Below are 72,089 nucleotides of genomic sequence, written 5' to 3'. Positions count from 1 at the left end.
GTGTTCTCACTTATAAGTGGGAGCTAAATAATGACAGCTTATGAACTGACAGAAGGAAACAACTCACACGGGCTTCTACTTGATGGAGGAGGGTGGGAGGAGGAAGAGGAACAGAAAAGATAGCAAAGGAGTACTGGGCTTAATATCTGGGTTATGAAATAATCTGCATAACAAGCCCCTGTTATACGAGTTTATCTATGTAGCAAACCTTCACATGTACCCCTGAACCTAAAATAAAAAAAAAAATTGAATCCTTCATGAAAGCTATAAGATCTGTTCCTGTGTGTTTGTATGTCTGTATGTGTTACATGTATGAGATATTTTGCAAATAAAGCTAGTTCTTACATCATAAGTAAAATAGAAATGGCTTTACAATTATCAGTTGAATATAATTAGGTACTTGCTTTATTTAACTGTGAGCTTATGTCTTTTGTTAACAGTTTCTGGATTCAGAGGGTCTTGATATGTGTCCATTATGAAGCATGGAGACATGTTCTCCTTGTCTAGACCAGCAGTTACAAGGCAGAATCAAGCCCAATTGGTCTGTTCTTTCTATGCTTTTCCTATTCTGCTTCCTGGCTATTTTAGGAGGAATTGGATCCTCAGGTATAGTCTTCACAGCTCTGTCTTTAGTCCTAATGGACTCAGGCAGACCATGATCTTCACAGTTTTTCTGAGTGCCATGGGGCTACTTGGGACCTAGAATTACTGGGGGAGGACATGAGTGATGCTACCTGTGTCATAGTTCCAAAATTCTGTTCAGTAGTTTAAAACCTTAAAGTCATGTTAAATTAAGTAATAGATAATGATAAAATGTCATGAGTCATTTGTAAGCTAAAATAATGAAATATTCATCACTAAAAATTTGGTCTATATGCCATGACATATTACTTGTGTATGGTATAGAATACCTAAATATCTTTGGTTCTGTTAATAAACAATAATTTGAAGAACTATATTTCTTTAAAAGTATGAAATGGATTTTATCTAAATATACTGATATAAGAGAGTTGAAAATCACTTTTTAGGGTTTTCACTGAAAATTGGGGTTACTATTGGTCAGGCTGGTCTCAAACTTCTCACCTCAGGTGATGAGCCTCCCTTGGCTTCCTAAAGTGCTGAGATTGCAGGCATGAGCCACTGCACTCGGACACAAAATCTATTTCTATTCACTAGCAATAAACCATATAAAAATGAAATTAAGACAACAAGTTTATTTCTCAAAAAAAACTCGAGGCTGGAATCTTTCCCCCTGGCCTGGAAGCCACAGATGCAGGCAGCTGGGGGTGGTGACAGCCTTGGAGTTGAGGCTGTGCTGCCACATTGGGACCTGGCTGCAGTGGCTGTGGGTCTAACCAGAAAGTGTTCACGTTCCTGAGAAATCAAAGTAGAATTATTTTAAAACATAATGGTCGAAGAGAGAAAGCCTCCAGTGGTTTTGAAAGTCCTAATGCCATGATGTGAAATAAATATTTTTTGAGTCATAAATTTTTTATAAAAGAACATTGACAAACATCAGCTATAATGAAACCCTTGTTGGGTGGTCCAGATCATTTTGCTGAGAAGAAAACCATTGAGGTCAATTTGAGAGACATTCCTTCATAAGTACTATGAAAAGCATGCACATATTTTAAATACACATTTTACTACACTTACAGTTCCACAGGGATTTTTAAATTCTGATATCATCTGAAACTGTAAACTTTCTATATTGTATGTAAATAAAATTGATTGTTTATAAATACAATAGATTGATATAATAAAATAAATTATAATCAACTGGAAGCTCTTTTCAGTGTTTAAGACCAGCACTTGGGTTTGTATTTTTTCAAAGACAGCACATTCCCTGTATGTAATGTAACTCATAAAATTAATTGCTAAGAAGGTTGTCTTCTGTTTTTTTCATAATAGAATTAAAATTTGTTCGCAATGTCAACAAATTAAGGACATGTTCACAGACTGAGAAATACAACGGCAATTCATAGGTGGTTTTGCTTTATCCTATGGATATGACTTTTAAAATTAAAAAAAGATGATCCAGAAAATGCTGAAAACTAGAAATAATAAACATATTCTAAAATTTAACAATTGTTTAATTGTTTGCTAAGTGTTTTTATGTATTTAGTTGTTAACATAACTATTTTGATGTTGTAGCTGGCCATAGCATTGCTAGAGTTATGCAAATAATTGCATTATAGGTATGTTCATGCCTTAGCCAAAACATTGATTTACTTTAACTGACCCTAACACAATAAGTGTTTTATTAATGCCTACAATCTCAGCACATTGGGAAGTCAAGGTAGGCACACTGCTTGAGCCCAGAGGTTTGAGATGAGACCAGGCAACATGGCAAACCATTGTCTCCACACACACAAAACAAATTAGCCAGGTATTGTGGCTGAGGCTAAGGTAGAAAGATAAAAGGAGACCAGGAATGAGAGGCTGCAAACTGCAGTGAGCCATGATGGCACACTTACAGTCCACCGTGGACAAAAAGTGAGACCTTGTTTCAAAACAGAAGAAAAGAAAGAGAGAAAGAAAGAAAGAATGAAAGAAGGAAGGAAGGAAAGAAAGGAATATGAGTTGAAATTTCTTAAGTGCTTTGACAAACTTCAGTATTGTTTAAATATGTCTTGTCATTTTTTATTGTTATAATTTAAGAAGTTTATTGAAAGACAATTTTGGAAGGTTACCAAGTACAAATTTTGAAGAAGTAATGGAACTTTACTCAGGTGGTCTATAATTCAAATATACGACTTAGAATTCGTGTGCATTATGTCTTCTGGGCAATTGAAAGTACCATATTTTCGTTGAGTATAAAGCAAATCGTCCTTTTCAACTTGCTTTTTTAAATTTTTTTAATTTCTTCTTATTATACTTTAGGTTTTAGGGTACATGTGCACAATGTGCAGGTTAGTTGCATATGTATTCATGTGCCATGCTGGTGCACTGCACCCACTAACTCGTCATCTAGCATTAGGTATATTTCCCAATGTTACCCCTCCCCCCTCCCCCCACCCCACAACAGTCCACAGAGTGTGATGATCGCCTTCCTGTGTCCATGTGTTCTCCTTGTTCAGTTCCCACCTATGAGTGAGAATATGTGGTGTTTGGTTTTTTGTTCTTGCGATAGTTTACTGAGAATGATGATTTCCAATTTCATCCATGTCCCTACAAAGGACATGAACTCATCATTTTTTATGGCTGCATAGTATTCCATGGTGTATATGCACCACATTTTCTTAATCCAGTCTATCTCATTTGTCAATTTTGGCTTTTGTTGCCATTGCTTTTGGTGTTTTAGAAATGAAGTCCTTGCCCATGCCTATGTCCTGAATGGTAATGCCTAGGTTTTCTTCTAGGGTTTTTATGGTTTTAAGTCTAACGTTTAAGTCTTTAATCCATCTTGAATTGATTTTTGTATAAGGTGTAAGAAAGGGATCCAGTTTCAGCTTTCTACATATGGCTACAGTTTTCCCAGCACCATTTATTAAATAGGGAATCATTTCCCCACTGCTTGTTTCTCTCAGGTTTGTCAAAGATCAGATAGTTGTGGATACGTGGCATTATTTCTGAGGGCTCTGTTCTGTTCCATTGATCTATATCTCTGTTTTGGTACCAGTACCATGCTGTTTTGGTTACTGTAGCCTCATAGTATAGTTTGAAGTCAGGTTGCGTGATGCCTCCAGCTTTGTTCTTTTGGCTTAGGATTGACTTGGTGATGCGGGCTCTTTTTTGGTTCCATATGAACTTTGAAGTAGTTTTTTCCAATTCTGTGAAGAAAGTCATTGGTAACTTGATGGAGATGGCATTGAATCTGTAAATTACCTTGGGCAGTATGGCCATTTTCATGATAATGATTCTTCCTACCCATGAGCATGGAATGTTCTTCCATTTGTTTGTATCCTCTTTTATTTCCTTGAGCAGTGGTTTGTAGTTCTCCTTGAAGAATTCCTTCACGTCCCTTGTAAGTTGGATTCCTAGGTATATTATTCTCTTTGAAGCAATTGTGAAAGGGAGTTCATTCATGATTTGGCTCTCTGTTTGTCTGTTGTTGGTGTGTAAGAATGCTTGTGATTTTTGTACATTGATTTTGTATCCTGAGACTTTGCTGAAGTTGCTTATCAGCTTAACGGGATTTTGGGCTGAGATGATGGGGTTTTCTAGATACACATTCTTGTCATCTGCAAACAGGGACAGTTTGACTTCCTCTTTTCTTAATTGAATACCGTTTACTTCCTTCTCCTGCCTAATTGCTTTGCCCAGGACTTCCAACACTATGGTGAATAAGAGTGGTGAAAGAGGGCATCCCTGTCTTGTGCCAGTTTTCAAAGGGAATGCTTCCAGTTTTTGCCCATTCCTTATGATGTTCACTGTGGGTTTGTCAAAGATAGCTCTTATTATTTTGAGATACGTCCCATCAATACCTATTTTATTGAGAGTTTTCAGCATGAAACGTTGTTGAATTTTGTCAGAGGCCTTTTCTGCATCTATTGAGATAATCATGTGGTTTTTGTCTTTGATTCTGCTTATGCTAGATTACATTTATTGATTTGCATATATTGAACCAGCCTTGCATCCCAAGGATGAAGCCCACTTGATCATGGTGGATAAGCTTTTTGATGTACTGCTGGATTCAGTTGTTTGCCAGTTGTTTATTGAGGAATTTTGCATCAATGTTCATCAAGGATATTGTTCTAAAATTCTATTTTTTGGTTGTGTCTCTGCCCAGTTTGGTATCAGGATGATGCTGGCCTCATAAAATGAGTTAAGGAGGATTCCCTCTTTTTCTATTGATTGGAAGAGTTTCAGAAGGAATGGCACCAGTTCCTCCTTGTACCTCTGGTAGAATTCGGCTGTGAATCCATCTAGTCCTGTACTTTTTTTTGTTGGTAAGCTATTGATGATTGCCACAATTTCAGCTCCTGTTATTGGTCTATTCAGAGATTCCACTTCTTCCTGGTTTAGTCTTGGCAGAGTGTATGTGTCGAGGAATTTCTCCATTTCTTCTAGATTTTCTAGTTTATTTGCATAGAGGTGTTTGTAGTATTCTCTAATGGTAGTTTGTATTTCTGTGGGATCGGTGGTGATATCCCCTTTATCATTTTTTATTGCATCTGTTTGATCCTTTATTAATCTTGCTAGTGGTCCATCAATTTTGTTGATCCTTTCAAAAAACCAGCTCCTGGATTCATTTATTTTTTGAAGGGTTTTCTGTGTCTCTATTTCCTTCAGTTCTGCTCCGATTTTAGTTATTTCTTGCCTTCTGCTAGCTTTTGAATGTGTTTGCTCTTGCTTTTCTAGTTCTTTTAATTGTGATATTAGGTTGTCAATTTTGGATCTTTGCTGCATTCTCTTGTGGGCATTTAGTGCTATAAATTTCCCTCTACACACTGCTTTGAATGCATCCCAGAGGTTCTGGTATGTTGTGTCTTGGTTCTTGTGGGTTTCAAAGAACATCTTTATTTCTGCCTTCATTTTGTTGTGTACCCAGTAGTCATTCAGGAGCAAGTTGTTCAGTTTTCATGTAGTTGAGCAGTTTTGAGTGAGATTCTTAATCCTGATTTCTAGCTTGATTTTACTGTGATCTGAGAGATAGTTTGATATAATTTCTTTTCTTTAACACTTACTGAGGAGAGCTTTACTTCATACTATGTGGTCAATTTTGGAATAGGTGTGGTTTGGTGCTGAAAAAAATGTATATTCTGTTGATTTGGGATGGAGAGTTCTGTAGATGTCTATTAGGTCTGCTTGGTGCAGAGCTGTGTTCAATTCCTGGGTATCCTTGTTGGCTTTCTGTCTTAATGATCTGTCTAATGTTGACAGTGGGTTGTTAAAGTCTCCCATTATTAATGTGTGGGAGTCTAAGTCTCTTTGTAGGTCACTCAGGACTTGCTTTATGAATGTGAGTGCTCCTGTATTGGGCACATATATATTTAGGATAGTTAACTCTTCTTGTTGAATTGATCCCGTTACCATTATGTAATGGCCTTCTTTTTCTCTTTTGATCTTTGTTGGTTTAACGTCTGTTTTATCGGAGACTAGGATTGCAACCCTGTCTTTTTTTGTTTTCCTTTTGAATGGTAGATCTTCCTCCATCCTTTTATTTTGAGCCTATGTGTGTCTCTGCACGTGAGATTGGTTTTCTGAATACAGCACACTGATGTGTCTTGTCTCTTTATCCAATTTGCTAGTCTGTGTCTTTTAATTGGAGCATTTAGTCCATTTATATTTAAAGTTAATATTGTTATGTGTGAATTTGATCCTGTCATTATGATGTTAGCTGGTTATTGTGCTCGTTACTTGATGCAGTCTCTTCGTAGTCTCAATGTTCTTTACATTTTGGCATGATTTTGCAGCAGCTGATACCGGTTCTGCCTGTCCATGTTTAGCACTTCCTTCAGGAGCTCTTTTAGGACAGACCTGGTGGTGACAAAATCTCTCAGCATTTGTTTTTCTGTAAAGTATTTTATTTCTTCTTCACTTATGAAGCTTAGTTTGGCTGGATATGAAATTCTGGGTTGAAAATTCTTTTCTTTAAAAATGTTGAATATTGGCCCCCACTCTCTCCTGGCTTGTAGAGTTTCTGCTGAAAGATCCACTGTTAGTCTGATGGGCTTCCCTTTGAGGGTAACCTGACCTTTCTCTCTGGCTGCCCTTAGCATTTTTTCCTTCATTTCAACTTTGGTGAATCTGACAATTATGTGTCATGGAGTTGCTCTTCTCAAGGAGTATCTTTGTGGCATTCTCTGTATTTCCTGAATCTGAATGTTGACCTGCCTTGCTAGATTGGGGAAGTTCTCCTGGATAATATCCTGCAGAGTGTTTTCCAACTTGGTTCCATTCTCCCTATCACTTCCAGGTACACCAATCAGACGTAGATTTGGTCTTTTCACATAGTCCCGTATTTCTTGGAGGCTTTGCTCATTACTTTTTATTCTGTTTTCTCTAAGCTTCTCTTCTCTCTTCATTTCATTCATTTCATCTTCCATTGCTGATACCCTTTCTTCCATTTGATCACATTGGCTCCTGAGGCTTCTGCCTTCTTCACATAGTCTTCAAGCCTTGGTTTTCAGCTCCATCGGCTCCTTTAAGGACCTCTCTGTATTGGTTATTCTAGTTATATATTCATCTAAACTGTTTTCAAAGTTTTCAACTTCTTTGCCTTTGGTTTGAATATCCTCCCTTAGCTCAGAGTAATTTGATCATCTGAAGCCTTCTTCTCTCAGTTCGTCAAAGTCATTCTCCATCCAGCTTTGATCCATTGCTGGTGAGGAACTGCGTTCCTTTGGAGGAGAATAGGTGCTCTACTTTTTAGAGTTTCCAGTTTTTCTGCTCGTTTTTTCCCCATTTTTGTGGTTTTATCTACTTTTGGTCTTGATGATGGTAATGTACAGATGGGTTTTTGTTGTGGATGTCCTTTCTGTTTGTTAGTTTTCCTTCTAACAGACAGCACCCTCAGCTGCAGGTCTGTTGGAGTACCCGGCCGGCCATGTGAGGTGTCAGTCTGCCCCTACTGGGGGGTGCCTCGCAGTTAGGCTGCTTAGGGGTCAGGGATCAGGGACCCACTTGAGGATGCAGTCTGCCAGTTCTCAGATCTCCAGCTGCGTGCTGGGAGAACCACTGCTCTCTTCAATGTTGTCTGACAGGGACGTTTAAGTCTGCAGAGGTTACTGCTGTCTTTTTGTTTATCTGTGCCCTGCCCCCAGAGGTGGAGCCTACAGAGGCAGACAGGCCTCCTTGAACTGTGGTGGGCTCCACCAAGTTTGATCTTCCCAGCTGCTTTGCTTATCTAAGCAAGCCTGGGCAATGGCAGGCATCTCTCCCCCCAGCCTCACTGCTGCCTTGCAGTTTGATCTCAGACTGCTGTGCTAGCAATCAGTGAGACTCCGTGGGCATAGGACCCTCTAAGCCAGGTGCGGGATACAATCTCCTGGTGTGCCATTTTTTAATCCCATCGGAAATGTGCAGTATTAGGGTGGGAGTGACCTGATTTTCCAGGTGTCATCTGTCACCATTTTCTTTGACCAGGAAAGGGAACTCCCTGACCCCTTGAGCTTCCCGAGTGTGGCAATGCCTCACCTTTCTTCAGTTCGCAGATGGTGCGCATACCCACTGATCTGCGCCCACTGTCTGGCACTCTGTAGTGAGATGAGCCCGGTACCTCAGATGGAAATGCAGAAATCACCCATCTGCTGTGTCACTCAGGCTGGGAGCTGTAGACCGGAGCTGTTCCTATTCAGCCATCTTCATCTTAATCACAATAATAAAATTTTCTTGTCAGTTGTGTCTATGGGCAATTTAAAATCATTTCCACTGTAAATTGCTTAATTCTGAGGCAGTTTCTGAAAACTTTACAAGCTTCCAGAATTATAGAATATTGTATCTTTAAGGAGTTTCATGAAAGGATGGAAAAGGTCCTGAGAAGTATTCTTGAATACAGATTTTTTACAAAGTTAGAGTCATCTCATTTGAACTGGGTAATAATTCCCAAAACTTTAATGAAGAGACTGACTGGTTTATAAAACTACAACCCAAAACAGAGTAAAAATCAATTGAATACCAAGAAAATAGTTTGTCAGATTTTCATGCCAAATCAGCCAGTATTTAAGTTGTCTAGATAAAGTATTTGAATTAATTCCACAGTCCAAGTCAAATTATCTATGATAATCCCGGATTAGTCACTTTTATGCACCTAAATTGAGGAAATATTCCAATGTTAAATGTACTGAACCAGGACATCTTCTATGTCCTTCCTGAGTTCTGAAAGCTTTTCTTATTGAAAGTTATGCGTTCTGATTCCTGGGTGTGAAGGTAAAGCAAGATGGCAGAAAGAAGTCTCCACTGATCTTCCCTCCTGCAAGGACACCAGGAACAACTATTAATAGCTGCATAGAAAATACATTCATAAGAACCAAAAATCAGGTGAGTATGCAAAGTACTTGCTTTTAGCTTCATATCACTGAAAGGGGTACCATTTCCTCACACCCAGCAGTGATGATGTGGTGCAGAGATCAACTTTGGGTTCTGCAGGAGGGAGAACAGAGCAATTGTAAGGCATTGAACTCTGTGTTGCCCTGTTAGAACAGAAAGGAAAACAAGACCAAATGCAGTTAAAGCCCATCCACAGAGGGAATATTTAAACCAGCCCTGGCCAGAGGGGAATGAGATTCCCCTGGTTGGAACTTGAGCATTTGGAAACCTGGGTACTGAGGGCTCCAGAGCTCCATGTATCTAAGAAAATTTGAAAGACAGCCTAGACCATCAGGACTGCAACTCCTAGGTGAGCCCTAGGGCTGACCTGGGCCCAGGAACAGTCAACTGGGGTGGGAGGGCATGCAACACATTGAGACACCAGCTGGGGCAGCCAGAGGAGTTCTGGAATTATCACTCTCCTAATACAAGGCTGCACAGCTTATAGCTCCAAAAGGGACCCCATCCTTCTGCTTGAGAAAAGGAGGAAAAAGAGTCAAGAGGAATTTGTCTTCCATCCTGGATACCAGCTCAGCCACAGCAAGATAGTGCACTGGTCAGAGTCTTGATGCCTCCTTTCCAGGCTCTGGCTCCTAGATATTCCTAGACACACCCTGGGCCAGAAGGAAACCTGCTGCCTTGAAGGAAAGAAGCCAGTGCTGGCAGCATTTATCACCTGCAAACTTAACAATCTTTGGGCTCTGAATAACCAGCAGCCATACCCAGATACTACATCAAGATTCTTGCATGAGCATCATAGACTTACTAGATTTAGGTGAGACTCAGCAGATTACAAGCCGTGGTGGCTAAAGGGCAAAACTCCTTTTGCTTGGGAAAAGCAGAGGGTAAAGTAAAGGGTACTTTTTCTTGCCACTTAAGTACGAGCAAGACCAGCAGTGGGGAGAGCACCAAGAAAGCTTTAGGATCCCTGATTCTAGGACTTGATTTTGGTTGGCATGTATGGACATGCCCAGGGCCGGTGGGGAGCCCACCAGCCTGAAAATGGCAAGTTCCAGTCCAAGCAACATTCATCACGAGCTGAAAAGAGGATTTGGGCCTTAAAGGAACAAAGGTGGTACTCTTTGTGGCCTGGGGTGCTGGGGGCTACTCTGCCTTTGGAAAAGGAAAGGAGGAATAGGAAGGACTGTGTCTTGTGGTTTGAATGCCAGCTCAGTTAGAATGCAATAGAATGTCTGGTGGACTTCTGAAATTTTTGGCTTTACTCCTTGACTTCTGAATGGCACTTCTGGACCCAACCAGGGACTGAGGAAACTCGCTGTCCTGAAGGAAAGAACACAGATATGGCTGGCTTTGCCACCTGCTAATTGTAGAGATCAAAGGCCTTGAGTGAATATAGGCAGTTGTTAGAAAGTGCAGGCATCTGGACTTGAGCAAGATCCGGTGCTATGCTAGCTTGATGTCTGACCCGGGGCAGTCATAGTGGTGATGGCCAGGGGTGCTTGTGTCATTTTACTCCCAACTTTTCGTGGCTTAGAATAGAGAGAAAGACTCTGTATCTTTGAGGGAAATAAGGTTAGAGAACAAGAGTCTCTGGCTAGTAATCCAGAAAATTCTCCTGGACCTTGTCCAAGACTGTCAAGGAGGTATGTCTATAAGTCTGCAAAAATTACAGCACTATTGGGTATATGGTGCCCCCTAAAGCAGATAAGACTCAGATCACAACACCCACCTTTTCAAATATGTGGAAATCCTTCCCAAGAAAGACGGCTATGAATAACCCCAGACAGTGAAGACTACAATAAATGCTCACCTTTTTAAAAAAAAAAAAAAATTCTTTTTTTAACCTCTTATATGGTGCTGCATGCCAAAGTTTTAATGTCCAGACACTGAAGAACATCTGCTGGCATCAACACCATCCAGGAAAACATGACCTCACAAAGTGAACTAAATGAGGTGCCAGGGACAAATCCTGGAGAAAAAGAGATATGTAATCTTTTAGACAGAGAATTCAAAATAGCTGTATTTAAAAAAAAACTCACAGAAATTTAAGATAACAAAGTATAGAAATTCCAAATGTTATCAGCTAAACTCGACAAAGAGATTGAAATAGTTACAACAAATTAAGCAAAAATTCAGGAGCTGGAAAATGCAATTGGCATGCTGAAGAATGCATTCGAGCCATTTAATAGCAGAATGGATCAAGCAGAAGAAATGGTGAACTTGAAGACAGGCTATTTGAAAATATATAGTCAGAAGAGAAAAAAGAAACAGAAAAAAACAACAAATAGTGACTACAGGATCTGGAAAATAGCCTTACAAAGACAGGCCTAAGAGTTATTGGTTTTAAAGATGTGTAGAAAGAGACAGGGATAGGAAAATTTATTCAAAGGGATAATAACAGAAAACTTTCCAAATCTGGAGAAAGATATCCAAATCCGACTAAAAAATGTCATAGAACACTAAATAGATTTAAAAAGACTACTTCAAAACATTCAATAACCAATCTTCAAAAAGTCAAAGAAAAAAAATCTCTACAAAAGAAAAAGAAACACATAATATACAGGGGAGCTCCAACACATCTGGCAGCAGACTTTATAGAGGAAACCCTACTGGCCAGGAGAAAGAAGCAATAAATATTTAAAGCACCAAAGGAAAAGAACTTTACCTTAGAATAGCATATACGGCGAAAATGTCCTTCAAATAAAAAGATGAAATACGGAGTTTTCCAGACAAACAAAAGCTGAAGGATTTCATCAATCCATGCCTGTCCTACAAGGAATGCTAAAGGGAGTACTTCAGTCAGGAAGAAGAGGACATTGATGAGCAACAAATAATCAACTGAAGGTAAAAAAAAAAAAAAAAAAAGAAAGAAAAAATAATCCTCATTGGTAATAGTAACTGTACAAAACAAAGCAGAATATTATAATAACACTATAGCTGTGGTGTGTAAACTACTCATTCTAAGTGGGAAGACTAAATAATAAACCAAACAAAAGTAATAACTACAAGAACGTTTCCGCTGGGCGCGGTGGCTCACGCCTATAATCCCAGCACTTTGGGAGGCCGAAGCGGGCAGATCACGAGGTCAGGAGATCGAGACCACCCTGGCTAACAAGATGAAACCCCATTTCTACTAAAAATACAAAAAATTAGCCTGGCGTGGTGGCGGGCGCCCTTAGTCCCAGCTACTCGGGAGGCTGAGGCAGGAGAATGGTGTGAATCCGGGAGGCGGAGCTTGCAGTGAGCCCAGAACACTCTATTGCACTCCAGCCTGGGCGAGACAGCGAGACTCTGTCTCAAAAAAACAAAAAAGAAAAAGAAAAAAAAAAAAAAGAACGTTTCAAAACATAGTACAAAAATAAGTAAAGTCAAAAAGTGAAAGGATGAGCACACCCATCCTGAGCAGGCCTGATGTGGTGGAAGCTCGGAAGCCGGGTGAAGTCCTGGAGCGTGGGCAGAAGGGAGGCCGTCCAGAGAGCTGAAAGCCTGGGCAGGGGACGGAAGCCTCTGGCGCCCCCGAGCAAGAGCAGCGCGGCGCCTTGGCGTTCCTGCGGGAGGCCAGGCCTCTGGCGACGGCAGGAGGCTCTAGGAGGCCAGAGGAAGGCACAGAGCGGTGGCCGGCAGTGCTCGGAAAAATAGAGGTGGAGAGCAGCCCTGACACTAGCGAGCGGCTGGGGGATACTGGATCCAAGCCCCGCAGCCCCGGGGTGGCAATGACGCCTGGAGTCGAGCGGGGCGTGGCTGTGCCGGGCTCTTAAGGCATCCAGGCCCCACTGCCAGCGCCTACAGACATATCACCCTGTCCAGTCTCTTCTGACCTCGGAAGCTAAATAGGGTGGGTCCTGGTTAGTACTTGGATGGAAGGCCGCCCAGGAATTTTGGGTGCTGTAGGGCCTCCCTCTCCCTCCCTCTTTCCTCCTTTTGTCGCCGTGCTTCACTACCTTCCCCTAACTCTGCTCCCACTTTTCCCCTCGCCTGCGGCCCCAAAGCAGCCCGGGACCTCCTCGTGGGGTTCCTCCTCTGCAGCACCGCCAGGCAACAGCATCCCACATCTTCCCCTTTGCTGCAGCCCCACCAGGTGCCCGGCTCCAGCCGGGGCGGGGCGGTATATGTTCCCTAAGGTGCCCCGTGTCTTCACGCTCCCGGGACGCCCAGGCAATTCAATTTACTCATCCGGCGCCATGCAATAGTTCAAGCTGGTGGGGGAAGTGGCGGCCAGGGGCTAAGGTCCCACAGACGCGAGCCAAAACCTCTACTCCAGGACCTACTGGCTGCTTTCCCCAGGGGAAAAAAGTTACCCTCGCCAGTCACGAGGAAATCCGTCTCTGTGCATACGGATTCCCATTGGCACCGTCTTCGGGTAAACACCAGTCCCGAGGACACGAGACAGACCCAGGCCTCGGCCCCGTCAGCACGCTCTGCGTCAAGACTCCCACCAGAGGGACGGACACACTCTACAAATCTCGGTGACCACTGCACCAAGAAGACAGGGGGTAGCCAACAAAAGGACCCTATGAATCGCACCCCAAAAGCAACCAACCAATCCATGGAAAAATTCTTCTCAGGGTTCTGTTGGTCTTTTAGCATGGGAGGCCCTCCTCCCTGTTATAGCCAGGCTCAAGCACCCTCCACCCTACCCCTGCTAGAAGGAGCCCTGTCTAACAGAGCAGAGAGCTCTCTCACCCAGGCTCTAAGGCTCTGGCTGGGTAGCTCTCACACCCTCTCTATTTCTCCCCTCCCCCCTCCATCTCATGCTTTTTCTGTCACCTTCTCTCTCTCTCTCATTCCTGTCTCTCTCTCTCTCTCTCGGTCTCTCTTCCTCAGTTTCTATCTCGCCTTCCCTTTTTTCCCTTGCTCTCCTTCAAGCTATCTGTATCTTTGTGTATCTGGGTGTGTGTCTGTGTGCCCGCGCACGTGCATCCATGTGTGTCTGTGGGGGCGGAGGTGGGTTTCTTCCTGGTGCCGGTGAGGTGTGTCTGGCTGTCCATCAGCCTCTCTCTCCCAGGATCAGTCCGCTCGCTCTAGTGGCAGCGTGGCACAAAGCAGCTCCCCCCACTCACTTGACCATGGGCCATGTCCTTGTCGGGACAAGCGACTCTGTTAGGGACGTAAGAGAAAGGGCCCGTGGGGCTAGGGCAGCTGTTCACCCTGAGCAGCCCTGGCAGCTCTGGGTGGGTGAGGCAAGAGGTGGCCTTGCAGGAGGGGCGGCGAGGGAAACATAACAATCCCTCCGCGGCAAGAACAGCAGGGTATCCCAGGAACATGGACCCAGGGCCCTGACTCCTGGGAGCACAAACTCAGCAAGCCCGATGTGGTAGAAGCTTGGGAGCTCAGGAGCCTGGGGAAGCCCTAAAGCGTCGGAGGAATGGAGACCGCCCAGAGAGCCCGAAGTCTCGGCAGCGGAAGGAAACCTCTGGCGTCCTCACTCGGCGGAGTGGAGACGGTCCAGTGCATGGCCTCGTCGGCTATGGCTGGAGGCCCTTGGAGGCCGGCGGAAGGCGCAGTACGGCGGCCCACAGTGCTTCGGCGTGGAGGCGGAGAGCAGACAGCAGCGGAGCAGCGGGCGAGGAGTGGCTCAGAGGTGTCCCGATCTGAGCCGCGCGGCCTTGGAGTGGCGGTGACGCCTGGAGTCAGGCGGTCATGGTGGGCCAGGCTCTTGTGTCAGCCAGGTATCACTGCGGGTGTCTAAGGTCTTACCGCCCTGAAGACACCTGATCTCCTCTGGCCTGTGAAGCTAAGCAGGGTGCGGCCTGATTCAGTACTTGGAAAGGAGGCCTCCTGGGAATACCAGGTGCTGTAGGCTTTTGGCTTCCCGCTCCCTGTTTCTCCCTTTTCTCGCCCTGATTCCCAACCACTCCCTGACTTTGCTACCCTTTTTCCACCTGCCTGCGTCCCTGCTCCAGGAAGGCCTAGGTAATTTAATTCACTCTTCTGGCGCCGCCGCAAACGTCCAAGCCTGGGGAAGGGGAGGGCAAGGGCAGACGGTCCCACAGACGCCAGCCAAGACCTCCTCCAGAACTCACGGGCTGCTTTTTCCAGGAAAGGACATTGCCTTTGCCAGCTACCAGGAAAATGTCCTTGGGAACCCGGATTCCCATGGCCATGGATTTCGTGTAAACTCCCGTCGCGAGGACACCAGAGAGACCCAGGCCTCAGGCAAGGATTCCCTGGCTTGCACCCAGCGTGCCTGTCTCGCCCACGGGGGCACACCAAAGCGCCAAGAAGACACCGGGGTATGGGAACTGGCTTTCATGGGGACGTCGAGGCAGTCCGTGGTAGAACTTCCCAGGGAAGACACTGCCTTCTGGGCAGCCCGTGCGGTGGGCTGGGGGGCTCCTGGAGTCCTTGTCTTGCACACAGGTTGTGTGTCTCTCCCTCAGGGGGCACCCCACGGCAACAATAATTCCCCCAGGGAAAACTAACGGGATACCCCGCTTGATGTCCCGTGGTCGGGATACTGCATGAACACCTCGAGCCCGGCACGGAGACTGCCAGGAAGGCTCTGTTCTCCATGGGATTTTTTCCCTGGACTGCCTCAACCTCTCCTTTCAAGCCTGGAGTCCTTTTCCCTTCCCCCGGCGGTATTCATGCCGTTTTGGGGTGTCCCCCATGGCGAGACTCGCACCCTGGTTGCAAGCCAGGGACTCCATGAAACCATCGGCCGGGCGCAGGGGCTGCCAGGAAGGCACTGTCGTCCGTGGGCGAACCTCAGCCTCGAGGCTGTTTTCCCCGGGCTGCCTCAATGTCCCCCTTCAAGCCTGAGGTGCTGTCCCCTTCCCCCAGGGGCCTACTTGCCGCTTTGGGGTACACCTCATGGGAGACACACGCACCCTGGGAGCAGGCCAGGGACTCCACGTCGCCCCGGGCGTAGCGCAGGGGCTGCCGGGAAGGCACTGTTATCATGGGAGGAAACCCGCTGGCAGCTTTTTTCCGCAGTGCTGCCTCAGCGTCCCCTTTAAAGGCTGGCGTCCTGTTCCCTTCCCTTAGAGGCCTTCTTACCACTTTGGGGTGCCCTTGTGGGCACGACATGCACCATGGGTGCAAGCCAGGGACTCCACAATCACTCCGGGCCTGGAGCAGGGGTTGCCAGGTAGGCACTGTCTTCCGTGGGAAGACACCATACCTCCGCTTTTTTTCCCGTACTGCCTCAACTACCACTTTCAACCCTGGTGTCTTGTACCCTTCCTCCAGCGGCCTTCTTGCCTCTTTGTGGTGCCCCCCATGGTCAAGATACGCACTCTGGGTGCAAGCCAGGGACTCCACGAAGCACCCGGGCCCACAGCAGAGGCTGGCAGGAAGGCAGTGTCGTCCATGCGAGGACCCCAGTATCCCCGCTTTTTTCCCCGGGGCTGGCTGAACGTCCCCCTTCAAGGCTGACGTGCAGTCCCCTTCCCCGGGAACATTCTTGCTGCTTTCGGGTGCCCCTCGTGGGGGAGACACTCACCCTGGGTGCAAGCCAGGGAATCAACAACCACCCCCATTCAGGGCAAAGGGGCTTCCGGAAAGGCACTGTCATTCGTGGGAAATTTTTTCCCTGGACTGCCCCAATGTCCCCTTTCATGCCTGGCGTCCTAGTTCCTTCCCCCGGAGGCCTTCTTGACGCTTTGAGGTGCCCCCGTGAGTGCAACATGCACCCTAGTGCAGCCAGGGACTCCACGACAACCCCAGGCCTGGCGCAGGGTCTGCCGGAAAGGCACTGTAGTCTGTGGGACGTCATAGGCCCGCTGCTTTTCTCCCCGTACTACCTCGACTTCCCGTTTCAGGCCTGGCGTCCTCTTCCCTTCCAACGGAGGCCGCCTTGGTGCTTTGGGGTGCTCCCTGTGGAAGCGACACGCAACCTGGGTGCAATTCGGTGGCTCCGCAACCCCATTGGGCAGGGCGAGAAGCTGCCGCAAATGTACTGTAGCTCGAAGGACCCCGGCTCACTGCTTTTTTCCCCGGATTGCCTCAAGGTCCCCTTTTAAGCCTAACATCCTGTCCCCTTCCCCCGGGGACCTTCTTGCCGCTTTGGGGTGCCTCCTGTGGGCGAGACGCACACTCTGAGTACAAGCCAGGGACGCTACAACACCGCCGGGACGGCACTGGGCTGCCGGGAAGGCACTGTCATCCCTGGGATCACCCCAGCGTCGCTGTTTTTTTCTCTGGGCTACCTAAACGTCCCCTTTCAAGCCTGGCGTCCTGCTGCCTTCCCACGGGAGCCTTCTTGCCGCTTTTGGGTGCCCCACGTAGGGGAGACACGCACACTATGTGCAAGACAGGGACTCCACGACCCTCCAGGGCCTGGCATAGGGGCTGCAGGGAAGGCACTGTCATCCGTGAAAGGACCCCAGCCTCGCCCCATTTTTTCCGGGGCTGCCTCAACCTGGCATCCTGTTCTTTTCCACCGGGGGCTTTCTTACCGCTTTGGGGTGCCACCAGTCGGCAACGCACCCACCCTAGGTGCAAGCCAGGGACTCCAAAACGCCCGGGGCCTGGCGCAGGGGCTGCCGGGAAGTCACTGTCCTCCATAAAAAGTTTTTCCCTGGACTGACTCAAAGTCCCCTTTCAAGCCTGGCGTCCTGTCCGCTTCCCCTGGGGGCCTTCTTGCCACTTTGGGGTGAACCCGTGAGCAAGACACGCACCCTGGGTGCAAGACAGGGACTCCTCCAGGCCCACAGGCCTGGCCCCGGGGCTGCAGGGAAGGCATTGTCGTCCCTGGGAGGACCACAGGCTCGCAGCTTTTTTTACTGGGCTGCCTCAGAGTCCCCTTTCAAGTCTGGCCTCCTCCCCCTTTTCCCGGGCGCCTTCTTGGTGCTTTGGGGTATCCCCCTTGGGCGAGATACGCACCTGGGTGCAAGACAGAGACTCCACGACACCCCATGGGCCCAGCGCTGGTGCTGCCGGGAAGGCACTGTTGTCCGTGGGAGGATTACGGCCCACTGCTGTTTTCCCCGTGCTGCCTCAACGTCGCCTTTCAAGGCTGGCGTACTCTTCCCTTCCCCGGAGGCTTTCTCGCCGCTTTGGGGTGCACACTGTGGGAGACATGCACCCTGGGCGCAAGCCACAAACTCAAGGACGCCCGGGCCTGGAGCAGGGGCTGCCAGGAAGGCACTACAGTCTGTGGGAGGACCACAGCCTCTCCACTTTTTTCCCGGGACTGCTCCAATATCCCCCTTCAAGCCTGACGTTCTTTCCTCTTCCCCTGGGACCTTGTTGCCGCTTTCATGTGCACCCCGTGAGCAAGACACGCACCCTGGGTGCAAGCCAGGGACTCCACCATCCGCTCGGGTACTGCGCAGAGGCTGCGGGAAGGCAGTGTTCTCAATGGGAGGAACCCGGCTAGCCTCTTTCCTCGCCGTGCTGCGTCAGCGTCCCCGTTAAATCCTGGCCTCCTGTTCCGTTCCCCCGGAGGCCTTCTGGCCACTTTGGGGTGCTACCCCTTTGCCGGACATGGAGGGGTTGTTGAATCCCAGGCTTGCACCCAGGGGCCCACGGGGGGCACCGCAAAGCAGCAAGTAGGTTCCCAGGGGAAGGAGACAGCACGTCAGGCTTCAAGGGGGACGTTGAGGCAGCCCCGGGAATAAAGAGGGGATGCAGGCATTCTGCCACAGATAACACTGTCTTCCAGGCAAACTCTGAGGTGGGTCTGGGAACATCGTGGAGTCCTTGGCTTGCACGCAAGGTGCATGTCTCGCCCACAGGGGGCACCACAAAGCGGCAAGAAGGCCGCCGTGGGAAGGGTATGGGACGCCAGTGTTGAAAGGGATAGTTGAGGCAGTCCGGGGAAAAACGCCGCGGACCAGGGTCGTCCCACGGACGACAGTGCACCCCATGTGTAAGCATGACACGCACGCTGGGTGCAAGCGAGGGATTCCACGATTCCCCGGGGCCAGGCGCAGGGGCTGCCGGGAAGGCAATGTCATCCATAGGATGACCCCGGCCCGCAGCCTTTCCCCCCGGGGCAGCCTCAATGTCTCATTTAAAGCCTAGCCTGCTGTTCCCTTTCCCCGGGGGCCTTCTTTCCGCTTTGGGGTGCCCTCCGTGGGCGAGAAGCGTACCCTGTGTGCAAGACAGGGACTCCACGACTCCCCCGGGCCCAGCGCAGGGGCTGCCGGCAAGGCACTGTCATCCGTGGGAGAACCCCGGCCACTCGCGTTTTTCTCGGTGCTGCCTCAACGTTCCACTTCAAGCTTGGTGTCAGGTTTCCTTCTCCTAAAGGCTTTCTTGCCTCTTTGGGGTGCCTCCCCTGGAAGAGAAACGCACCCTAGGTGCAAGCCAGGGACTCGACAACACACACGGGTTCAGCGCAGGGGCTGCTCAGAAGACACTGTGGTCGGTGGGACGACCCTAGACTCGCCGCTGTTTTCCCCAGGCTGCGTGAACGTACCCCTTCAAGCCTGATGTGCTGTCCCCTTCTCCCGCGGGCCTTTTTGCCGCTTTAGGGTGTCCCCCGTGGGCGCGACACGCAACCTGGGTGCAAGCCAGTGACTCCACGTCCCCCACCCCCACGTTTCGGCGCAGTGGAGACCGGGAAGGCACTGTCACCCGTGCGGTGACTCTGACCCGCCGCTTTTTTCCCCGTGCTGCCTCAACGTCGCGTTTCAAGCCTGGCGTCCTGTTCTCTTCCTTCGGAGGTTTTCTTGCCGCTTTGGGGTGCCCCCCGTGGGCACGACACACACCCTGGGAGCAAGCCAGGGATTACACGCCTTTTCCGGGCCTGATGCAGAGGCTGCCATAAAGGCACAGTCCTCCGTGGAAAGTTTTTCCCAGTACTGCCTCAACGTCCCCTTTCCTTTCCCCGGAGGCCTTCTTGCCGCTTTGAGGCTCCCCGCGTGGGCGCAACACGCACACTAGCTGCAAGCCAGGGACTCCACGACCACCACAAGCCCGGTGCAGGGTCTGCGGCGAAGGCACTGTCGTCCGTGGGAGGACTGCGGCCCACAGTTTTTTTCCCCGTGCTGCCTCAATGTCCCCTTTCAAGCCTGGCATCATGTTCACTTCCCCCAGAAGCATTCTTGCCACTTTGGCTTTCCCCCGTGGGTGTGACGCTCACCCTGGGTGAAAGCTAGGGACTTCACGACCGTCCCGGGCCAGGCACACTGGCTGGAGGAACGCACTGTTGTCTGTGGGAGTAAACCGGCCTGCTGCTTTTTTCCTCGTGCTTCCTCAACGTCCCCTTTCAAGCCTGGCGTCCTGTGTCATTTTCCCGCAGGCCTACTTGCCGCTTTGGCGTGTCCCCACTAGATGCGACACGCACCCTGGGTGCAAGCCAGGGACTTCACGACTTCCCCTGGCACGGTGGCGGGGGGCGCTGCTGAGAACGCACTGTAGTCCGCGGGAAGTTTTTCCGCGGTGTGCCTCAATGTCGCCTTACAAGCCTGGCATTCTGTTTCCTTCCCCTGTGGGCCTTCTTGCCGCTTTGGGGTGTCCCTCGTAGGCGAGACACCCACCCTGGGTGTAAGCCAGGGACTCCGCGACCACCCGGTCCCGGCGCAGGGGCTGATGGTAAGGCACTGTCGTTAATGGTAGGACCCCCAGCCTCGCTGTTTCTTTCCTCAGGCTAACTCAACGTCCCCCTTCAAGCTTGACGTGCTCTCCCTTCCCCCCCGCCCCGGAGGCCTTCTTGCCGCTTTGGGGAGCCCCAGGTGAGCGAAACACGCACCCTGGGTGCAAGCCAGGGACTCCACTATTTTCCGGGCCTGGTGCACGCGCTGCCGGGAAGGCACTGTTGTTCTTGGGAAGACCCTAGCCTCTATGATGCACCCAGGGAAGTAGTGGAGTCCCTGGCTTGCATCCAGCGTGCTTGTGGCGCACGGGGGGCAACCCAAAGCGGCTAAGAAGGCTTCCGGGGTAAGGAAGTTGGATGCCAGGCTTGTAAGGAGAGATCAACAGGGAAAAAAAGCGGCGAGGCCAGGGACTCCACGACACACGCAGGCCCGGAACAGGGGCTTCCGGGAAGGTACTGTCGTCTGTGGGACAACCTCAGCCTCGCCGCTTTTTTCCCCGGGCTGCCTCAAATTCCCCCTTCATGCCTGATGTGCTGTCCCCTTCCCCTAGGGCCTTCTTGCAGCCTTGGGGTGCTACCCATGGGTGAGATACGCACCCTGGGTGCAAGCCAGGGACTCCACGACCCTCCCTCCGACACACACATGGTCCCGGTGTAGGGGCTGCGAGAAAGGCACTGTCATCCATGGGACGTCCCCGGCTTGCCGCTTTTTTTCCTCATGCTGTCTGAACGTCCTCTTTCAAGCTTGGCGTCCTTTTTCTTTCCACCTATGGCCTTCTTGCCGCTTGGAGGCACCCCCCCCCCCACCACGTGGATGAGACACGCACCCAGGGTGCAAGCCAGGGACTCCACGACTCCCCTAATTCTGGCACAGAGGCTGCTGGGAAGGCTCTGTCCTCCGTGGTAAGTTTTTTCCTGGACTGCCTCAAAGTCTCCTTTCAAGCCTTGTTTCCTGTTCCCTTCCCCTGGGGACCTTCTTGCCTCTTTGGCGTGCCCCCCATGGGCGAGACACGCCCGCTGGGTGTCAGCAAGATACTCCACGACCACCGGGCGCTTGGGTCAGGGGCTGCGGGGACGGCACTGTCGTCCGTGGGAGGACTCCAGCCTTGCCGCTTTTTTCCTCGGGCTGCCTCAACATCCCCCTTCAAGACTGACATGCCGTCCTCTTCCTTCAGGGGCTTTCTTGCCGTTTTGGTGTGTCCCCGTGGGCGAGAAACGCACCCTGAGTGCACACCAGGGATCCACGGTCCCTCGGTTTCCGTGAAGAGGCTGCCGGGAAGGCACTGTTGTCCGTGGGAGGATCCCTGCCCACCGCTTTTTCCCTGTGCTGCCTCGAAGTCTTCTTTCAAGCCTGGCATCTGGTTCCCTTCCTTTAGGGGCCTTCGTGCCGCTTTGAGATGCCCCCCTTGGGCGTGACCCGCCGCTGGGTGCAAGGCAGAAACTCCACCACCCTCCCGGCGCAGGGTCTGCCGTGAAGGCGCTGTAGCCATGGGAGGTTTTTCCTTGTACTGTCTCTAAGTCCCCTTTCAAGCCTGGCGCTCTGTTCCTGTCCCGCGGGGGTCTTCTGGACGCTTTGAGGTGCCCCCCGTGGGCCTGACACGAACCCTAGGTGCAAGACAGGGACTCCGCGACCACCCCGGCCCCAATAGAGGGGCTGCCAGAAAGGCACTGTCATCCGTTGAACGACCCCGGCCCGCCCTTTTTTCTTTTCTGTGCTGCCTCAAGGTCCCCTATCAAGACTGGCGTCCTGCTCCCTTCCCCCAGAGGCCTTCTTGACACTTTGGGGTGTACCCCATGAGCACGACACGCCCCTGGGTGCAATTCAAGGACTCCACGACTTCCAAAAGCCCGGCCCAGGGTCGGCTGGACAGGCACTGTTTTCCGTGGGATGTTTTTCCCCTGACTGCCTCATCGTCTGCTTTAAAGGCTGGCTTCCTGTTCCTTTCCCCCGGGGGTGTTCTTGCCGCTTTCTGGTGTCCCTCGTTGGGGTGACACGCACCCTGGGTGTAAGCCGTGGACTGCACGACCCCTACGGCTTCTGTCCTTATTTATGGTAAAAGTAGGGAACTCTGCTTATGCACATCAACGGAATCATTATTATACGCAGACGATTTGGACGTCGTAGGAGAGAAACCGAGGTGAGGGGGAGGGGACAAAACAGGAGCGGGAAGGGAAGGAAGCACAGTAGTTCACTCTGGAATGTTTTCTAGCCTGGGGTGGATGGGGGGACACGGAGGAGAACTCAGGAAACAAGCTGATTCCAGAAAAGACACCGGGCATGACGGCGTGCGCCTGCAGTCCCAGCTACCTGGAGGAGGGGGGCGAGGGAGGCAGAAGAATCGCTTGAACCCTGTTGGCTCACCTTTCGTATTACCAGAGAAGGTTTTCTCACCGAATTTTTGTCATACTCTTTCCCCACCAGTTGCCCCTTCCTGAAGATTCGCTCATGGACCCCTGAGGAAGAAAGTGGTCTGCCTTATGACCAAAAGACTGTGGAAAATTTTGAGTGCTTTCTATCAGGGCCGTTGCCTGACAGACATGCACTCACCCGCAAAGTCCCGCTGTTTATCCACCTTTCTGAGGCAAAAGGCCTCTCCGAGGCCCACACACGACGATGGTACACAGAATCTTACCGCACTCGCTCCCTCGTCTTGCATGCACTTGGCAGAGTGGAGCAAGGGACTTGCGCTCAACAGAGGAGGCGGCATCTCTTATCGAGTGGGAGGAGCCTGCCTCACTCATCCGCCTCGCCCCCCCTCAACAACCTCTTCAGGATGCACTTGCAAACTGGTGGTGGTGGTGGTTGTAGGAGAGGGCACTTGGGGTTGGCACAACCCGCCACCGTTTTGTCTCGGGCAATCTGGAGCACTCCTGGATCATGTTTCTCATGGCTTACTTCTGGCCCGGGAGAGTGTTAAATGACCACACAGATCGTGAAAAGCCCTATAACCGGCGGTTGTTGAGCTGGGGTCAGTCTTGAGGAAACTGATGAGCATAACAGCCCAGTCAGGCTCACTCCGGTATAGGGACAGCAGATAATTTAAGAACGACAATTCCTGACATGCACAGCACAGAGCCAACAGGGTGGGGTTGTTCTGACCACCCTGTGCCCGCAGCCAGGAGCACACCGGTCAGGGGAACCCAAGCTGCCTTCCCTGCCAGTGTCAAAGGTCCAGAGACCTGGGGCGCCACGGACAGTTATGACACTAGGATGCATGAGAGCAGGCAAACAGGTCCCAGCAATCAGCTAAAACTGGAACAGGGCCGGTTAGCTGGGTTCCCGGTATACCAGAGCTTCACACGCATCTAGATCCAATCTAATTGCCAGACAGAGTGTCAGCAACAACATGGTGGCCCAAAATGCCAACTAGAAGTGAAAGATATACCTCGCCTGGTGGTGGGGTGTGAGTCAGCGACCACAACACCTGTGCAGAAATGCGCAACCTGGACATCTTTCCCAAAAATGGCCACCATGACAGCCAGACACGGAACACCCAGGGCCCTCTGGTCAACCCCAGGACACACACAGGAGCAGTAGCGGCCCAGGGACACCCTCCTGGTCACCCGTACACTGCAGGGGCTGGCCCATTTTTCCAGAGCGAGACTGGGAGTAATTTTTGGCCAGCCCCTAGCATGACTGGATCACATGAGGGACCAAAGCCCGGCCAGGTTCCACCTCTGGGACCACATGCATGCTCAGGGACCACTCTCCGACTCTGCACGGGGACTTCGAAAAAAAGATCACAGCAGAGGGACTAGGGCAGGGCAGATGCATCAGACGGCCAGGACCTGCGCTGGCCTGCCACCGGGCCGGGAATGGCATCCCCAGCCACAAGCCCCATGCCCAATATGTCCTCGTGGATCTTGGGCCAAGCCTCAGGAGTTGCGGCATGCTGTTCGACCAGCCAGGGCAGCCCCACACTGCCCTTGGGCACGGAAGCACGGGAGACAGCCTCCCCCAACAAAGCCCTGCACACCCGAGCTCTGAGTCACAAGTGAGCTCCACGTGGCAGGGAAGCCCATGACTGGGAAACCCAAACCATGAGTCGAAGTCTTTTCAAAGAGGCGGAAAACGCAGCCCCTCCTCCGCAACTTCACAGAAACCGTTCCCCAAACGTGTCTCTGCATGGACTGCGACAGAGTCAAAAGACAACCCGTGGCTCATGGGAGTTTGAAGATGCATCTCGGAATGAGAAAGAAGAAACGGGACTTAGTTGCAGGTCGGTAAGGACACACGAAGATACAGAATGAGGAGAGTCTTCTACAATCTAGACAAAGACAGTCAGAGGAAGGGAAGGAGAGAGGGAGAAAGGGAATGGAGAAAAGAGACAGATGGAGGAAAGCAAGGAGGGAGGGAAGGGAGCAGCAGGGGAGGGAGGGAAGAAGGAAATGAGAAACAGAGAGAGACAGAATTTTTAAAATCTAGAGAGAGAAATATAAAGAAAGAGAGCAGCCAGACGCCGTGTCTCACGCCTGTAATCCCAACACTTTGGGGGGCAGAGGCGGGCGGATCACAAGATCAGGAGATTGAGAACATCCTGGCTAACAAGGTGAAACCCCGTCACTACTAAAAATACAAAAAATTAGCCAGGCGCCGGGGCAGGCTCCTGTAGTCCCAGCTACCCCGGAGGCTGAGGCAGGAGAATGGTGTGAACCCGGAGGCGGAGCTTGCAGTGAGCGGAGATCGCGCCAAGCGTGCCACTGCACTCCAGCCTGGGCGACAGAGACTCCATCAAAAAAAAAAAAAAAAAAAAAAAAAGAAAGAAAGAAAGAAAGAGAGAAAGAGACATAACAAGGGAAGAAAAATGAAAGAGATAAAGGATGAGGAAATAAATGAAGGAAAGCTAGGAGGAAAAAACAGAGAGAGGAAAGAAAAAATAAAGAAAAATAAAGCAGAAAATGTAAAAGAATAAAAGACAGAGAAAGAGAAAGAAGAAAAGAAACAGAAAGAGAAATAAAAAAGAAAAGGGGAGAAAGTAACAAAGAGGGCAGGGCATGGTGACTCACTTCTATAGTCCCAACACTTTTTGAGGTTTGGTGGGAGACTCGTCTGAGCCCGGGAATCTGAGACCAGCTCTGGCCACATAGAGAGACCCTGTCTCTACTTAAAGAAAAAGAAATGGGGGAGGGGAAGTTAGTCAGGCATGAGGACATGCGTCTGTAGTCAGAACTCCTGGAAAGGCTGAGATAAGACCATCTTTTGGAATCGGGAGGTCGAGGCTGTGTGGTAAGCCGTGGTCAGGCCAATGCACTGTAGCCCGGGTAACAGAGCAAGACTTCCTCTGAAAAACTTGAAGGAATAAAGATTGCGAGTCCTGCAAGAAAAAGATATAAAGGAAACGAAGAAGGAGGTCATGTTTAGAAAGGATAAATACTTTTAAAAGAAATAACGGGCGGGTGCGGTGGCTCTTGGATGTAATCTCAGCAATGTGGGAGTCTGAGGTGGGCGGATCACCAGGTCAGGTGTTTGAGACCAGCCTGGTCAATATGGTGAAACCCTGTCTCTACTAAAAATACAAAAATTAGCTGGGCATGATGGCGCGCGACTGTAGTCCCAGCTACCCGCGGGAGGGGGGCGGGGGAGGCAGAAGTATCGCTTGAACCCAGAGGCGGAGGTGGCCGTGAGTTAAGATGGTGCCACTGCACTCCAGCCTGGGTGACAGAGTGAGACTCCATCTCAAAAAAGTCAAAAAAGAAAGAAAAAGAAAAAAGGAGGAAGAGAGAAATATGGATAGAGAGAATGAAAGAGAAAGGAAAAAGGAAAGAAAGGAAGAAAGAAAGAGAACTGAAGAAATACATTTTAAGACAGAAATGAAAGGAGAAAGATAGATGAAAAAACTCAAAAACATAGTAAAATTATTTTTCTAAAAAACTCTAAATATACTCTAAAAAAATAGCCCAGAGGCGGGCTATGATGCGCTTTCCACTTTACCAATATGCTGGCTGGGAAAGAAAAATATTAAACATAACTTAACGGCAAAAAGTGACTATGGCGGCTTAGCCAACATGGTTGAGTTTCCCTAAGGAGGGAGGGAGAGAGGACGAGGAAAGCTGCCAGCCTCCAAGGAGAGAAACCGAGGTGAGGGGGAGGAGATAAAACAGGAGGGGGAACGGAAGGAGGTATAGTAGTTCACTGTGGAAAATTTCCTAGCCTGGGGTGGGTGGGGGGACACGGAGAGCAACCCAGGAAACAAGCTGATTCCAGAAAAGACACCAAATTCATAGTGCTGCCATCGCTGATTTGAAAGGTGTGCAGTGCATGCTTCTTCCTCCACACTCATTCGGTTATTTCTGAGTAATGTCTTTCAGTGCCACACGCTTGACATCTACCTGCTTTCACAACATCTGGGGAGAATCAGAAAAGTCCCCACTAATGAAAAGGCCTAGGGTGGAGCTGCTTTCTGTAAAACCCAGGCAGAAGGGTCCACGCGAGTCAAACACACAAAGAAAGAAAAGGAAGCAACTGATGAAAAACGTCAACAATCCGGCCCAGCCAGAATCTCCACAGGTTTTCTGGGCAACAAGGGAGGGGATGAACGGGTGGACGGGGGTAGGGCGGGCCTCCGAGGGTCGGGGTAGGACTGGGAGGAGCCCAGAGAAGCCACACTGGCTCCTTACCATGGGCGGACGGCCACAGCGTCCTGTGCGCCTCCTAGACTTCAAAAACGGTGACATCTAGATGACGCGAGATGACAACGGATGGAAGTGTCAGCCCGGTGCCCTCCCAGGAGCTCCCAACAACTAATCGACCAGAGCCCCTGCGGGGGAAGAAGCACCATGGCTCGGGAAAACGTGGAGAAACACATGCGCCTACGCACGTACACACGCGCGCCATATCCCACAATATAGACGCGTTTATACCGTGATAATGAGAAAGCCCATTTCTAGTGCAAAACAGGCAGGCTGGGCGCGGCGGCCCAAGCCACTAACCCCAGCACTTCGGGAGGCTGAGGCGGGCAGAACATCTGAGATCAAGGGTTCCAAACCAGCCTGGTCAACATGGCGAAACCCCGTCTTTAAGAAAAATGCAAAAATTAGCCGAGCATGGTGGTGGGCACCTGTAATCCCAACTCCTCAGGAGGCTGAGGCAAGATAATCACTTGAACTCAGGAGGTGGAGGTTGCAGTGAGTTGAGATCTCACAACTGCACTCCAGCCTGGGCAACAGAGGAAGACTCCGTCTCAAAATAAATAAATAATTAAATAAATAAATAAATAAATAAATAAATAAATAAATAAATAAAAAAAATAAATTGATTCCACCTTTAGATGCATGCACTCTTAAGATTACACAGATAGCTTAGAAGGTATATAAGCTTTATTATACAAGTTTGTAATTTTGAGTTGGTCTAGTTATATTTCCAGGCCTTCTCCCTGTAAGTGGTCACAAAAATAAAACTCCCTTTTTTTAATTCATCCGTATCTCATTATCAGGTCGTGAGAATAAGCAGCCCGACCCTCAGTTTGGTCCGGGAACAATTACACTCCAGCCCGGGTGACAGAGGGAGACTTTGTCTCAGAAAAGAAACAAGAAAACAATTAAAAAAAAAAATGAAGATAATTAGCGGGGTGTTGTGCTGTGTTGTGGCTCAGTAGCATGCCTGTAGGACCAGCTGCTCCAGAGGCTGAGGCAGAGGAAGATCACTTTGAGCCCAGCAGTTCAAGGTAACAGTGAGCTATGATCCTACCACTGCACTCCAGCCTCGGAGACACAGGAAGGCCACGTTTATTAAAAATACATGAATAAATGAATAGATGAATGTAAAAAAATGCAAAGAGATGGCAGAGCACGGGAAGGCTTGACTCATTGATAAAGACTAGAGCAGAAAAACAGGACCATCCATTTGAGACAGAGGCTATTCCAAATCACAGTGGAATAAGCAAGTGGAAGAGCAAGGCCCTGCCATTTTCTGCAGATAACCATTCTTTCTATCCACAGGCTGTCTCAGCTAGCCTCTGACTGTTAGTAGAAAGCAAATGCCCAACCATGGAGCCACAAAGTTACCATGTGAGCTGAGCTGCTCATCACACACTGGGCGTAAGTGGGTGTGCACAGCAGCACTCCAGCATGACACGGAAATGCTGTGGACCTGATTGGGTCCAAACAGATCCTGAAGCACAAGTAAGTTCCATGAGAAAGTGGCCCAAATGCCCATGGTACCCAGTCAAGGAATGAACTGAGTTAAGAAATTACACATAGCCGGACGCAGTGGCTCATACCTGTAACCTCAGCACTTTGTGTTGGGAAAACCAGCCCCACAGCAGCTGGTGGGTACCCTGAGTCCCACGGAGACAAAGGAGTCGGAAAGAGGCAAAATAAATGTTTAAAAGGCGGGTCCAGGAGACTGGAGCATCGGAAGCTTGCTCACAGCCCAGAGCTCTTGAGCTCTGCCAAATTCGTTGGTTTACAAGCTCTTTGTTCTTAGGGCAGATGGGAGGGGTAGAAAGGGATAAGGAAAAGGATTCATCAGTGTCATTCAATAAGATGTATAGCAGCAGTTTTTTGTGAATTTCCTTGAGCAAAGGCGTGTGTCTAAACTACTCCAGATCTTTAACTTATCAGGACTGAAATGGGTGTGAGTGGGTTTCAGGTGGAGCCAACATGTTTGATTATACTCCACTGCTTTGAAAGAGTGGTATCTCCCTTACCAACCTGTGGAATTCCTCTGAGCTGTTATGCTTTCAGGGCATAAAGATATGAAGGCAATAAGGAGATGTTTCTCCTAAGAGGCCACCCGTAGCTCCACATGGATGTCTCACACACCGGAGACCAACTGATATGGCACCCCAGAAAGTCTTTCTCACACTTTGAGAGGCTGAGATGGGTGGATCACTTGAGGTCAGGAGTTCGAGAGCAGCCTGGCCACCACGGTGAAACCCTGTTTATTCGGGAGGCTAAGGCAGGAAAACCGCTTGAACCTGGGAGGTGGAGGTTGCAGTGAGCCATGAGCGCACTACTGTGCTCCAGCCTGGGTGACACAGTGAGACTTTGTCTGAAAACAAACAAAAATTAAATTTAATTTAATTTAATTGAAAAAAGAAAGTACACATAAAATTACACATAGCTGGGTGCAGTGGCTCACACCTGTAATCTCAGCACTTTGGGAGGCTGAGACAGGTGGATCACTTTGTAGCATCATTGCTGCCTTGAAAGGACAGCGGAGTATGTTTATGTCACTGTTGGTTTTAATTTTTTTCTTTTTTCCTGGAAACTCACTTACTTTTTATATTATTATTAGTAATAATAATAATAATAATAATAATTATTATTATTATTATTATTTTGGATAGGGAGTTTCGCTCTTGTTGCCCAGGTTGGAGAGTAATGGTGCAGTCTCGGCTCACCAAAACCTCTGTCTCCCAGGTTCAAGTAATTCTCCTTCCTTGGCCTCCCGAGTAGCTGGGATTATAGGCAAGCGCCACTACGCCCGGCTAACTTGGTATATTTATTAAAGACAGGGTTTCTCCATGTTGGTCAGGCTGGTCTCAAATGCCCAACATCAGGAACGTCAGGTGATTCACCCGCATCAGCCTCCATAAGTGTTAGGATTACAGTCGTCAGTCACTGTGTCTGGCCTCTTTTTTTTTAGATGGAGTCTCACTCTGTTGCCCAGGCTGGAGTGCAGTGGTGCTAGCTCACTGCAACCTTCACCTCCCAGGTTCAAGCAATTCTCCTGCCTCAGCCTCCTAAGTAGCTGGGATTACAGGTGCAAACCACCATGCCTGGCTACTTTTTTGTATTTTTAGTAGAGATATATTTTCACCATACTGGCCAGGCTGTACTTGAACTCCTGACCTCCTGATCCACCTGCCTCTGCCTCCCAAAGTGCTGGGATTACAGGTGTGAGCCACCATGCCCGGCATGTTTATTTATTTTTTTAACTCATCAAAGAACAATCAGACCCACTCATCAGGGTGGCAATTCCCTAGGCAACAAGGGAGGGAGAAACTTGGAGGTGGGGGCAGGGACAGTGGAGAAGACATAGCTGCCCCAGGCTGTGCCCAGGTGTCATGATCTTCCTCCTTGAGGCCTTGGTTTTTAGAGTAACAATGGCTACCAAGTGACGCCCAACTTAAACCGTTAGGTGAGTAGGGGGCATATGCCAATGAGAGTGTCAGCCCGCAATGAATTGGCATCACCTGGAGTGGGGAAAGGAGGGAAAGGATGGAGGTCCCCACAGTACACTGGGTCATGGCACCCTTGCAGGCAGTCCCCATAACTAATCAACCAGGGCCCCTGGGGGGACACAGCCTAAGTCCCTGCCCATTGGATCATCTGGAACTTCCATCCAGAGGCCGACTGGAAATTCTCTCAGTCAAGCTCCAAACCTAAAAGCATCACTGCCACACCCACCAGGACTAAGACAACTTTTAAAAGAATCATTTCTGTGTTTTGGTTGCATCCGTGTATTTCTGTACAACAAAATTATTTATTTTAAACGTTACGTGTTTTTTGCTTCTTACATGTACAGTCCCGTGATAGACAGACCAGGGGACTCCTCAGCCCAGAGTCCATGAGGCCAGAAGCTGGCATCCTCAGTTCTTATTTAGAATGAATTTAAACAAGCCAGCCAAATACCCTGCCATGAAAATCCTAGAAAGACAAGCGATTAAGAAAAGAAAAGAAAAACAACAACAACAACAACAACAAAAAAAACAATGCTGTCAGGAGCAGTAGCTCATGCCTTTAATCCCCGCACTTTGGGAGCCTGAGAGTGGGTGGATTCCTTGATTCCAGGCAATGGATACCAGCCTTGGCAACATGGTGAAATCTCATCTCTACAAAAATACAAAAATTAGGTGGCTTCATAATTTGGACTCAAATTTCATAAATAAATAGTTCGAAATTTAAAATGTAAAAATATCTTAGTGCTGTATTGTGTTATTTTTGCATCCTAACCTGAGAAGGACATAATATAGGTGTTGTCTGTCTGTCCATTTGTGACAGGGTCTCACTCTGTCTGTAGCCCAGGATGGAGTGCAGTGACATCATCACAGCTCACTGCAGCCTCAACCACCCCAGGGTTAGGTGATTCTCCCACTTCAGCCTCCTGAGTAGCTGAGACCACAGGCATGCACCTCAGGTTTTGGCTGTTTTGTCCAAGGCTGGTCTTGAGATCCTGGGCTCAAGCAATCCTGCCTCCTTGGACTCCCAAAGTGTTGGGGTGGCTGGAGAGAGTCACCGCAACCAGCCTGACTTAATACATCTGGTCTCACTACGTCCTGAACACATGCCCTTGAAGAACTCTAGTCAAGAGAGAGTCAGCAAGAGACTTTCAGCATTCTCTCCACAAACCAGTGAGGTGGATGGTGGCCAAGTGGCATGTGTTACTGTGGTTTTAGGTGGCCACATGTAGAGGATAGATTTCAAATGTTTCCAGAGAGGTGCAAGCCACAGTCATTCGGGGCATCCAAGCTTGGGATGTGGTTTCTGACAGCATCTTGAGGGCCAGGAAGGGCCAGGATCTGCCACGGCCAGTGTTCCAGGGTGGGGACAATGGAACCCAAGGAAGAGGGAGTCATCCATCCACACTGAGCTCCAGCACTAGGCCCCACCATGCAGACTAAATCAGAAGGAACAATCCCTCCTCCTACATTCCACATCCCTCCACTGAACTTGGGAGCAGATCTGTTTTCCAAATACGAGGTGACTCTTGGTTTGAAGTGAATCACAAGGGGCCCAGCTTTGTTAAGTTGGCAGGATAAAGCAGTCATTCTGTGTCGTAGAATGAGATATGCATCGAATCTAGAATCTCCAGTTAAAACCAATGATGGTGGCCAGGTGAAGTGGCTCATGACTGTCATCCCAGCACTTTGGGAGGCCAAGGCTAGCAGATCACAGTCAGGATTGTGAGATCAGCCTGGTCAATATGGTGAAACCCTGTCTCCACTAAAAAAAAAAAAAAAGTTAGCAGGATAGGGTGGCATGAACCTTTAATTTCTGCTACTAGGGAGGCTGAGGCAGGAGAATCACTGGAAGCAAGGATGCGGAGACTGCAGCCAGCCAAGACCATGCCACCGTGTTGGCGACAGAAGGAGACACCATTTACCTAGAGGGATAAAGGAACAACAGGGTCCCCACCAGGATGGAAGTTCCCTAGGTAGTGAGGGAGAGTGGGAGGGGCCTCTGGAAGGGAAGGAGAGAAAGCAGTTGCCCCAGTCTTTGTGAAGTTGGCCAGGCCTTCCTCAGTGCCACCTTTCAATAACAGTGGCCACTTTCAATAACAGTGGCCTTTCAATAACAGTGGCCGCTAGGTGATGACCTATTTATTTGAAAAGAAAAAAAAAATTATTTTGAAAAATTGCAATTTAGGCTAGGCACAGTGACTCACACCTGTTATCCCAGCACTTTGAAAGACTGAGGTCAGCAGATCCCTGAAGGCCAGGAATTCAAGACCAGCCTGGGCAACATGGTGAAACCCTGTCTCTACTGAAAAAACAAAAGTTAGGCGAGTAGGGTGGCATATGCTTACCCTGAGTAGGCTAGTAATCTCAGCTACTCAGGATGCTAAGGCAGGAGAATCACTGGAACTAGGGAGGTGGAGATTGCAGCCAGCCCATAAAACACCACAGCCTGGGCTACAGAGCAAGACTCTATTTAAAATAAATTAATAAATAAATAAGTGAATGAATGTATGTAAAAAGAAAAATGCAAGGAAATGGAGGAACTCGGGAAGGCTCCACTCATTCCTAAAGACCAGAGCAGAAAAACAGGACCATCAAGTTCAGACATAGGCCATTTTGAATCTGTTGTCACCATGCTCAATTGGTGTCAAAGAAGGTTAGGTTTCTGTGCCACCCATCTGTCATCACCACTTTTGTCAAGTATAACTGCAGGGTCATGACTACACAGTGGTCTCTCAACCCACTGAATGCATTCGTATTTTTATGAGCTTGGTTGGGAGAATGAACAGAATATTTGGAAAAGTACTCACCGTGTGTTCTTAGGTCTCTCATGTCTCTTGTGAAACCAATCAAATTTATGGTCCATTTCTTTCTTTCAGCCCTAGACCATCCATAGAGTTCCTAAATAAAAGAAGAGTGAATGCATTTTATGGAACAAGGATGAAAAACAACCAAGTGAAAATTTCAGAGGCTTGTGATACACAGGGGTACACAGAATGAGGAGACTTCCAGAATCCAAACAAAGACAGACAGAAGGAGGCATGGGAGGAAACGAATTGAGAAAAGAGAGATAGCAAAAAAGATCAAGAAAAATGAATGTAAAGAAAAAGAGACAGAGATGTGAAGGGAAGAAAGATAAAGAAAATAGAAATACAGAGAAACAGAAAAAGTGAATAAGAAATGATAGAAAGAAGGGAGGAAGAAAAAGAGAGAAGTAAGAAAAAGAAAAGAAAGAAAGAAAAGGAAAGAAAGAGGAAGAAAAAAGAAAAATAAAGGAAATAAAAAGAGAGGAGTGTATCAAGGCTTACATCTGTAATCCCAACACTTAGGGAGGGAGGTTGACGTGGAAGAATTGTTTGAGCCCACCAGTTTGAGACCAGCCCTGAGAATACAGTAAGACCACTTCTCTACTTTAAAAAAATAAAATAAAATAAAATGTTAGCTGGGCGTGTAGTTTCAGCTCCTTTGAAGCCTGAGGTGGGAGCATCCATTGGGCTCAGGAGGTGGAGGTTGCGTTGGGCCTTGGTCAGGTAAATGCACTGCAGCCTGTTGTCCAGGCTGGTCTTGAATTCCCGAACTCTAGCCAACTGCCTGCCTCAGCCTCTGAAATTGCACCTGCCATATTCAATGGCCCTGGGGGTATCAGTGACAGATTTTAGAAGACAAGGTTGTTATGCCACATTGCCCAGGTTGGTCTCGACTTGAACCCGGGAATTTGAGGCTACGGTGAGCCAAGGTCATGCCACTGCACTGCAATCTGGGTGATAAAGCAAGACCCCAACTCTGAATATCTAAATAAGAAAAACAATAACAATAATAACAACAATAATACAAAGAAATAATAACAAACAACAGCAATAATAATAAACTAGTGAGAGTGAAAAATATAAAAATAAAAAAGGTAATTTAGAACACATTTAATTGTAGTAATTTCAAGGAGTTATTTCTTTAACCTGTCTCTCTTACTTTCTGAAACAGGATTTTTCTCTGTCACTCAGGCTGGAGGGCAATGGCGTGATCATGGCTCACTGCAGCTTTGACGTCCCAGAATCCAGGTATTCCTGCAGTCTCAGACACTTGGAAGGCTGAGATGTCAAGATCACCTGAAGGAGCCCAGGAATGTTGAGGTTGTGATGAGCCGAGACTGCATTCTCACATTCCACATTCTCAAAAAAAAAAGAAGAAGTAAACGTAAAACAACAGCAACTTCAGTGTATAGAAAGAGTATGAAAAGTAAAAGGAAAAAGAAAAACAAAATGAAGAGCAACTGAAAATACTGTGGAAACAATTGGAGAGGAAGAAACGACGTAGTGAAAGAGCGACACCTAGTAGATGCAGGTGGTAGTGCTGCTGACCAGAGTTATCAGTTCTACCTTAGAAATCCCAAGTTGACGGTCAAGTCCAACGCTCCCTGCCGACATCTTATGGACCCAGGGCTTGCGGACGGACCCAGTTGGAACTTTATCACACCAAGCCGGCCCACCTTTGATGCCATCTAACTCCGCCGACCTGCCCGCAGTTTCCCCACTGTCCGCTGGTTGGCCAGGAGAGCGGAGAGAGGAGGAAAGCACAAGAGTGACCAGTTCATATCCCATCCCCGCGCTCCTGGGGTAGACAGAGAGGCCGTGACCCCAACGGCCACCACTGGGCACGCGTGAACACTACTGGGACAGGAACCGCAGGGGCACACCCTCCGACAACCACTCCTCAGTCATTCTCACCAGGCTCGATGAATCCAATCTCAGCCCCTGGAGGAGTTCCCAGCGGGGTGTGGGAAGGAGGTGGAATCGGAGAGGTGGAAAGACGAGCAGGGGCGCCACTCCTACCTCAGCAACCCCTGGTGCTGCACCTTGGAAAGCCCGAGGGTGGGGACCCGCACCTCCCGAATTCACAGCAGGCGCCGATGGGCTCTCGCGAGAGACACCCACTGCGTGCTCCAGGGCTCTGGGGTGGGTGGGCATGAGCGGGCCAGGGAACGAGGTTCTCGGGAACAGGAGAAAGGAAGGAAGGTATATGTCAAGGGCTGAATTACACAGGACACGCCACATCACCAGTTCCCCGCACACGGGTGCAGTGAACCTTGTGTGGAGGTCTGACTTTCAATAGACAGCAGCGAGGGAGCTGCTCTGCTCCATAGAAAACCCTGACCCAGAAGCAAGACATCTACGAATAGTTTAGCATCAGGTTCCCCACAAACACGTTATGTGATGGGTCAGGGGGTGACCGCCTTTCTAGCAGCAGCCCGTTTCCCAGGATGAAGGGCTGTCTGCACCAGATCCCAGTTCCCGGAGCATGGCAGGACTTGCCCAGCGCGGGACGGAGCGGCACCCCGGAAGGGACTGCAGAAGACCGCCTACCCTAGGCCAGCAAAGGTTCCGAGGCGCTGCCGTGTCGGTCCTCCTGGGTGAGATTCTGACTTACAGTCGTTCAGTCGTAATCCCGCATATGGTAGCTTTACCCCATTGGCTCCTCAGACAAGGACGTACACCAAATGTCCGAACCTGTGATTTCTCTCCTACTGAGCAGGATTACCATGGGAGCAACACATGGGCAACAACACATGGGGAACAGACACAGTAAAACTAACCTGTCTCCCATGGGTCTAACCATAATGCTTTCCAGCTCATGCGCACCACTCTCTGATGAATCCATTCCAGTTTGTCTTGCCCTTCGCAAAGAAAAGAGAACTCGCCAACGGCGGTGGCTCATGTCTGTAATCCCAGCAGTTTGGGAGGTTGAGGAGGGCCGATCATCTGAGATCAGGAGTTCAAGATCAGCTTGGACAACGTAGTGAAACCCTGTCTCTATAAAAATACAAAAATTAGCTGGGCATGATGGCGAGTGCCTGTAATCCCAGCTACCCAGGAGGCTGAAGTGGGAGAACCGCTTGAACCCGGCAGGCGCACATGCCACCACGCTGGGCTAATTTTTGTATTTTCAGTAGAAACGGGGTTTCACCATGGTGGCCAGGCTGGTTTTGAACTCCTGACCTCAAGCAATCGGCCTGCCCTGGCCTCCCAAAGTTTTGGGATTACAGGCGTGAGCCACCGCACTCAGCCTATGTGTATAGAGCTCCTAGAGAGAAAAGCCACTATTATTTTTATTGTAACAGTAAAAAAAAAAATAGAGCTTTTTTTTTTTTTTTCTTTGAGTAAGAGTTTCATTCTTGTTGCCCCGAATGCAGTGCAATGGCCCGATCTCAGCTCACTGAAACCTCTGCCTCTGAGGTTCAAGCTATTCTCCTGCGCTGGCCTCTCAAGTAGCTGGGATTACAGGCATGTGTCACCACACCTGGCTAATTTTGTATTTTTAGTAGAGACAAAATTTCACCATGTTGGTCAGGCAATTATCGAACTCCTGACCTCAGGTGATACACCTGCCTTGGTCTCCCAAAATGCTGGGATCACAGGCGTGAGCCACTGTGTCTAGCTTTTTTTTCTTTTCTTTTCTTTTTTCGAAATAGTGTCTCCTTCTATTTCCTAGGCTGGAACACAGTGACATAATCCTAGTTCACTGCAGCATCAAACTCCTGGAGCTCAAGCAATCCTCCAATCTCAGCCTCCCAAGAGCTAGGATTATAGGTGCACACCACGCTCAGGTATTTTTTTCTTTCTTTCTTTTTCTACACAAAAATGTCTCAACATGGATTTTTTTTTTTCTTTTTTAACAGAGATGATGTCTCACTATGTTGCCCAGGGTGGTCTCAAACTCCCCACCTCAAACCATCCTTACACCTTAGCCTCGATAAGTGCTAGGATTACAGGCATGAGCCACTGCACCCAGCCCCAATAATTTTTATTTAATTTTATTATTTTTTTTGAGGGAGAGTCTTGCTCTGTCAACCAGGCTGGTGTGCAGTGGTGTACTCTCAGCTCACTGCAACCTCTGCCTCCCAGGTTCAAACAGTCTTCCTGCCTCAGCCTCCTGAGTAACTAGAATTACAGGCGCATGCCACCACGCCTGGCTAATTTTTGTATTTTTGGTAGACAAGGGGTTTCACCATGTTGGCCAGGCTGGTTTCAAACTCCTGACCTCAAGTGATCCACCCGCATGGCCTCTCAAAGTGCTGGGATTATGGGTGTGAGCCACTACACGCGGCTCCCAAGAACTCTCTGAAGGCACCTAGTGTCACGAGAACAGATAGCTAAACTGTACCTGAAAAAGTGGCTTAAGTTGGGAAATTTTTGGCGGATTTGGGGAAACTTAGTGCAAATTTTAAACATGAGGCCTTTTGTCAGATCACCTACATTCCTGGGATTCTATGTGGGTTTGTCACAGATGTGTGGTGTGACAAATTACATGGCTTCTACCACTTCATTTGATCAGCCTCCCATTGACTTTCAGTTAAGTCCTGCAGAATTGCTTCTCAGATTATTTCTTTCCACAAGACAAAGCTATTTCATAGTCTCTAACTTCCCCATTTTGTGGCTGTTAATTTATACTTATAGGTTTTTCAACTCCTTAGTCTGATTTTCTTTTTATGAAAGCTTTAACCTGTGCTATTTTGAGGGAAATACTGATGCATATCTAAACTTTAATAGTATTTTTCACCCTGCTTACAGACACACGGTGAATAATTTTTCAGGTGTTAGGAAAACCGATCATCATGAGAATGTAGCAACTTTTATGTTGCAGTAACTGTTAAAATTATAGCCATGGTGTTCAGTAAAAGGGGACCTTCCCCCTGTAGGTGTTTGGGGAGGAGTGAAGTCCTGTCCTCCATTTTGTTAGTAACCTGCTTATGGATGGGGCATTATCACCCAGAAAGGAAAGAGATACGATGGTATGCAGTTACACGCAGCTGGAGCAAGAGCAAGAAAAGGAAACTCTCTCATGTTTTCCATGCAGAGCCGGCATTTAGACCTCTACCCCAGGCAGGGCCTACAAATCTCTGGCAGCTGTGAGCACCTGTTTTGTTTCTGCCTTCTTCCTTTTGGCAATTTTGGGTTTTGGGTTTTTTTTTTTTTTTTTTTTTGATACAGAGTCTCACTCTGTTGCCCAGGCTGGAGTGCAGTGGCGCAATCAAGGCTCACATCTAGCTCGACCTCCCAGGTTCATGCCATTCTCCTGCCTCAGCCTCCTGAGTAGCTGGGACCACAGGCGCTCACCACCACGCCCAGCTAATTTTTTTTTTGTGTGTGTGTGTGTGTTTTTAGTAGAGACGGGGTTTCACCATGTTAGCCAGGATGGCCTCGATCTTCTGACCTGGTGATCCACCCGCCTCAGCCTCCCAAAGTGTTGGGATTACAGGCGTGAGCCAACGCGCCCGGCCTTTTTTTTTTTTTTTAGACAGACTTTCACTTGGTCAACAGGCTGGAGAGCAGTGGTGAGATCTTGGCTCACTGCAGGCTCTGCCTCCCGGGTCCAAGTGATCCTCTTGTTTCAGCCTCCCATTTAGTTGGAACTACAGGTGTGCACCACATCAGACAGCTGAATTTTTGTTTGTTTATTTGTTTTGTTTTGTTTTGTTTTTGAGACGGAGTCTTGTTCTGTCACCCAGGCCGGACTGCAGTGGCACTATCTTGGCTCACTGCAAACTTCGCCTCCCGTGTTCACTCCATTCTCCTGCCTCAGCCTCCCGAGTAGCTGGGACTACAGGTACCCGCTACCGCACCCGGCTAACGTTTTTTATATTTTTAGTAGAGACAGGGTTTTTGTATTTTTTTTATTTTTAGTAGCCAGGATGGTCTCGATCTCCTGACCTCGTGATCCGCCCTCCTCAGCCTCCCAAAGTGGTGGGATTACAGGCGTGAGCCACCGCGTCCGGCCGGACAGCTGATTTTTGTATTTTTAGTAGAGATGGGGTTTAGCCATGATGCCCAGTCTAATCTTGACCTCGTGATCTCAGGTGATCCGCCCACCTCAGCCTTTCAAAGTGCTGTGATTACAGGTGTCAGTCACCTTGCCTGGTCTGTTGACAATATGGGGGGCATGTAAAATATCTGCACCCCTTTTAGCCAGTAAAACAGAGAAGACTATAGTATGTGGCTTCTCCATTCTCCCTCTTTCTCTGCTCTCCTAAATATTAAAGGGTTCTCCTTTTCCCAAGCCCAGTGGCAAAGCCTCAGGAAGGGTGGAGGTATCAGAAGCATCCAAAGGGATCCCATCAAGTAACTCCAAGTCAGTCTCATTCAACCCATTGGAAATTCCTGCCATCTTGTATGCCCTGGACTCCTCCTAATGCAGGCAGATAATATCCTTGGTGTGCTGCTAGGATGGAGACTCCCTCATCTTTGCTCTTCTTCTTGAGAAAAAAAAAAATGACTGGTTACGGTGGCTCATGCCTGTAATCTCAACACTTTGGGAGGCCAAGGCAGGGGGATCATTTAAGGTGAGGAGATCGAGACCAGCCTGGCCAACATGGTGGAACGCCATCTCTACTAAAAATACAAAGGTTAGCCAGGGGTGGGGGCAGATGCCTGTAATCCCAGCAACTCAAGAGGCTGAGGAAAAAGAATCACTCGAACCTGGAAGCCAGAGGTTGCCGTGAGCCAAGATCACACCACTGCACTCCAGCCTAGGCAACAGAGCAAGACTCTGCCTAAAAATATATAAAAATATAATATAACATATGAATATATTATATTTATATATATAAATTTTTAAATAAATGAATAGAATTCATCACTTAACTTCTAAAGCTACTTCTCTCGATGAAATTCTGGGCACTTAGGAGTCAGTAGTGGTATATTGAGTGTATGGCTCTTGCTCACAGGTGCTTCTTTTCTGTCCCGTGGCAGGTGGCACAAACAGAAAGCTTCTGCAAAGCTGAGAGCTCCTTTTACCCATGGATCAGGAACAAAGTTTGCAGCTACACTGTCAGGCTGTTTGGATGTCAGCAGTTAGTTTAGCTTTGCGTCTTCAGAACAATTGTTCTTAGCTACTTAAAAAAAAAGAAAAAAAGAAAAGAAAATGAAAGAAAAGAAAACTTAAAATGTTCTTCATTGGTCATTCAGGAGCATACTGTTTAGTTTCTATGTATTTGTACAATTTCAAAAGTTCACCTTGTTGTTGACTTCTAGTTTTAGTCCGTTGTGGTCAGAAAAGATATTCGATATAATTTCAATAATTTTAAATTTGTTGAGACTTGTTTTGTGGCCTAACATAAGGTAGAATAGACTAGAATAGGGAGAATGTTTCTTGTGCTGATGAGAGAATGGGTTTTCTGCATCTGTCGGATGAAATGTTTTATAAATATCTCTTTGTTAGTCTAAAATGCAGCTACTTTTTTGTTTTTTTTAAGACAGAGTCTCTGCTGCCCAGACTGGAGAGCGGCAGCATGATCTTGACTCACTGTGACCTCCACCTCCCATGTTCAAGCAATTCTTATGCTTCAGCCTCCCAAGTAGCTGGGATTACAGATGCCTGTCACCACACCCAGCTAATTTTTGTATTTTTAGTAGAGACAGCATTTTACCATGTTGGCCAGGCTGCTCTCAATCTCCTGGCCTCAAGGGATCTGCCTGCCTCAGCCTCCCAGAGTGCTGGGGCTACAGGTGTGAGCCACTGTGTCCAGCCTAAAGTGTAGTATAAATCATGTTTTGTTGCAGATCTTCTATCTAGATGATCAGTTCAGTGTGAGAATGGGGTGTTGAATTTCCCAGCTATTGTATTGGCCTCTATGTCTCCCTTTAGATCTAATAATATTTGGTTTATATTATATATATGAATGCTCCAGTGTTGGGTGCATATATATTTAGAATTGTTACATCCTCTTGCTGAATTGATCTCTTTATCATTATATAATAACCTTTGTCTTTTTAAAATCATTTTTGACTTAAAGTCTGTTTCATCTGACACAGGTACAGCCACCCTGCTTGCTTTTGGTTTCTGTTAGCATGGTATATCTTTTTCCACACTTTCAGTCTATGGGTGTCTTTACAGATGAAGTGAGTTTCTTGTAGGCAACATATAGTTGGGCCATGTTTTTCAATCCATTCAGCCAGTCTATTTATTCTAAGGGGGGAAATTTAATCAGTTTACATTCAAGATTATTATTCATAGGTGAGGACTTCCCTCATTTTGTTAATTATTTTCTGTATATATATATATACATTGTATATATTATATATTTTATATATTGTATATTATATATATATATATATATATATATATATATATATGTACTTTGTTCCTTTCTTCCCCTCTTAATTGTTCATCCCTGTAATTTGGTAGTTTTCTGTAGTGATAAAGTTTGATGCTTTTCTCTTTCTCCTTTGTGTATGTGCTCTACCAGTGAGTTTTATACTTTTTTTGTGTTTTCTTGATAGTAATTATCATTTCACTTGCAGATGTGGGACTCCCTTGAGAATTTCTTGTAAGTCTCGTGTAGTGGTGATGAATTCTGTCAGTTTTAGCTTGTCTGAGACATTTCAGGCATTTAGCTTCAGGAACTGATTCTAGTTCCCTGCCCTGTGGCGACAAGTAGAAACAGATCCCTGGTACCCTGCTTAGGTACAAACCCAGCTATATATGAGCAGATGAGACAACCAAATCCCTCTGTTTTGCCAGGGATTAATTCATTCCCAGGATTGTAAATATGACCTTTCATTTTTCATCTCACAGAAGCGTGAGATTGGAAATTGAGCTGGGCAGTCTGCCCAGGAAGACATTACGATGTGTACAACACAATGAACAACTAAGGAAGTGCCTTTAAAGGCATTTACAGCACATAGCTTTTTTTTCTTTTAATTTTGCTGCTCTTTATTTGTAGTAGCAAGTAAGGAATTAAGAAAGCAAAAATAAGTGCTTTAACTAGGTCTTTTGCCTTTGAAGGTAGCATTCGTAAAATCCCCTCTTTTTTTTATTCGTATAAACTTTACCCAATTCACTCTGCCCCCCAGCACATCTGTGTTCACCTGCTGTTCTTGCTGGTCTCAGTTTTTAAAAGCTTACTCCAAAATTACATGAAAGCAATCCCACTTTGACAAAATCAGAATTCTGTTAGGAATGGCTTACCATGAGGCTGTTGAAACAGGCCCAGCAAGACTTTAGTACTTTTTATTTCAACCTCTCTCAGTTAAACCTACAATTTGGTAGTTGATATTATTACCTCCCTTTGGCAGGCCTTGGAGAAATAACAAAGTCCAAAGTAGTCTCCTCATTCAAAGATGTTGCAAATGAAGGCTGTTTTGATCTTTCTGTATTCGCATTTGGGTTTTAATCTTTCTGGGCTCCTGACAGAAAATTCCTTTAAATTTATTATATAATTCCAAAATATTGGACGTATTTGTTTCAAGTATCTGTCAATATCCTTACTCCTTTCATTCCACTTCCCAGTGCCCTCATTAGTTATCAGGTCCTACTGATTTTTATCTCCTAAGTATTTCTCAAATCTGTCTTCTCTGTGTGTATTGTTGGTTATATAACTCCATCTCCATTGTCACTGTGCTGCTTTGGACTATCTTTTCTTGTGTAGATCAGTGCCTGACTTACATTATGAGCTTCATAAAGTCTTATCAATGAATGAATGATTCATAATCTCGGCAACTGCGTTGTAACACGTAACTGAAAAAAAAAAAATCTTAGATCATCTTCCAAGTAAAAACCTCTATCTAAAATGCAAATCTTAATTTGATAATCTCCAGCTTAATAAAGCTCTTAGATGGCTCCAAGACATCCCCAAAACCATCTCTCATTTCACTGATCAAAAAAATAAAATTTTAAAAATTTAAAACTAAAAAAATTGAACACTTTATTGGTCAAAAAGCAAAAACAAAAATGATCTCTGAGCATACTTCACTCACACTCCGCCCTGCTTTGCACCTCTCTTCCACCCCCAGCCTACAGGGACCATCCAATAACCTCTTCTTTGCTACATAACCCTTACCGTCCTTCCTCAATACTCATACTTTCCCTTAGAAACTTTTCCCCCCACTTCCTGGAAACAGTAGATTCTTTCTTGTTTATGGTTTTTGCAATGACATCAGCCATTTAGAACTCATGATGTGCCTGGGCCCCACTATCTGCCTCTCCACAAATCTTGCTCAGACAATCCATCAGTGTTTTGTCAGAGATCCAAAGTAAGGAGTTAGAAGGGAGATTCAGACTTGGTTTTTTTTTTGGGGGGGGGCGGTTGAAGCTAGAAAACTAATCTATGTTGAACGCAAAGCAAACCAAGTAATAGCCAACCTATGCATCCTAGGAATAACTATTGCTTTTTATTTTTGCACCCAGCCATTCTCTCCACATTATGGTCTCCTTCTTTACATTTCTTTTAAACATGGTATAGTAACACAACACTGTGTGAGAAATGGGATTCAGAAAACTGAGATACAGGTCTTCTCCAGCTATGCTATGAGTCAGCCATGAAAACTCTCTGGGCCTCACTGACTGAATTATAATATCTGACTTTAATGAGGATTATATTCATTGAACTCTGAGGTCCTGTCCATTTATTTCATCCTGATTCAAAGACCACAGAGAACCTCTAACTCAGATGTTTTTACCTAGGCTTCTTGTAGGTCTGGGAAAATGATGAAATAACTTCAAGGGGACCACGAGCTCTTTAAATTCTATCTAAAATCCAAGGTCGGGTGCTGTGCCCAAAGCCTGTAATCCCAGCACTTTTGGAGGCTGAGATGGGCAGATTGCCTGAGCTCAGGAGTTCAAGACCAGCCTGGGAAACACAGCAAAACCCCGTATCTATTAAAATACAAAATAATCTGCCTGATGTAGTGGCACATGCCTGTAGTCCCAGCTACTCAGGAGATTGAGACACAAAAATTGCTTGAATCCTGGAGGCAGAGGAGGTTGCAGTGAGCTGAGATCATGCCACTGCACTCCAGCCTGGGAGACAAAGAGAAACTCTGTCCCAAAAAATAAATAAATGAATGAAAAAATAAGCAAATGAATAAATAAGTAAATAAATAAATAAGTAAAATTAATTCTATGTAAAATCCTATGTCAGTTGGCTGCATCACCTTGGCCCACAGAGGGGGTTTTCTTATCTTTTTTTCTCTTCCAAGGTAATGATAGTCTATAGCTCACTGCTGCCTTGGCCTCCTGGGCTCAAGCAGTCATCCCACCTCGGTCTCCTGGGTAGCTAGGATCACAGGCACACCCCACACTGCCCAGCAAATTAAAAAAAAAAAAAAGAGACTGGGCAAAGTGGTTCATGCCATGAATCCCAGAATTTTGAGAGGCCAAGGCCAGAGGATTGATTGGGTCCAGGAGTTCAAGAAGCTGAGAAATATAGAAACCCCATTTCTACTATGAAAAAATAAATAAATAAAACATTAGTTGGGGCCAATGGTAATCACCTGTGGTGCCAGCCATTTCTGAGGCTGAGGAAGAGGATTACTTGAACCTAGGAGTTCAAGGTTGCATTGAGCTATGATTGTGCCTTTGGATTCAGCCTTGGTGACACAGCAAGACTCTGTCAAAAAAAAAAAAAAAGGCTACAGGTAAGAAAGTACTTGGATAACAGTAAAAAAGTTGAACTCATGACATTGGACTTTATGAAATGTGTTTACCCCAGATGTGTTTATTGTATGATAGGTCCCTCCTAGATAGTATTCAAGGTTTAATACAGAAACAGAGCAAGACTCTGTTTCAAAAATAAAATAAAATAAAATAAAATAGCCGGCCATTGTGGCTTGCACCTGTAGTACCAGCTGCTCAGAAGGTTGAGGCAGGAAGATGTCTTGAGCCCAGAGAGTTAGGGGCTGCATTGAGCTATGATCACGCCACTGCACTCCAGCCTAGGTGGCAGAAAAAGATGCTGTCTCTAAAAAAAATGATAACAAAAGTAACCAAAAAAGAACCTTGGGCCCCACCTGAGTCATTCAAATTCATTTGCTTTATCACAGGGCCATGGAACTTGTCCCGGTATCCTAAAAGCTGCCTCAGTGAGTTAACAAAAGTACTGGTATTGAAAGACCTGTCAACATGCTGTGACAAAGAGAAGTCTCTTCTGTGAGGCTGGGAAGTAGGGCCAAATGACAGTTTTTTTTTTTGTTTTTTTTTTTTGAGGAGCTGATTTAAGACAACTAAAATGGTTGTCGGAGAGCACAAGAATCTAAGGAAGGCTGAGACCATGAAACTGTGGTGGCCTCAGCTGGTGCTTCTGTGAGTTTTCTCCTCTCTCAGCAGGGTGGAGTCAGCAGCAGGGAAGGCAGATGGTGGGATGACTCGAAGTTTGGGTTTTATCAGAGGAGAGTAGGAGGAAAATGTGTAAGGCAGATCAGGGAGTGTTACTAAGGGGCTCAGGTTCTAGATCGTGGACCCAGCAGGTAGGTAATAAGGGTCATGAGGGACTGGGAAGATGCATGGCAAAGGGTCCTGAAAACCAGGGGAATATGGCAACACCAGGGCCCTGACAGTTCCAGAAAGGGAGAAGGTCTAACAGGAATGCCCTTGCACCTGTGAAGGAGAGCAGTAATGCTAGGAGGCTGCAGAGAGTGGATAATTCAAAGGTGAACTTTCTATTCTACAACATATCCCTGGATGCCATCCCGATGGAGATATAAGATAAAAAATGCTCTGCCATGAAAATGCCTTACATGGTCGTAACTATGAATCATAAAATTGCCTTTTCAGCTGTAAATGAACTGCAGCTTCGTTTACCATTTTATACTTCAGATGTCATGTAACATCTAGAAGCAATACCCTCTCCCGTTGCAAGTCAAAGCAAAATCAGAAAATGTTCAGTGGAAAGGAACAAACAAACAAACAGAAGACAAAAGACAGCAATAGAATAAAGCTGCAAACCCAAAGCACCAGGAAAGGAGAGGGAAAAAACCTTCAATATAGACAAGCTTTGATGTTGTGTGATCTGTGAAAATGTATAGAAATGTTACCTTACCAAAAAATTCCCGAAGTGCTTTACTTGCCAACCACTGGAAGGAAGTAGAAATTCCCACTCAGGGTGTTACTTTTAATTATCATTCCCTTTATGTTGTTTCCTATAATAACAACAGGCATTCTAGAGACGATTTACCAAGATGGCTTAATGAGGTGTCAGATGAGTACCTGTACCCATGAGCCCCTTTACCTCAGGCCTCCTTATGCAAATTTGACAGACTCTTCTGAGCCCCACTAGATTAAAAAACAGACATAATTGGAGCAGCTGGGCTGGAAGCACAGCTGGGTCGTCACCATAGAGACCAGACTCTAGAACCACGTGCTCTTCCTTGCCCCAGTGTTTCTCCCCACTATTGCTTTTCATAGCTGCAGCCCACCTGGACCTGGGTCTTTCTCAGATGATCTCCACATCAGTGCTTGTCAGCATTGATGTGCACACAGATCACTTGTGCAACTTGAGAAAATACAGATTCAGACTCAGTGGCTGGGGTGGAGACACTGGATCAATGTGTTTAACAAGCCCCCGGGTGATGCTTGTGGTCATCAGATGGTCCTAGTTCCACACCAGGAGGAGCTATTTAGAGCCTGTAAAATAGCTACTCCCCTATCCAGTGTCTGAGTCCCACACTTCTGGATTCTGCCAGTACTCAGATGCTTCTGGGACATGATGCTTCCTGTTCACCTTGGGTCAACACGTCAGAAGGAACTTCCTATATTGAGTTGAGATCTGTTTACCTAGGACCCACATTCACCTGGCCTACTTCTGGACCTTGGATTTTATGTAGCAGGCTTAAGGCCTTAGAAAGTGGCTGGAATGTCCCTCAAGTATTTTCTTCAGGCAAAAAATGCCAGGTCCTCTGGCTAGTAATTTTTAATTTTTTTTTAGAGACACGGTCTCACCATGTTTCCAGGCTGTTCCCAAAGTCCTGGGCTTAAGTGATTGTCCCACCTCAGACTCCCAGATTGGTGAGATTACAGGCATAAGCCACCATACCTGGTCTTCACTAATCTTTTTATGCTATGGTTTGGTCATTCTGGTCATTTCTTTCTTTTCATTTTAATTAATTAAATATTGGTTTGTTTATTTAATTATTTATTTATTTTTGGAGATGAGTTTCACTCTTGTTGCCCAGGCTGGAGTGTAACGGCATGATCTGGGCTCACTGCAAACTCCGCCTCCCATTTCAAGCAATTCCCCTGCCTCAGGCTCCCGAGTAGCTGGGATTACAGATACCCAGCACCACTACTTTGTATTTTGGTAGAGACAGGGATTCACCATGTTGACCAGGCTGGTTTCGAACTTGTGACTTCAGGCGATCCACCTCCCTCAGCCTCCCAAAGTGCTGGCATTACAGGCGTGAGCCACCACACCTGGCCACAGTCATTTCCTTCTGATCCTGCTCTGTGTGTCTTTAGGCCTCTCCTCTTGTGATACCCATGCTGCATAAGTAGCTGGGGACTGTTACCTCCTCATTACAGATAGTCTTTATGTGACTCAGGTTGTACTTGCTGTCAGCCATCATCCTTAAAGTCATTTTTGCACATGCTGTGGATCAGCCACATTTCTTCCTAGTCAGTAATAACTATACTTAACACTTCTGAGAATTAGTATAGCAAGATGGTTAAGAACATAGGCTCTGGAATGAGACTGCCTAGTGGGAAGCACTATGATTGGCACCATGTGTTATGCATCACCATCATCATCATCATCTTCCATCAGCATCACTATCACCACAATCATCATCACCATCACCATCATCACATCACCATCACTGCCATCATCATCAGTATCACTACCATTTTCACCATCACAATCATTACCATTGCTATCATCAGTAACATCATCACCATCACTATCATCACCATCATCATCACCATCACCATCATTGCCATCACTATCACCATTGTCATCATCATCAACATCAACAACATCAAGATCATCACATCACCATCAACACCATCACCATCACCATCACTATCACTACCAGTATTACCATCACCATCATTACCATCACTATCACAATCATACCACCATCACCATCACCACCATCACTATCACCACCATCATCACTAACATCATCATCATCACCAATCATCGCCATCACTTTCACCATCATCATTGCCATAATGACTATCACCGTCATCACCATCACTGTCATCACCACATCATCATACCATCACCATCATCACTATCACCACCATCATCACCATCACCATAATCACCAGAACCATCACCCATCACCATCACCACCATCATCTTCATCACCACCATCATCATACCATCACCATTATCACCACCACCACCACCATCACCATCATCATCACCACCATGATAAGTAAGCACTTTGCCTACATTAACTGATTTAATTCTCACAACGTCATAATGTAGGGGCTATTATCCCAGTTTTACAAGTGAGGAAGTGGGACTTCACAAGATTATGTTTTGTGCCAAGGGTAACAGTGACAAGAATCTAAACCTTGGCAGTGTCCTTTGGTTGGATTTGTTTATGTTGTCGACCAAAGTGCAAGACTGCATCTGTCCCTGCTATTCATAAATTTCATCTTTTAGTCAGCACCTTGCCCTTATTTTACACTATCTTTTGGATTCCTGGTTCTATCATCTCAAGTGTATCTGCTTCTAGCTTCATACTGTCTGTGACATTGTGAGAAAAACATGTATCTTCACCTAGATCATACACAAGGTCAGAGGCCATGTGGCAACTCCCTACAGATTCTGCTTACTGAGGCCCAATGGTACACATCTCCTGAAGCTCCCTGAGCCTGTAGTCCTGTAACACACTCAGAGAAGCCTAGGGAGTGGTCAGGCATGATTTGTATTTGAACATTGTTTGTATTTGGTTCCCAAGAAACATGTTTCCTCCTCGCTTTCAGGTCTCCATTCTAGAATCTTTTCCAAGATGGACAGCTCCCTCCAAATTTATGGTTGCTGAAATCAATCCTCTGGGCAGGACCAGATGTGAGGTACAAATAGAAAGCAGGGTCTGCAGAACATGCATCCCAGAGGAGATAATGACCAGTTAATCCCTGTGAATAGTTAAATCTAGGAGACTACACCTGGGCTTCAGGGCTCCCTGCCTCTGAATCCAGCAGTGCAGATGAAAGCCTCTATGGTCACCCTAAATAATAGGTGGCTGAGTAGCCATGGTGTTGCCAGCATTTCTATAAAGGAAGAGCTCAGAGCATCAATCTCATCAGAGGGGAGGCTGGGGCTGGCCTTGAATTTTAGTTGTATGTATATTTGGGGCAATTTGCGGGAGGGGGTGCCCTGATAGAGATTAAGTGAGCTAAATCCCCCACATAAACCCATTTTGTGCCTCTGTTCCTGTGCCAACTGACCAGAAAGGCTGGACTGATTTCTCCCCTCTCTCCTTTCCTGGTTGTGTTCTCTGACCCTGGGTGATTAATGTAACCTAGCTATGTTCAATTACCCATCCTTTTCACGATGTCAGGATGTCTGCCACCTGTCCCTGGTGCTCTTCTTGGCTTCCCATGAGCCGTGACAATGGGAGTCTTGTGAACTTGAAGGAGAGTAATGGGCCCTGTGTCTGCCATCAGTCTTGGCTCCCTAATCACATGATTGTCACTGGAGCCTGCCTGAGCTGGGAAGTTGCAAAACAAGCATATAGGGAACAATCTTCCACCTAAATATATTCCCCTCATGAAATCATCAAGCAAACCCTGAATGCTTTCTGTTGGTGCAGTCAGGGAGAAGCGCTGTCCTTCTCATACCAGAGCAGACAGTGGCCATTTGCTGACTGAGACTAACAGCAGATCTAGAAGGATTTGGAGAAGGCTGTCTTTGTTCTCTTAGGACAGCATGTGGCCCTAGTGGTGCACATGTTTTTGGGACAGTGGTTACCCTGCAAGCCATGAAAACTGAAGGGGCAGGTGGGTGAGCTCCAGCCAGAAATAGGAAGTGTCTGAAATGTTAGTGAAGTTGTTGTGGAAAGTCAGGGACCCCAAATGGAGGGACCAGCTGAAGCCATGGCAGAAGAATGTAGATTGTGAAGATTTCATGGATATTTATTAGTTCCCCAAGTTAATACTTTTGTAATTTCTTATGCCTGTCTTTAGTGTAATCTCTAACCATAAATTGTAAAGATTTCTTGGACACTTATCCCTTCCCCAATCAATACCCATGTGATTTCCTATGCCTGTCTTTACTTTAATCTCTTAATCCTGTCAGCTGAGGAGGATGTATATCACCTCAGGACCCTGTAATAATTGCATTAACTGCACAAATTGTACAGCATGTGTGTTTGAGCGATATGAAATTTGGTCACCTTGAAAAAAAGAACAGGATAACAGCAATGTTTAGGAAACAAGAGAGATAACCTTAAACTCTGACCGCTGATGAGCCCAGCAGAACAGAGCCATATTTCTCTTCTTTCAAAAGCAAATGGAAAAAATATTACTGAATTCTTTTTCTCAGAAAGGAATATCCCTAAGAAAGAGAATGTGAACCTGGGGGGGGGTCCCTGAACTGGCCCCCTTGGGTGTGGCCATCTCCTATGGTCAAGAATGCAGGGTGAAATAGACCCCAGTCTCTCATAGCACTCCCAGGCTTATTAAGAAGAGGAAATTCCCACCTAATAAATTTTGGTCAGACCGGTTGATCTCAAAACGCTGTCTCCTGATAAGATGTTATCAATGACAACGGTGCCCGATACTTCATTAACAATTTAAATTTTGCTCCGGTCATGTGGTCCTGTGAGTTTGCCCTACTTCCACTTTCCTTGTGATATTCTGTTACCTTGTAAAGTACTTGATGTCGGTGACCCACACCTATTTGCACACTCACTCCCCTTTTGAAACTCCCTAATAAAAACTTACTGGTTTTTGCGGCTTGTGGAGAATCATGGAACCTACCGACATGTGATGTCTCCCCCAGCAGCCCAGATTTAAAATCTGTCTCTTTTGTACTCTGTCCCCTTATTTCTCAAGCTGGCTGATGCTTAAGGAAAATAGAAAAGAACCTACATGAATACTAGAGCAGATTCCCCAATATCTGGCACCCATATGGTCTTTCTTTTTTCCTAAGAGCATGAGGGAACCCGATTCCCTTCGGTAGGTGCGATGAAACGTCAATGGGCTTGCTCCACAGATACATGTGTTAGACTCCCTTACAAGGGCTGAGTAGTCTGTGTAAGGTCTGTTTTAACTACGATTCATGAGGAGTCTAAGCATCATGCTTATCTCTGCTATATTAAACTCCTGTTAAAACAGGGTGGTGTCCGAGTAACAATGAAAAATATTGTCACTCTATTTGGACAATGGTGAAATACTGTTCTTGGTTTCCTGAAAGAGGAACCATGTATACAAAATTGTGGAATTGTGTTGGTAAAGCATTCCGGAAATGGATCTCGGCAGGGTATTATGTTCCCATCACTGTGTGGGGTGGTTGGGCCTTGGTAGGTGCTGTCTTAGTGGTGTGCAGATCTCATGACCCCCTGCAGCTTTCTGCCTTTTCCTCAGTTTCTCTGTCTTTCCTCAGCCTTCCTCTCCCTCACAGCCTTCATTATCTGATCTGACTCTCGCTTAGGCTACTCCTCCCCCACCTAACAATGCTGAAAATTCAATGTCTAACTCCGGTGACTTTGGCTTAACGTTACTCCCTACTTATCTCACTTCTTTTCACAAGTAGCCAATACTTGAAACTCCTGCTGCTGTGGCTCACACTGCCTGGTACCATAGATACGATAATTCTCCTCTCTTCAAACCTCTGGCGTCAGCTAATGGCTCCAGGACCAAACTACTATTTACCTATCATTTCTCCAGGCCCTCCCCGATCCACTACAGCCCCTCAACCTCCTGTCATTTTAGTTCCTCAACTGATCTTCTGGATTCAGCTATGGCCGCTTTCTAAAGAAAAACTGGAGGCTTTAAATCAATTGGTTTCTGAGCAGTTGCAATTTGGAAATGTGGAACCTTCCCTTTCCCCTTGGAATTCTGTGTTCCTAGTAAAAAAGAAGTCAGGCAAATGGCAGATGGTAACCGATTTATGGGCCATTAATGCTGTAATTAAACCTATGGGGGCCATCCAACCTGACATGCCTGCCCATGCTTTAATACCTAAAGATTGGCCTCTCGTAGTTATTGATCTTAAAGTTTTTTTATATTGCTTTAAATAAATTGGATTATGAAAAATTTGCTTTTACTTTACCATCTATCAATAATCAGGAGCCTACAGCTCATTATCAATGGAAAGTTCTTCCTCAGGGAATGCTAAATCATCCTGCAATCTTCCAGCTTCATGTTGGACAAGTGCTTTCACCAGTTTGAGCCCAATTTCCTGATGCCGATATTCTTCATTATATTGATGATATTTTAATTGCTGCCCTGACTGATAAACAATTAATTCACTGTTACCAAATTTTAAGCTGCTGTGTTACAGAGGCTGGATTACACATCACTCAGGATAAAACTCAACAGACTACTCCTGTTCAATATTTAGGAATGGTGGTCGATAAACAGTGGATTCAACCTCAAAAAGTTCAAATTAGAAGAGATTCTTTAAAAACATTAAATGACTTCCAAAAATGTTTGGGTAACATTAATTATTTAAGACCTACTTTAGGCATTCCAACCTACGCGCTGTCTAACTTTTTCTCTATGCTGCAGGGAAATTCTGATTTCCACAGTGCCAGGACTTTGACCCCTGATGCTTTACTAGAACTGGAATTCATAGAGGAAAGAATCCAGATGACCCAGTTATCTAGAGTACAGCCATTTCAGCCTCTTCAGTTTCTGGTTTTTGCTTCATTACACTCCCCTACTGGACTAATAGTTCAACATAATGATTTAGTGGAGTGGTGTTTTCTCCCTCATTCTGTGTCAGAAACTTTGCCTGTTTATCTAGACCAAATAGCCATATTAATTGGACAGGCTTGGTGCAGAATACTTCAAATTTCTGGATTTGATCCAAATATAATTGTAGTCTTTTTAAATTGGCTCACGTTGAAGCTGCCTTTCAACATTCTATACTGTGACAAATTCACTTGGCTTATTTTATTGGCGTTATTGACTATCATTATCCAAAAAACAAATTGTTTAATTTTATAAAAATGAGGTCTTGGGTGGTTCCTCGATTAACCAAAGATCAACCCATTCCTAAAGCCGTTACAGTGTTCACTGATGGCTCCAGTAATGGCAATGCTGGCTATATGGGTCCTATAGACAAACTTATTTCTACCTGTTATACTTCTGCTCAAAAGGCAGAGTTAATTGCTGTGATTACTGCCTCAGAGGACTTTCCCAAAGCTTTAAATATTGTCTCAGATTCCACTTATGTTGTACATGCCACTAAAAATATAGAAACTGCTACTATCAAACATACTGATAATTCTGAATTGGCTTTTTTATTTTCAAGGTTACAACGGGCGGTTCACAAATGTAGACACCCTTTCTGTATTACACATATCAGGTCTCATACCACTTTACCAGGACCCATGTCTTTTGGTAACCATAAAGTCAACTGTTTGGTCTCTTTTACAACCCAAGAAGCTCAGGAGTTCCATAATCTGACCCATGTCAATGCCGCTGAATTAAAAGATAAATTTGGTTTTACCTGGAAACAGGCTAAGTTTATTGTTTAGAGCTGCCCTCACTGCCAGTTCTTTCTAATTCCAAATCAGGAACCTGCTGTTAATCCTACAGGCCTAACTTCTAATGCTTTATAGCAAATGGATGTGACTCATGCTAGCTCCTTTGGCAGACTGTCATATGTGCATGTCTGTGTAGATACCTTCTCAGGTTTTATCTGGCCTACTTGCCAAACAGGGGAAGGCATGGCCCATGTTAAAAAAAAAAATCTGTATTCTTGCTTTGCAGTTATGGGGCTTCCATATCAAATAAAGACAGATAATGCCTCTGAATAGGTTAGCAAGGATTTTGATTCATTTATGCAAAAATGGGAAATTTCCAATATTACTGGAATCCCTTGCAATCTTAAGGGAAAAGCTGCGGTGGAACGTGCCAATCACACTTTAAAAACCCAAATGTCCAAACAGTCTGAAGAACCAAAACATGATTTAACTACTTCACACTCCCAATTACATTTGGCATTGTTTAAGTTTTTTTCAGTGTTCCTAAAGAGAATACTCTACCTGCCGCCGAATGCCATTATACAGGCAAAAAAATTTCCTTAAATGGAGGCAAGCCAGTGTTATGGAAAAACTCCCAAATCAATACCTGGGAACCTGGCACAATTATAACATGGGGAAGAGGATATGTTTGTGTTTCAGCAGGAGATCATCAATCCCCAGTCTGGGTAGCCACCAGAAGACTCAAGCTCTGGGTGAAGGCTGAACAGTGAAAATCACAGAGAAAAGACATCTGTGTCAGAGACTGCCTTCAGACATGGTGAGATCTGTGTTGACTCCTCAGAAATAGGCACACCAAGTCACAATGAGTGTAAATCAATCCTCCCTGATGGCAATGGAGACCCATCTAACTAATCACACTTCTCCTGATTACCTTTTTCTCCTTACAAACCTGAAAATCTCACCATTTCTATTAGCCTGAAAATAACGTCCCTCTGTTCTTCTCTTCCTCCTTCAGCACTAAATCTTGCTTACACTAGGTTTTATTTAATGATTCTCTTCCTTATACTTTTTGTCTCACCAGTTTCCTCTCACACTGATTTACCTGCTATGCATAATTATTCTTATTGGGCTTATGTGCGTTTTCCTCCACTTATTCGACCTCTCAGCTGGATAGATGCTCCCACAGAAATCTACACTAATGATAGTGCATGGGTGCCTGGAGACACAGACGACCATTGCCCTGCTCAACCAGGAGAAGGCACTGCATTTAAGGTAACCATGGGTTATAAATACCCACCTCTGTGCCTCAGACTTGCACCTGGTTGTATGCATCTAGAAACTCAATTCTGGGCTGCTTATCTTCCGGAAAGATCAGCTAAAGATAAAATGGGATGTTTGATCTCTGGCCTCTCCCTTTCTCCTTTAAAACAAATGAAAGGAGGAGTAATGGGAGATACCTCATACATTCAATATAAACCTGCAGGAAAACCATGCCCTAAAAATTTTGAGGGCCCATCTAAAACTTTAATTTGGGAAGACTGTGATAACTCACATGCAGTAATATTAAAAAATGACTCATATTGGTTTAGTAATAGACTGGGAACTAAAGGCCTTTTTTAAAAACTATTACTCCTCTGGAGGAAGGGAATGCCTGGAGGCTACTTATTTTATTTCTTATCAGAATGAGAATCATCATTCTACTTTGCATAGGAGGATCAGCTCATTCTTTCCCTTAAAATGGGAAGATAAAAGCATTACCCTCCCCAGGCCTCATATGATACTCCCCATTCTGGGCCCAGAACACCCAGAACTTTGGAAATTGGCTATTGCCATATCTGGACTGTGAGAATGGGAAAGGAAAACTATTCTGACTGTTGTTCCCACTACCATCCCACTCTCTCAGTATCAACGTACACCCAGACATTCTGCTTTACTTACCTCCAACCTTACTGTTCCCATATAGTGTTGTGTTAAGCCTTCTTACATGCTGTTAGTAGGAAATATCAAAATTTGGACGAGTAATCAAACTGTCCAATTGTTATCTATACACTTGTATTAACTCCCATTTTGACTCCAGGAAAAATGTAATTTCCGTTCAAGTTTGAGAAGGAATCTGTATTCTGGTAACTTTACCTTGACATTGAGAATCCTCTCCCTCAATACATTTAATTAATGAAGTGCTACAGCGAATTCTAAAAAGATCTAAGAGATTTGTTTTCACTTTAATCGCTGTTATCATGGGCCTAATTACAGTCACTACAATGGCCACCACTGCTGGAATGGCATTATACTGATCTATTCAAATGGCTCATTTTCTTAATGATTGGCAAGCCAATTCCACCCAAATGTGGAATTCTCAACAACGCATCGATCAACAATTGGCAAATCAAATTAATGATTTAAGACAGTCTGTTTGGAGACTGGGTAGTGAATCTCGAGCATTGCATGCAAATGCAGTGTGATTGGAATACTTCGGATTTCTGCATCACCCCGTATTTCTATAATGAGACTGATCATTCATGGGAAATGGTCAAAGGACACCTTCTGGGTAGGGAAGATAATTTATCATTGGATATAACTTTGATGTGCTTCCGTGTGAAGAGACCACCAAACAGGCTTTTTGTGAGCAATAAATCATTTAATCACCTGGGTGCAGGCAGGCTGAGTCCGCAAAGAGAGTCAGCAAAGGGAGATGGGGTGGGGCCGTTTTATAGGATTTCAGTAGGTAAAGGAAAAAGAGGCGTTTTTCTCTGGCAGTTAGGAATGGGGATCACAAGGTACTCATGGGGGAGCTTTTGAGCCAGGATGAGCTAGGATGAGCCAGGAGAAGGAATTTCATAAGACAATGTCATCAGTTAAGGAAGAACAGGCCATTTTCACTTCTTTTATGGTGGAATGTCATCAGTTAAGGCAGGAACAGGCCATCTGGATGTGTATTTACAGGTCACAGGGGATATGATGGCTTAGCTTTGGCTCATGGGCCTCACATTCCAGTCTTCTTATATTAATAAGAAAAATAAAATGAAATAGTTGTAAGGTGTTGGGATGGTGAAAATTTTTGGGGGGTGTATGGAGAGATAATTGGTGATGTTTCTCAGGGCTGCTTTGAGCGGGAGTAGGGGTGGCATGGGAACCTAGAATAGGAGAGAGTAAGCTGAAGGAAGACTTTGTGGTAAGGGGTGATATTGTGGGGTTGTTAGAAGAAGCATTTGTCATTTAGAATTATTGGTGATGGCCTGGATACAGTTTTGTATGAATTGAAAAATTAAATGGAAAAAGAGAAGGAGAAAAACGGGTATTAAAGGACTAAGAATTGGGAGGACATAGGACAGCTAATTAGAGAGTGCCTAAGGAGGTTCAGCATAGCCTTGCCAGAGTGGCGGTTTGGGGATAGCACCAGGAGATATCAGCTGTGCTGGCTTGGAGAAACAGTGTAAACTGGCAGTGTAAACAAGAGCAGGGCATGTATGAGCAGTTGAGAATGGTGAATAGGAGTATGACTAGACAGAAGACAGTAGGGATGACAATTTTTTTGGGGCACAGTCCACGTTGGTCTGGTGTCTGGAATGAGACTGGGGCCTAATAAAAAGGAGCTTGATTGGGCCGTACCTTGTAGCATTCCGAGGACAGGCCGGAATTCTGTGAAGCGAAAGTGGTAAAAGTATTGTCCAGTCCTTTTTAAATTGGTGGCTGAGATTTGTAGGTGTATTTTTAAAAGACTTTTAGTCTGTTCTACTTTTCCTGATGACAGAGGACCATAAGTGTTATAAAGGTTTCACTGAATACTAACAGCCTGAAAAAGTGCTTGGCAGATTTGACTAATAAAGGCTGATCTGTTATCAGGCTCTATAGAGGTGGGAAGGCTAAACTGAGGAATTATGTCTGACAGAAGGGAAGAAATGACTGTGGTGGCCTTCTCAGAACCTGTAGGAAAGGCCTGTACCTATGCAGTGAAAGTGTCTACCTAGACTAAGAGGTATTTTAGTTATCTGACTTGGGGTATGTTGAGTAAAGCTAATTTGCCAGTCCTGGGTGGGGGCAAATCCTCAAGCTTGATGTGTAGGGAAGGCAGCGGCCCTGAATAATCCCTGAGGAGTAGTAGAATAGTAGATGGTACACTGAGAAGTTATTTCCTTGAGGATAGATTTCCATGATAGAAAGAAAATGAGAGGTTCCAAGAGGTGGGCTAGTGGCTTGTACTATAGAATAGCCTGCCTTTGCTGGTGTGTGGTGATTAGGCCTGGTGGAACTGCCATCAATAAATCAAGCGTGATCAGGGTGAGGAACAGGAAAGAAGGAAATATGGGGAAATGGGGTGAATGTCAGGTGGATCAGAGAGATACAGTCATGGGCATCAGGTGTGGTATCAGGAATAATGTGGGAGGCCGGATTGAAATCCGGGCCAGGACCAATGGTAATTGTGGGACTTAACAAAGAGTGAGCACAGCTGAAAGAGCCAGGGAGCAGAAAGTATATGTATCAGGTATGAGGAATAAAATAGATTTTGGAAGTTATGAGAAGTGTAGAGAGTGAGTTGAGCATAGTTTGTGATTTTTAGGGCCTGTAAAATTATTAAAGCAGTGGAAGCCACTGCACGCAGACATGAGGGCTAGGCTAAAACAGTAAGGTCAAGTTGTTTGGACAGAAAGGTTACAAGGTGCGGTCCTGGTTCCTGTGTAGGAATTCTGACCACACTAACCATGCCTAGGAAGGAAAAGAGTTGCTGTTTTGTAAGGGATTGAGGTTTGGGAGATTAGTTGGGCATGATCAGAAGGGAGAGCACATGCGTTTTTATGAGAATTATGCCGAGATAGGTAACAGATGTGGATGAAATTTGGGCTTGACTGAAGTAATGGGGGCTATCTGTGAAGCCTCCTGGCAGTACAGCCCAGGTAATTTGCTGAGCCTAAAGGGTTTCAGGGTCAGTCTAAGTGAAAGCGAAGAGAGGCTGGGATGAGGGTGGCAAAGGAGTAGTAAAGAAAGCATGATTGAGATCTAGAACAGAATAATGGGTTGTAGAGGGAGGTATTGAGGATAGGAGAGTATATGGGTTTGGCACCATGGGGTGAGTAGGCAAAACAATTTTGTTGATAAGGTGCAGATCCTGAACTAATCTGTAAGACTTGACCAGTTTTTTGACAGGTAAAATGGGGGAATTGTAAGGAGAATTTATATGTTTTAGAAGCCCATGCTGTAGCCGGAGAGTGATAACAGGCTTTAATCCTTTTAAAATGTGCTGTGGGATGAGATATTGGCATTGATCAGGTTATGGGTGATTAGGTTTTAATGGGATGACAAGGGGTGCATGATCGGTCACTAAGGAGGGAGTAGAGGTGTCGTACTTGTGGGTTAAGGTGGGGAGATATAAGGGGAGTATGGGAGGGATGCTTTGAGGCTGGGAGAAAAGGCAGCAATGAGGTGTGGCTGTAGCCTAGGAATAGTCAGGGAAGCAGATAATTTAGTTAAAATATCTCAGCCTAGTAAGGGAACTGGGCCAGTGGGGATAACTAAAAAAGAGTGCATAAAAGGGTATTGTCTAAGTTGGCACCAGAGTTGGGGAGTTTTAAGAGGTTTAGAAGCCTGGCTGTCAATACCCACAACAGTTATGGAGGCAAGGGAAACAGGCCCTTGAAAAGAAGGTAACGTGGAGTGGGTAGCCTCCGTATTGACTAAGAAGGGGACAGACTTACCCTCCACTGTGAGAGTTTCCTAGAGCATCTGTGATGGTCCTGTAGGCTTCTGAGCCAATCAGGCAGTGTCAGTCTTCAGCTGCTAAGCTGAGAACATCTGAGAAGGAGTCGCTCAGAGAACCTTGGGCCAGAGTTCCAGGGGCTCTGGGAGTGGTAGACAAGTGAGTTGAACAGTCCGATTTCCAGTGGGGTAGCACACAGGTGGGATGAGACTTCGGAGGAATCCCGGGCTGCAGGCATTCCTTGGTCTGGTGGTCAGATTTCTGGCACTTGTAGCAAGCTTCTGGGGGTGGAAGTTGTGGAGGAATGCCTGGCCACTGTGGTTCAGGCATTAGGAAGTCCTTGTGTGCTGGAGATGTGGCTGGGGTTTGTCTCACAGTGGAGGAAAGGAATTGCAACTTTTTTCTATTCTTGTACACCTTGAAGGTGAGGTTAATTAAGTCCTGTTGTGGGGTTTGTGGGCCAGAATTTAATTTTTGGAGTTTTATTTGATGTTGGAAGCAGATTGTGTAATAAAATGTATATTGAGAATAAGACAGGCTTTTGACATTTTAGGGTCTAGGGCTGTAAAGTATCTCAGCATTGCTGCAAAATGAGCCATGAACTGGGCTGGGTTTTTATTTCTGAAAAAGAGTCTAAATGCTATCTGATTTGGGAGACGTCAGATAAAGAAAAAGGAGCACTAACCTTGACTATGCCTTTAGCTCCAGCCACATTTTAAGAGCAAATTGCTGGGCAGGTGGGGGAGGGCTACTCACGGAATGAAACTGTAAACAAGACTGGGTGTGAGAAGGGAGGTAATAAAATGATTATAGGGTGGAGGAGCAGAGGTTGAGAAAGAATTGGCACCTAGCTTGGCCTGGTGAGGAGCAGCCTGGGGAAGAGGGGAGAAGTCAGATTGGTCTGTAGAAAAAGAAGATTAGGAAGACTCAGCGACACTTGGGGTTGGGACTGAAGGGACAGGCTGGAGGGAAAGAAGAAAGATTTGGGACAAGTTGGACTGGACACGGAGACTAGTGAGGGATCGATGTGTAAAAGAATGCCTGGACGTCAGGCACCTCAGACCGTTTGCCCATTTTACATGAAGAATTATTTAGATCTTGCAGGATGGAAAAATTGAAAGTGCCATTTTCTGGCTATTTGGAACCATGGTAGAGTTTGTATTGGGGACAAACGGCATTGCAGAAGAAAATAAGATGCTTAGATTTTAGGTCAGGAGAGATTTGAAGAGGTTTTAAGTTCTTAAGAACACAAGTTAAGGGAGAAGAAGGAGGAATGGAGGGTAGAAAGTTGCCCATAGTGAAGGGGGCAAGCCCAGAGAAAAGAGAGATTAGAGACACGGAGGGAAGGGGTTAGGGGGTTCTTACCCTCCAGAAAAGTGGGAAAGGGGTCAGGGCACACAGATATGAAGTCAGGGTGTGGAAATAAAGTATTGGGTCACAGAGATATAAGAGGCTGGGGTGTGGAAATAAGGGATTGGGGTGCAGAGATATAAGAGATTGGGGTGCAGAAAAAAGGGATCGGGGCACAGAGATATGAGGTTGGGACATGGAAATAAGGGATCAGGGCACAGAGATATAAGGAGTTGTGGTACTTGTCCCTCCCCCAGAAAAGTGGGACTTGTAACCAAGGGTGAAGGAGAAGAGGTCAGGGATTTTCTGCCCCCCAGAAAGGCGGGGAAGGGGTAGAAACATGGAGAGAAGGGGTTGGGGTACTTGCCCTTCCCCCAGAAAAATGGGACTTGCTGCTAAGGGTGAAAGACCAAGACAGGCATCCTTGCGTGGTCTGACAGCTCTGAAACCTGGGTGAATAATCAGAGAAGCATCCCTGCAATGATTAAACACCAAGGGAAGGCTGCTTTCCCTAGCCTGTGACTGGAGCCAGAGTTTTGGGTCCAAGGATAAAACATGTCTCCTTTGTCTCTACCAGAAAATGAAAAGAATTGAAATTAAGAGAAGGGAGAGATTGAAGTGTGGCATCAAGATTGAAAGGAGAAAGAGGTTGAGGGATAGTGAGGGAGATTGGAGAAGAGAGTAAAAAGAAGACACTTACTGGATTTGAAATTGTTGAGATATTTCTTGGGCTGGTCGGTCAGAAGACCTGAGGTCATAGATGGATCTTTCTCATGGAGCAAAGAGCAGGAGGACAGGGGATTGATCTCCCAAGGGAGGTCTCCTGATCCAAGTCTTGGCACTAAATTTCATGCACGTCCATGAGAAGGGACCACCAATCAGGCTTTGTGTGAGCAATAAAGCTTTTAATCACCTTGGTGCAGGTTGGAAGAGAGTCACTGAAGGGAGATTCGGTGGGGCTGTTTTATATGATTTGAGTAGGGAAAAGAAAAAGGGGGGTTGTTTTCTGGCGGACAGGAGTGGGGGTCACAAGATACTCAGTGGGGGAGCTTTTGAGCCAGAATGAGCCAGGAGAAGGAATTTCACAAGACAATGTCATCAGTTAAGGCAGGAACCAGCCATCTGGATGTGTACATGCAGGTCACAGGGGATGTGATGGCTTAGTTTGGGCTCAGAGGCCTGACAATAACTTAATTAAGGAAACACATTTTTGAAGCCTCTCAAGCTCACTTATCCATTGTGCCTGAAGCTGAGGTGTTACATCAGGTGGCAGAAAATATTTATGGATTAAACCCCACGACTTGGATTAAGTCTACTGGGGGCCCCACTGTAGTAAATTTTGTAATTATGTTTCTGTTTAATTGGCTTGTTTTTAGCATGCCAGGCCAGTCAAATAATCCTGTGTCAAAATCAAGAGAATGAACAAGACTTCATCACCATGACACATTTATATAAATAGAAAGGGGGAGATATGCTGTGGGGAGTCAGGGACCCCAAATGGAGGGACTGGCTGAAGCCATGGCAGAAGAACATAAATTGTGAAGAGTTCATGGACATTTATTAGTTCCCCAAATTAATGCTTTTGTAATTTCTTATACCTGTCTTTACTGTAATCTCTAAACATAAATTGTAAAGATTTCATGGACACTTATCACTTCCCCAATCAACACCCTTGTGATTTCCTTGCCTGTCTTTACTTTAATCTCTTCATCCTGTCAGCTGAGGAGGATGTATATCACCTCAGTACCCTGTAATAATTGCATTAAAAGCACAAATAGTACAGCATGTGTGTTTGAGCAATATGAAATTTGGGCACCTTGAAAAAAAGAACAGGATAAGAGGAAGGTTCAGTTAGCCGGGCAGAACAGAGCCATATTTCTCTTCTTTCAAAGGCAAATGAGAGAAATATCACTGAATTCTTTTTCTCAGCAAGGAATATCCTTGAGAAAGAGAATGCAAACCAGGGGTGGGGAGCTCGGCCATCTCTTATGGTCAAGACTGCAGGATGAAATAGACCCCAGTCTCCCATAGTGCTCCCAGGCTTATTAGGAAGAGGAAATTCCTACCTAATAAATTTTGGTCAGACCGGTTGATCTCAAAACCCTGTCTCCTGATAAGATGTTATCAATAACAATGGTGCCCGAAACTTCATTAGTCATTTAAATTTTGCCCCAGTCCTGTGGTCCTGTGATCTCACTCTGCCTCCACTTGCCTTGTGATATTCTGTTACCTTGTAAAGTACTTGGTGTCAGTGACTGACACCTATTCGCACACTCACTCCCCTTTTGAAACTCCCTAATAAAAACTTCCTGGCTTTTGTGGCTTGTGGAGCATCATGGAACCTACCAACATGTGATGTCTCCCCCGGATGCCCAGATTTAAAATTTCTCTCCTTTGTACTCTGTCCCTTTATTTCTCAAGCTGGCTGATGCTTAAGGAAAATAGAAAAGAACCCAAATGAATATTGGGGCAGATTCCTCGATATGAAGTGATCTTGAATCTCTGATATACAAGGCAGATGTTGACACATTATTCTCAAGAAAATAGTGGTTTAGGGCATGGTCTCAAGCTCTATCAAGGTTTAAATTTTGTCTGGCATGTTGGCTCACATTTGCAATCCCAGCACTTTGGGAGGCAAAGGAAGGAGGATTGCTTGAGCTCAGAATTTTGAGACCAGTCTGAGCAACATAGCAAGACACCATCTCTACAGAAAATTTAAAAATTTGTTGGGCATGGTGACATGTATCTGTAGTCCTAGCTACTGAGGAGGCTGAGACAGAAGGATCACCTGATCCCAGGAGTTTGAGGTTGTGATGAGCTGTGATCACGCCACAGCACTCCATCCAGGGTAACAGAGCAAGACCCTGCCTCAAAAAAAAAAAAAAAAAAAAAAAAAAATTATCTTTACCAGCTCTAGGATCTAGCACAATTTATTTGAGTTTTGCAGGCCTCATCCAAAGATGATAATTGGACTTATCTTATTGATTATGACAACTAAATAAAAAATAATACATGAAAAGTGCTTAAAATAGTTCCTGGCATTTAGTAAGAGCTTTGTGAGTATTAACTATTATTAGTAGCATCAGCATCTTTATTGCCACCGTTTAGTGGGTGTTTAATATGTACCAGACATGTTTAAGCACATATAGTACGTGTATTATTAGCCCATTGAACTTCACTTTGTTTGTTTGTTTTTGTGGGGTGGTTCTTGTTTTTTGAGATGGAGTCTCACTCTGTCACTCAGACAGGAGTGCAATGGTGTGATCTCAGCTCACTGCAACCCAGGTTCAAGAAATTTTCCTGGTTCAACCCCCAAGTAGCTTGGACTACAGGTGTGTGCCACCACACCTGGCTAATTTTTGTATTTTTACTAGAGACAGGGTTTCACCATGTTGAACAGGCTGATCTTTAACTCCTGACCTCAAGTGATCAGCCCAGCTCGACCTCCCAAAGTGCTGGCATTACAGGATTGAGCCATTGTACCCGGCTGAACTACCCTTTGAAGTAGAGGTTAACCCTTTGCTTCAGTTGAGGAAATTAAAAATGGGAGAGTTTAGTAACCTACACAAAGTTAAACCTGCAAGTAATTGGAGTCAAAATGTAGACAAGGATTTTTTGTTTACTTTTGTTTTGGAGACAGGACCTTGCCATGTTGCCCAGGCTGGAGTGCAGTGGTGCAATCACAGCTCCCTTTAGCTTCAACCTCCTGGGCTCATGCAATCCTCCTACCTCAGTCTTCTGAGTAGCTGGGATGAGAAATATGCACCACTACACCTGGCTAATTTTTTTTTTTAATTTTTTATAAAGAGAGGGTTTCACTATGTTGACCTGGCTGGTCTCGAACTCCTGGGTTCAAGTGAATCTGCCACCCGTCTTGGCCTCCCAAAGTGCTGGTATTACAGGCATGAGCCACTGTTCTGGCCTGGAATCGAGTTTTCCTAACTCCGGAGTTATGTTGTTATTGCCCTCTACTACTGTCCATAGTAACAGGCATATTAATGAATACTTCCCACTTGCTGAGTAGGGTGCTGAGCACTTTACATGTCTTATTTCATTTAATGTTCACAATAATCCTATCAGGTAGTTTATCTTGTTAGTCCCATTTTAGAGATGAGGTAACCAAGGTTCAGAGCAGCTAAGCAGCCTCTACAAATTTATACAGTAAAGAAAGCCAGCATTTAAATCCAGGCCTGCATGACTCTAAAATCTGTTTTACTGAGTTTGGCTGGCAAACAGGTAAGCACGATGCTCCTAGGAGGATAGTAGCAGTGATTGGTGATCCATGACATCTGGGATCCACTGAAACTCGGGGCTACAGTTCACCTAATCAGCCCTATTTTCTGAGCTATCATTAGGGACAATTTTCACTTTCTCTAACACTTCATTCCCTTGCAGCTTCTGAAAGCTGCTGATTTGCTCAGATTAAGACCAGCTTCTGTGCGTTTCGCATCTCAGATTGTTGTGTACATGCTCAAGTGTATGGAGGAATCATAAACATTCCAGAAGGAGACCCTGGCATACTATGCAAAGTTTTTGCCACATTGCTGTGGGAGGCATCTGTCTCTCTTGACCAAACACTTGAGGTTATGTGACTGCAAGATTCCAAATGTGCATTTCAACATCAGGTCGTGACAGGCAACTTGTTTTGTGATGAATAGCACTATAAGTAGAATATATAAAATAGACAAGGGATTCTTAGCCAGGGATGCATGGCAGGGCTTCAAAGGCTCTGGGAACATCCTGCATGTGTGTGTGTATTTTCCTGGAGAGAGAGCTCCTAATTTTTATAATATTCTCAAAGGACTTCATGACTCAAAAAAATAATTAAAAAGCCATTGTTCTCTGGCCGGATGCAGTGGCTCATGCCTGTAATCCCAGCACTTTGGGAGGCCAAGAAGGGCCGTTCACCTGAGACCAGACTGGCCAAAATAGTGAAACCCCATTTCTACTAAAAATACAATTTGTTAGGTGTGGTGGTGCCTGCCTGTAATCCCAGCTACTCGCGGGGAGAGGCAGGAGAATAGCTGGAACCCGGGAGGTGGAGGTTGCAGTGAGCAGAGTTAAAGGCTCCCATCTGCTTTTGCAGAATCAGAAAATGTGATCGCTGCAAGGGTTGAGGGGAGAGCACAGAGGACTGAAGGGGGAGGGCCAAAGGCTGGAGGGACAATAGCTCACCCTGGACTGATTCCAGATTTGGTGGAGATGACTCAGGAAACAAGTCGACTCTGAAAATGTCACAGAATTCAGTGTTATTGCTTCTTTGAAAGGTGGGCAGTTCGTGTTTTTTCCTCAACAGTCATTCATATACTTCTAGGAAGGGCAATTTAGTTTCATACAATTTACATATACCTGGTTTCCCAGCATCTGGAGAGATTCAGGACAGTTCTTGTTAATGAGAAATCCCAGGGTGGAGCTACAATGCACTCTCCATTGTGAACCCTAATCACTTGAGACAGGTCTCAGTGAATTTATAAAGTATATTTGGCCAAGTTTGAGGACACACACCTGTGACACAGCTTCAGGAGGTTCTGAGGACGTGGCCTAATGTCATCAGAACAGTTTGGTTTCATACATTCTTTGAACACAGCAGACATCAATCAATGTGTGCAAGATTAACATTGGTTCAGTCTGCAAAGGCAGGAAAACTTGAAGCAAAAGCGGGAATTCTCAAAGCGAGGAGGGGACTTCCGGGTCATAGGTAGTTGAAAAACAAATGTTTTCAATGACAAAAATACTTATGATTGACTGCAGAACTGGAGGCAAAATCTTCATATTTGTATTAGTTCTCCTTGTTCATACTACAATTTTTGGAGGGATTTCAAAAGGTTCAGATGCACATTGCACATATGGAAGATTCATATCACAGCTGAGGAACCTCAAGATTAAGAAACCTTAATCTTTTAAAAGTAGGTTACAGGAAAACCTGTCCAACATTTGCCTCACAGAGAAAAACTGCCTTTTTTATATTGGTTGAGTAATTTATCTGCCATTCACCTGAAAAGAAAAAAAATTACTACCCTTTTCCCAGGCTATTTCTGTACAAAAATCTTCAAAAAATAACCTGGAAAGGGAGAGATATGTGACATAAAAATTAACAAAACAATAAACTCTGAAAGACTTTTGGAGAATTACATCTCAGCAGTGTGCATCCTTTCCATTTAATATTACAGTAAGCAATCTTCTGCTGTAAAAGATCCATTGAAGATTTTTGACATGTAGACTAACTTTGGTTGTTTTGTGTTGTGAGATTGTTAAAGATTGTAAGAGACAGGAATAAATACAATTACCAAGGACTTTAGGGACATTAGAGGAATGGAAGTTGTTTGATTTTTTCTTTTTCCTTTTTTTTCTTTTTTTTTTTTTTTGAGATGGAGTTTCTCTGTCTCCCAGGCTTGAGTGCAATGGCGTGATCTCAAATCACTGTAACTTCCGCCTTCCAGGTTCAATTGATTCTCCTGCATCATAGCTGAGACTACAGGCTCCTGCAACCCTGCCCAGCTAATTTTTGTTTTTTTAGTAAAGACAGAGTTTCACCATATTGGCGAGCCTGGTCTCAAACTCCTGATATCAGGTGATCCACCCATGCTGGCCTCCCAAAATGCTAGGATTACTGGCATAAACCACTGCATCAGTTACCAGAAATGAAAGTTCTATGTGTGAAATGATGACAGGTGAGAGGAAATGAAAATAAAACACAATTGAACATATTTAGAACACAGTGAAATTAGTTGGCTTATTGGAAATTGTTAAGTGACTACCAATATAAACAGCATATTTATTCTGAATGAATTGCAAAGTTACATTTGAGAGATAAGATCATTATTTTTACAACAGAGAAACACAAACTGCATTACCATATGCCAACAATAAATTTGAGAGTAAATTAAGAAAACAATTGTTTGCAACAACATTGAAATAATATAATGCTTAGCAATAAATTTAATAAGGAGGTACAAAACATGTACAATGAAAACTACTAGATAATAATATTTATGAAATAAACTAAAAAATACTTAACTAAGTGGCAAGGAATTCTATGTTCATAGGCTGGAAGACTTAATAAAGTTAAAATGACAATATTAGCCAAAGTAGTGTACAGAGGTACTGTAATCCCAATTTTTAGTTTTTTCCACCTTTTCTTCTGCAAAAAAGAATAGCTGATTCTAAAATTCATATGAAATTTGAAGGTGATCTGAATATCCAAAATAATCTTGAAAAAAAGAACAAAGCTAAGTGGCTCACATTTTAAACTTCAGAACATAAAATGCTGCTACAATTAAAAGTTTGATACTGGCATAAAAGCAACGATAGAGAGAAAATTAATAAAATAGATAACTCCGAAAAAAAACCTTGCATAAACTGTTGATTCTCTTTTGATAAGGGTGCCTAAACCATTATGTAAAGGAAATGACAGTTTGTTCAACAAGTGATGCTAGGAAAACAAGTCCAAATTTAAACCAGTAAGTTTAAATCTGTATCATATTCCATGTAAAAAATTAAACAAAAATCAATTCAAGACATAAAAATTACTGTTAAAACTTTACTTTTTTCTGATAGTTGTTTTTATTTATGTGGGGTCAGCACTACTATGAACAACTTTATACACACAGTTTATAAAATTTAGAAGGGATAGATGCATTCCTAGACACAAACACACCCTCCCAAGACTAAGCTAGGAAGATATTGATTTCCTAAACAGACCAATAATGAGTTCTGAAATTGAATCAGTAATACATAGCTTGTAAGTCAAAAAGAGCGCTGGACCTTATGAATTTACAGCCAAATTCTACCAAATGTACAAAGAAGAGCTGGTACAATTCCTACAGAAACTGTCCCCAAAAAATGAGAATTCCCCCCCCCTCCACAACTCATTCTATGAGGCCAGCATTATCTTGACACAAAAACCTGGCAGAGACACAAGAAGTGTAGAAAACTTTAGGCCAATGTTCTTGATGAACATCAACATAAAAGTTCTGAAAAAAATACCTGTAAACCGAATCCAGCAGCACATCAAACAGATAGTCATCATGGTCAAGTAGGCTGCCTCCTTAAGATGCAAGGTTGGTTCAGCATATGCAAATCAGTCAATGTAATTCATCACATAGAATTAAAAAGAAAACACGATTATCTCAATAGATTCAGAAAATAATAAGAGCTGTCTATAACAAACCCACACCCAACATTCTGCTGAATGGGCAAAAGCTGGGAGCATTCGCTTTGAAAACCAGTACAAGGCAAGAATGCCCTCTCTCACCATTTCTATTCAACATCGTATTGGAAGTCCTGACCAGAGCAATCAGGTAACAGAAAAAAAATAAAGAGCATCCAAATAGGAAAAGAGAAAATCAAACTATCCCTGTTTGCAGATAATATGATTATATATCTAGAAAACCCTGTAGTTACAACTCTAAAACTTCTTTAGTCAGTGAACAACTTCAGCAAAGTTTCAAGATACAAAATGAATGTGCAATAATAAATAACATTTCTCTCTACCAAAGATAACAACACGATAGCCAAATCAGAAAGGCCATCCCATTCACAATTGCCTCAAAAATGATAAAATATCAAGGAATACAACTAACCAGGGAGGTGAAAGAGCTCTACAATGAGAATTGCAAAACACTGTTTGGAGAAATCAGAGAAGACACAAACAAGTGGAAAAGCAGCTCATGCTCATGGATAGGAAGATCCAATATGACTAAAATGGCTATGCTGGAAAAAGCAATTTATAGATTCAATGCTATTTCTTTCAAATTACCAATGAAATTATTTACAGAGCTAGACAAAACTATTTTAAAGTTCATATAAAACCAAAAGGCCAGGAGTGGTGGCTCACACCTGTAATCCCAACATTTTGGGAGGCCGAAAGAGGCAGATCGTGAGGTGAAACACCGTCTCCACTAAATATACAAAAAATTACCAGGTATAGTGGCGGGCACCTGTACTCCCAGTGACTCGGGAGGCTGAGGCAGGAGAATGACGTGAAACAAGAAGGTGGAGCTTGCTGTGAGCCGAGATCCTGCAGCTCCACTCCAGCCCAGGCGACAGAGTAAGACTCTGTGAAAAAAGAAAAAAAAAAGCACAAATAGATGAGGCAATTTTAAGCAAAGAGAGCAAAGCTGGAGGAATCACGTTACCTGACTTCAAACTATCCTACAAGGCCACAGTAACCAAAACAGCATGATATTGATACAAATACAGGTATATAGAGAAATGGAACAGAATAGAGAACCCAGAAATAAGGCTGCACATCTGTGACCATGTGATAATAAACAAAGCTGAAAAAAACAAGCAATAAGAAAAGGTTTCTTATTCAATAAATTGTGCTTGGATAACTGGTTAGCCATATGTGGAAGACTGAAGCTAGATCCCTTCTTTACACTATATACAATAAATAATTAAATAAGTTCAAGATTGATTGAAGACTTAAATATAAAACCGAAAAGTATAAAACCCTAGAGGACAATCCAGACAAAACAATCCTGGACATAGGAATGTGCAAAGATTTCATGACGAAAACACCAAAAGCAATAGTAAGAAAAACAAACATTGACAAGTAAGATCTAACTAAACTAAAGAGCTTTTGCACAGCAGAAAATAAAACTATCAACGGAGTAAACAGAGAACCTAGTGAGTGGAAGAAAACATTTGGAAGTTATGCATCTGAAAAAGATGGTAACTTAGCAAAATTCCATCTCTACAAATAGTACAAAAATTTGCTGGCCTTGGTGGTATGTGCCAACAGTCCCAGGCACAGGGGAGGTCCATGTGAATCAGAAGGATCACTTGAGCCTGGGGAGACTGAGGCAGCAGTGAGTCATGACTGCATTGCTGTGCACTCCAGCCTGGGTGAAAAAAGACTCCATCTCAAAAAAAATAAAAATGCAATGCTGATACATGCTACAACATGGATGAAATTTGAAGACATTATACTATGTAAAACAAGCCAAATACAAAAGATAAATATTTAATGTCAAATTTTCTATGTACGGGAATGTCATATGAGGCTGGCCCATTCTGAGGAGGAGCAGATTGTTGGGTTGTTAGAATACTGATAGCTCATGTTTACAAACCGGGTCATGGTTGGTAAAGTAGGAAGGCAAATTCTGCTGTGGTACCCATCCACCTGAATTGATTGTTCTGAGCCCTGGAGCTGTTATCTGGTACCTTCGAAGGCTGAAGGTCTGTTCAGACATAATTCTATGCCACACCTGTGGAGCAGAAAGTTGCTTGGGGTATAAGGAGCAGCGGTGATGACCAGAAATAGCTCTGAGTCTTCCAAATCTGGCTGCCAGTTACTGTCTTCACAGATCTCCACACAGGAGATTAACAAAAAGGTTTTAATCGGGTCATACTCTGTTTCCTGTGGTGCAGGGCAGAAACTTGCTGTTGCCAACAATGGCCAGCATTGAAATGAGGTGTGTGGAAGAACAGAGGGTTCTCTAAACCAGCCCAGAGATGGCTGAGAAAGGCCCCCTGCGCAGACACCGCCATGACAACCCAAAAGGGCTCTGTCCCATATTTTAACACGCCCATAAATATTGACATAGAGGTAGATATTTGTTCTATTCCTTCTATTTCTCTGAATAAGTCTAATACAAACTGTAACTAGCAAAAGACTGCATAAATTATCAAAATCATACTAACAAGAAAAGTCAAAAATCAGATGGCTTCACTGATGAACTCTTTTAAACATTAGAAGATGTAAATCCAATTTTTCTCACTCTAACAATTGCAATTAGTCAACGCAATCAATATACCACCTCAACAGAATGATTTTTAGAAAAAAAAAGATCATCTCAATTCAGGGAGAAAAAATTTGAAATAATCCAAAACATTTTTATAAGAGCACCTAGCAAACTAGATATAGACTAAAACTTCCTCAACATAAAAAAAAAAAAGTATCTACAAAAAGCTCAAAACTACCACTACATGCAATGGTGAAAGACTAAAAACTTTCTCCTTAAGATCAGGAACAAGACAAGGATAATTGCTTTCATCCCTTCTGATCAAAATTGCAATACAAATCAGGTCAGAATTATTGAGCAATACAAGAAAAGAAACATTCCAATTGGAAAAGAAATAAGCTTATTTCTACATATAGATGTTATAATTTTATATATATAATTAAAATC

Source organism: Pongo pygmaeus, chromosome Y (genome assembly GCF_028885625.2).
Source record: "Pongo pygmaeus isolate AG05252 chromosome Y, NHGRI_mPonPyg2-v2.0_pri, whole genome shotgun sequence".
Taxonomy (NCBI): domain Eukaryota; kingdom Metazoa; phylum Chordata; class Mammalia; order Primates; family Hominidae; genus Pongo; species Pongo pygmaeus.
Note: the sequence above shows the minus strand (reverse complement) of the source record.